The sequence below is a fragment of the Mytilus edulis genome, chromosome 6 (assembly GCF_963676685.1).
Source record: "Mytilus edulis chromosome 6, xbMytEdul2.2, whole genome shotgun sequence".
In the NCBI taxonomy this organism is placed as follows: domain Eukaryota; kingdom Metazoa; phylum Mollusca; class Bivalvia; order Mytilida; family Mytilidae; genus Mytilus; species Mytilus edulis.
The window spans coordinates 58604100-58676188 of NC_092349.1; the positions used below are offsets into that span (position 1 = coordinate 58604100).

Below are 72089 nucleotides of genomic sequence, written 5' to 3' on the forward strand. Positions count from 1 at the left end.
TAAATGCAGATTTTTTTATTGTTCTTATGTCAACCTATGAAAGTAGTGTTGAACAGTTTTGTACAGCTATATCGTTGTAAACTAAAAGTGTGTATCCCCTAATTACTATAAAAAAACAAATTGTACATAACTTTAATAACATGATTGAATATCTGTAACATACAAAGGTTCTAGCTCTGTCAGTCTCATTTGGCTCTCGAATGCAGAACGTTTGATCAGAGTGAAAGGATCGTACCTTTTATATTATCAGAGAGTTAAGCAGCTTTATCTGTAATTTATACTACAGCTTTTTAAACATAAGGGATACTTACTGCCGCCATTTGTCACGTCAATTGTGCAAAAGATGAAAACAATCAAACAACAACACTTCATCATAATTCTGAAATAAAAACTCGTCTATATCAATCCTATATTCCGAGTAATTTAGAGATAAACTCATTATCGCTACAGGATTGAAATTTTATATATGCGCCAGACGCGACTGAGTCTACACATGTGGAATCATTTTGAAAGAACCGTAAACCAGAAGTAAGCGCATTGAGTCTGTATGCATTAAGGTGGCTCGGGGGTACAAAAATTTCAGCAAAAAATTAAACCTTAAAGTTTATTTTTTCATTACAAATTTTATTTATTACACTATTAGTTATTACTTTATGATATGGTACAAAAATCAACCCAAACAATCGATTCGGTTTGGCCCCAGATGACTTTTAAAACGTTTATATCATTGAAAAAGCTCCAAATTATCTCCCTTTGGTGCAAAAATGCCATTTTTTGGCATTAAATTTGAAATATCTTTTTTAACTCATCGGTGACCTATATTTTTTATTATTGTTTTCAAATAAGCTGTACATAAACTAAATAATTGTAAAATTTAAGCGATTTCTGTACTTAGGTTATTTTTTTATTTCGATATTACCTCTATTTCTCCTATTAGTTCAACAGAAAAAAAGGACATTAACAAAAATGTATGCTTCTTTCTGAGGCAGATTGTGAGCGTAAATGAACGGTGACCCCATTTTTTTTATTTCATTTTTCTTTTAAGTATATGATAAAGTTCATTTATAAAAAAATATAGCGAAATCCTATATTAGAAAAAAAAAATTGATTTATACCCAGGAGCCCCCTTAAATGTTATATTTTGATCGCTAATTTCAAGTTCCAAAAACATGTAACAGTTTTTAAACCAAAGTCCCAACTGACCAATAAAAGGTTTGGAAGATGTATGAAAGTACTTTCAGGTTGTAAGCATTGAAGTGTTAATAGTTTTGCAAAACTTATCAAGACCACAGTAGTTCACTGTTCATGTGATAAAATCGGAAGTAGGTAATCGGACTATCAAAAAGAAAAAGGGTGTATAGCTTATTTAAGGGTGATAACTCCTTAAATCGGTGGTTCGTTTGTAAAAGTCAAGTTTCATCAATATATTTTAAGCATTAACCTGAAACAGATGGGACCTTTGTAACATAGAAGCTTAGAATATATATTTCTGAAATGGTTGAAACAAACGCACTGATAATTTTAAGAGTTATTTTCCTTAACTTATGTCTACCTTTATGGCTTTGATATCAAAATATCTTAATAACGAGCATTACTTTTCAACACTAGTACTGTAATTCACTTTTTATGTGTTAAAATCAGAAATGGGTAATCGGACTGTAAAAAAAATAATTGGAATTATTTGTGTGAGGGATTTGTATAATAGATTTTTTGGTTTTAAATTTTGTTTTTTGTGATTTTCTTTTTTGAATGTCATTGTTGTTTATAAGTATTACAGTCCTATTTATCAAAACCTTGTTTGAAATTAATCATTTTATATTCAGTCAAGTTTAAGGGTGAGAAAACATTAGAAAATTTACAAATTTGGTATGAATTATAATTAGATAAATCTTAATTACTTTTTTCTTATAAATCAAATGTAATATCAAGAAAAGTATGTGTTGTGCAATATCAACAAATAATATTTCAAATAAGTTGTTCTGTAACGGAAATAAAACAGAATCCGAAAAGAGCTTAATGGACTAACTCATTCAGAATAGATGTTTGTTACTAGGCTGTAAACGATAATGCCATATGTCGTAGTCTTATGTAGTTGATTTCAACTTTCAGTACACTTAAATATGACTTTTCATTGCCAGAAAAAATTATATGTTTAGTCTGTACGGTGTCTGTCTGTCATGTCAACCTCTTTTTAATTTTGAAATTACTGTTTGAGGGTTGTTCTACAATGCTTTCCGCCTATTAAGGTGGTACCAAACACTTTCACTAAAATTAATTTGGCTCGTTTAATTTTCATAAAACTTTGTCAAAATATTTACTTTGACCCTTAAACAAAAACATAAAAAAAAATTGAAAATTGTGAACCAACTGTTTTGTCAGAAAAGTTACACTAGTTATAAAGCAGTTTGACAAACATCAATTTTGATCATTGAGAAGCTTAATATTTCTTTTACAACACAACATTATTAAAACGTTTAGCTGACTTTACAGAGTTATCTCCCTGTAGTGTTAGGTACCACCTTAATAGGTTTTTTTTGTGTATCCTTGTATAAAAGTGACACCTAACATTATCTATGTGTGTGCCTAACTCAAGTCAATAACCTGTAATTAGTAACACATGTTGTTTGTCTGTTTTGATATTGACTGAATAAGCAAATATTGTTAAACGTTTTACTGTCTTCAACTGTTAATCAAATCTTTTTATTTCTTTATTGATATTGTATTTTAATCAGCAAATAATAAAATCAAAAAAATTCTGAAATCAGAGGAAAATCAATGGAAAGGCTCTAATCAAATGACAAATTCAAAAGCTCAAGCACATCAGACAACAGGAGAACAACTTTCATATTCGTGACTTAGAAGAGGCATTTTGTATTTAAGGAAATGATGGATTAAGCCTGGTTTTATAACTAGCTAAACCTTTCAATTGTATCACAGTCGCATCTTATCAAATCACTTTGACAACGATGTTCGAACAAAATAAACAGACACAACAGGCAAAAATGAAAATAGGATACAATAAAGGGCTGCGCTTTAGCGCATGATACGCCCGTTGCTCTTTAAACTAGTCTTTTATGCTTTAAATGAATTTATATGATCAACTAGAAATATATATACAAATCAAAAGGGATGTTACATTAATATATTCACCAAAGTTTCATAAAATCCCCCTTTTTTAAGTATAAAAATTCATTACTTAAGAAAACGTAAAATCTAAAATTTATAAAAATGGAAAGGGAGCTTATGTCAATAGATATAAACAATTTATCAAAGTTGCATAAAATTTTGTGAAAGTGTTAGTTATTGTCCCAAAATTGGAAAATCCCCCCTTTTTTAAGCATAAAATTCATAACACGGAAATGTAATATCTGAAATTTATAAAAATTGAAAGGGAGCTTACATCAATAGATATAAACAATTCACCAAAGTTTCATGGACATTGATGAAAGCCTTTTTGAGTTATTGTCCGAAGTGTTGAAAATCCCCCTTTTTTTACGAATAAAGCCCCATAAATCCAAAACTTAAAATCTGAAATTTATAAAAATTGAAAGGGAGCTTACATCGATAGATATAAACAATTCACCAAAGTTTCATGGACATTGGTGAAAGCCTTTTTGAGTTATTGTCCGAAGTGTTGAAAATCCCCCCTTTTTAATGAATAAAGCCCCACAAATCCCAAACTTAAAATCTGAAATTAAAAAAAAACGAAAGTGAGCTTACGTCAATAGATAAAAACAATTCACTTAAGTTTCATGGAAATTGGTGAAAGTGTTTTTGAGTTATTGTCCGAAGTGTGGACGACGGACGGACGGACGGACAGACGGACGGACAGACGGACAGACGGTATACCATAATACGTCCCGTCTAAAAGACGACGGGCGTATAAAAATAAACATTGTGTTATAATTATAATCACCACAAAACAAACAATTATGTAACAAAAAAAAACATTGTCAGGTTAAAACATAACATAGAAATGAAACGACTTAGCAACACTTGGTAAATTGTTAAAGGGTGTATAACGTATTTCAAAGAGATAACTCCCTAAATCGGTGGTACATTTGTAAAACTCAAGTTTCATCAATATATCTCAAGTATTTACTTGAAACAGATTGGATCTATGTTACCTTTAAGCTTAGAATATATTCATGAAAATGGTTGACACAAATGTAAAGATAACTGAGCTGTTTCCCTTAACTTATGTCTACTTCCTCGAGTAAAGTACACAATGAACTAATATTTTTGTCTTTAAATTAAATTTTACTTGCACACTGACGTTTTTTTGTGAGTGTCATTATCTCTCAGCAAACAAGATGGCGGCTGTAAAATTTACGAAGGGATGATTTTAACTTTACCATTTGAAACACTAAAGCTATAATCAAGCAAGATAAGCCAAAATTTATGATTGAATAATTTGTTGCAACCTTTTTAATTGTATTGAATAAATTTAAACAGCTAAAATATTGTTTTTACGAAAATAAATTAAGACTTACCAATATGTGTAATAGCAGAGCCTGAGATAGCAGGATGATTTTTGAAATATAGTGGCTACTTTTATACTGAGTTAAATAAAACTACAAAGTGAATGATCTGCATGGTGAATAATATCAATTAGTGACACATGTTGTTTGTCTGTCTTGATAATGACTGAATAAGCAAATATTGTTAAACGTGTTACTGTCTACAACTGTTTATAATCAAATCTTTTATTTCTTTATTGATATTGTATTTTAATCAGCAAATAATAAAATCAAAAAAATTCTGAAATCAGAGGAAAATCAATGGAAAGGCTCTAATCAAATGACAAATTCAAAAGCTCAAGCACATCAGACAACAGGAGAACAACTCTCATATTCGTGACTTAGAAGAGGCATTTTGTATTTAAGGAAATGATGGATTAAGCCTGGTTTTATAACTAGCTAAACCTTTCAATTGTATCACAGTCGCATCTTATCAAATCACTTTGACAACGATGTTCGAACAAAAAAAACAGACACAACAGGCAAAAATGAAAATAGGATACAATAAAGGGCTGCGCTTTAGCGCATGATACGCCCGTTGCTCTTTAAACTAGTCTTTTATGCTTTAAATGAATTTATATGATCAACTAGAAATATATATACAAATCAAAAGGGATGTTACATTAATATATTCACCAAAGTTTCATAAAATCCCCCTTTTTTAAGTATAAAAATTCATTACTTAAGAAAACGCAAAATCTAAAATTTATAAAAATGGAAAGGGAGCTTATGTCAATAGATATAAACAATTTATCAAAGTTGCATAAAATTTTGTGAAAGTGTTAGTTATTGTCCCAAAATTGGAAAATCCCCCCTTTTTTAAGCATAAAAATTCATAACACGGAAATGTAATATCTGAAATTTATAAAAATTGAAAGGGAGCTTACATCAATAGATATAAACAATTCACCAAAGTTTCATGGACATTGATGAAAGCCTTTTTGAGTTATTGTCCGAAGTGTTGAAAATCCCCCTTTTTTTACGAATAAAGCCCCATAAATCCAAAACTTAAAATCTGAAATTTATAAAAATTGAAAGGGAGCTTACATCGATAGATATAAACAATTCACCAAAGTTTCATGGACATTGGTGAAAGCCTTTTTGAGTTATTGTCCGAAGTGTTGAAAATCCCCCCTTTTTAATGAATAAAGCCCCACAAATCCCAAACTTAAAATCTGAAATTAAAAAAAAACGAAAGTGAGCTTACGTCAATAGATAAAAACAATTCACTTAAGTTTCATGGAAATTGGTGAAAGTGTTTTTGAGTTATTGTCCGAAGTGTGGACGACGGACGGACGGACGGACAGACGGACGGACAGACGGACAGACGGTATACCATAATACGTCCCGTCTAAAAGACGACGGGCGTATAAAAATAAACATTGTGTTATAATTATAATCACCACAAAACAAACAATTATGTAACAAAAAAAACATTGTCAGGTTAAAACATAACATAGAAATGAAACGGCTTAGCAACACTTGGTAAATTGTTAAAGGGTGTATAACGTATTTCAAAGAGATAACTCCCTAAATCGGTGGTACATTTGTAAAACTCAAGTTTCATCAATATATCTCAAGTATTTACTTGAAACAGATTGGATCTATGTTACCTTTAAGCTTAGAATATATTCATGAAAATGGTTGACACAAATGTAAAGATAACTGAGCTGTTTCCCTTAACTTATGTCTACTTCCTCGAGTAAAGTACACAATGAACTAATATTTTTGTCTTTAAATTAAATTTTACTTGCACACTGACGTTTTTTTGTGAGTGTCATTATCTCTCAGCAAACAAGATGGCGGCTGTAAAATTTACGAAGGGATGATTTTAACTTTACCATTTGAAACACTAAAGCTATAATCAAGCAAGATAAGCCAAAATTTATGATTGAATAATTTGTTGCAACCTTTTTAATTGTATTGAATAAATTTAAACAGCTAAAATATTGTTTTTACGAAAATAAATTAAGACTTACCAATATGTGTAATAGCAGAGCCTGAGATAGCAGGATGATTTTTGAAATATAGTGGCTACTTTTATACTGAGTTAAATAAAACTACAAAGTGAATGATCTGCATGGTGAATAATATCAATTAGTGACACATGTTGTTTGTCTGTCTTGATAATGACTGAATAAGCAAATATTGTTAAACGTGTTACTGTCTACAACTGTTTATAATCAAATCTTTTATTTCTTTATTGATATTGTATTTTAATCAGCAAATAATAAAATCAAAAAAATTCTGAAATCAGAGGAAAATCAATGGAAAGGCTCTAATCAAATGACAAATTCAAAAGCTCAAGCACATCAGACAACAGGAGAACAACTCTCATATTCGTGACTTAGAAGAGGCATTTTGTATTTAAGGAAATGATGGATTAAGCCTGGTTTTATAACTAGCTAAACCTTTCAATTGTATCACAGTCGCATCTTATCAAATCACTTTGACAACGATGTTCGAACAAAAAAAACAGACACAACAGGCAAAAATGAAAATAGGATACAATAAAGGGCTGCGCTTTAGCGCATGATACGCCCGTTGCTCTTTAAACTAGTCTTTTATGCTTTAAATGAATTTATATGATCAACTAGAAATATATATACAAATCAAAAGGGATGTTACATTAATATATTCACCAAAGTTTCATAAAATCCCCCTTTTTTAAGTATAAAAATTCATTACTTAAGAAAACGTAAAATCTAAAATTTATAAAAATGGAAAGGGAGCTTATGTCAATAGATATAAACAATTTATCAAAGTTGCATAAAATTTTGTGAAAGTGTTAGTTATTGTCCCAAAATTGGAAAATCCCCCCTTTTTTAAGCATAAAAATTCATAACACGGAAATGTAATATCTGAAATTTATAAAAATTGAAAGGGAGCTTACATCAATAGATATAAACAATTCACCAAAGTTTCATGGACATTGGTGAAAGCCTTTTTGAGTTATTGTCCGAAGTGTTGAAAATCCCCCTTTTTTTTTATGAATAAAGCCCCATAAATCCAAAACTTAAAATCTGAAATTTATAAAAATTGAAAGGGAGCTTACATCGATAGATATAAACAATTCACCAAAGTTTCATGGACATTGGTGAAAGCCTTTTTGAGTTATTGTCCGAAGTGTTGAAAATCCCCCCTTTTTTATGAATAAAGCCCCATAAATTCAAAACTTAAAATCTGAAATTAAAAAAAAAACGAAAGGGAGCTTACGTCAATAGATAAAAACAATTCACTTAAGTTTCATGGAAATTGGTGAAAGTGTTTTTGAGTTATTGTCCGAAGTGTGGACGACGGACGGACGGACGGACAGACGATTTCGACATTTAGAATCTGTCACTTATATAACGATATTGTCACCTTCAAAACGAACTGTCAACGACATAACAAACATGTCAAGTACATAACACAAATTTCCACTACATAAGAAATTAGGCCAATTGTTATGTAGTTGACGTGTTCACACTTTGGCCCAATTTTTATACCACTCATTTTACGTTTCAAACGAAACTTACGTACGTAAACGCAAGTGACTTAGGCTTACAATTATACGGACTTATAAGACATAAATTATTTTGTGGTTGTCTCCCTTCGCCGGTTTCAGCATGTCAAATTTCAGTCGGATAATATTCTTTTAATTCTAAATAACATTCATGTACGAAGCAAGGACCGTTCGATATTGGGGGGAGGGGATCGTGCTGTGAATTTAAAAAGAAAATATTTCTGCCCATTAGATAATTTTCAAAACAAAATTTCCGAATCAATATCTCTCCCCCTCCCCCGAAAAATTAAATGATCGATTAACAAAATCAAAAATGGCTGCAAAACATGTTGTTTGGAATATAGAAAAAATCACGCAGTCAAGCAATGACAAAATAGACTCAATCGAAATTTCTCCAAAAATGTTAGAAATAAAACAAATTTATCCATGTACCCCCTCCCCTAAAAATAAAAGGGTTGCTTCCTTATCAAAAACATGGACTGGCATTTAGCTGAACGAAAGTAAAATGTGTACAAAAGTAAGAATATAACACATTTACAGAAAAAAGGTTTACCACAAAGTTTTTTTGGTATTCTTTGTTTTTGAAAGTCAATATTTTCCATTCTTTTTTTATCCGTCTTCCGTTTTCTCGGGACTGAGGGAATTATCGACCTCACTATACAAAATTTATAGGTCTGCTTCGAAATGTGCAGAAAACTGTTCAACTATCTGACTATACCTCATAAGGTCAGATCAAGTAAGATAAACGATACTGCAGTTCCATCGGGAAATCGGAGGAGTAAATCGGTTTATATGTTACAGTTCATAAGTTGACAAAGTAACAGGCCGACAGGTTGACACTAGAAAGGTTGAGAGGTTGACTCTAAAAAGGTCCACAATGTTGACAAGTGTTAAGGTCGACAAGTTGACAGGTCGACAATGTTTAAAATTCGATAAATGCATAGGTCGACAGTTGACAAGTGTAAAGGTTAAAAGTCGTTTGAAGTTGAGTTATGTGTTTGACTTGCAAAGAGAATTAAGGGCTGGATTTATAAATGATCCTGATGAAGAACAAGATGTTCCTACGGTTGCAGAATAAAGTCGAGATTTGTTTAAATTTCGTTCTTAATAGATAAAACCTTTGTTGTCCATTTTTTCAAATTACAGTCCTTGTGGTTAATTAAGTAAGGACGGGTCCTTTTCATTTTTATACGTCCGTCAAAATTTTGACGGGACGTATTAAGGTATACAAATTTCCGGTGTCCGCCCGTCTGTCTGTCCGGCGTAAACATGTCGCACCGTAACTTGAGAACGACTTATCCAAATTTCATGAAACTTATAAAAAAGAAGATGTGGTATGATTGCCAATGAGACAACTATCCACAAAAGACCAAAATGACACAGACATTAACAACTATAGGTCGTCGTACGGCCTTCAACAATGAGCAAAGCCCATACCGCAAAGTCAGCTATAAAAGACCCCGATAAGACAATGTAAAACAATTCAAACGAGAAAACTAACGTCCTTATTTATGTAAAGAAATTAACGAAAAACAAATATGTAACACATAAACAAACGACAACCACTTAAATACAGGCTCTTGACTTGGGACAGGCACCTCCATAAATAATGTTAACATAGTTGTTTCTTATGATGGCCAAATGATCTGTATAGCTTTTGGTAAAAATAAGATTTAAACTTTTTGAGTTACGGCAATTTGTAACTAAAACAGGGGTGTGTTTTTTTCACATGTCGCACCGTATCTCAAAAACGATTCTTGAATATGGGTTAAAACTTTAAAGACTTCTTAGTTATATCAATTTCAATATCTGTATACTTTTTGGTGATGATTCAAAATTTCATTTTTGAGTTATTGAGTATTTTGTAAAAAAGGGGGAAGTTTTTTTTTACATGCATGTCGCGCCATATCTCAAGAACGATTTATGATTATTGCTTAAAACTTTACACACTTCTTTGTTAAATTAATCTAATTTAAATATCTGTATATAATAGATCTGTATACTTTTTGGTGATGATTCAAAATTTCATTTTTGAGTTATTGAGTATTTTGTAAAAAAGGGGGAGGGTTTTTTTTTACATGTTGTGCCGTTTCTCAAAAAACAATTTAGGATTATTGCTTAACACTTTACACACTTCTTTGTTATATAAATCTAAAGATCTGTATACTTTTTGGTGATGATTCAAAATTTATATTTTTGAGTTATTGCGTATTTTGTTAAACAGGGGAGATTTTTTTTACATGTCATGCCGTATCTCAAAAATAATTCATGATTTTTACTTAAAATTAACACTCTGTACGATTAATCTAAAGATCTGTATACTTTTTGGTTTTGATTCAAAATTTTATTTTAGTGATATTTAGTTTTTTGTTAAAAAAAAAAACCCAAAAAACAGGGTTTGGGGTTTCACATGTCCAGCCGTGTCTAAAAAAAACAATATATGGTTATTGCATAAAACTTTCTCAGAAACTATTTATGATTATTGCATAAAACTTCCACACAAGACGTCGGGCGTATCATGCGCTCATGGCGCATCTGTTTATTTTTTATACCAACTCGTGTAGGTGAGTGAGACTTAAACAGACTTAACTTATACACATAACAGCAAGGACTGTGATCTGAAAATTGAACTGTATAAACTGAAAAATCTAAACTTTTCAGATCGATTTTGTCGTTTCAGTCTGATTTTTAATAATTAGTGGCAAGTTTCACGTCGTCACTACGAAAACATTTATGAGCATCAGGTTTAATTTAGAATAAACAAGTTACAACTTAAACCTTTGTCTCATGATTATATGACTTGAAACACAATAATTGTTAGATACATCGAGAAAAATTTATACAGAACATTATGTATTACCTATAAAAAAAAAATATGACTCAGAAAAGAAGATAAACTTAAAACCTAAAACTGTCAAAGGTCAGGGTCATGGAATTCTGCGCATCAATTTCAGTTGAACAGAAGAAAGTCAAACATCGTATGTTATACTCATGCAGACCATCCAAGCTTACTATGTACAACAGATAAAAAGTTACAAATAATTTACTCATTGGTTGTACAAGCGGGGCGGGTCTGTGATTGGATATTTTTTTTCTTCGGAAAATTCGAAAGATTACGAGAAGATTACAGAAAAGGAGACAACAACTGTTTTTTTTTTCCTTTTTATTCTGGAACCCCTCTTTTTGAAATGTCTGGATCCGCCCCTTTTACTTATCTACCGCCATAGAACCACGATTTTGCTATATATCCAAGTTTCTTGTAGTCTGCATGATCATGAAGCAGATTTATGAAAAAGAAGATGTGGTATGATTCCAAATGAGACAACTCTCCACAAAAGACCCAAATGACACAGAAATTAACAACTATAGGTCACTGTACAGCCTTCAAAAATGAACAAAGCGCGTACCGCATAGTCAGCTATAAAAGGCCCCGAAAATGTAAAGCAATCCAAACGCGAAAACTTACGGTCTTATTCATATAATAGAAAATGAACGAAAACAAATATGAAACATATAAACAAACGACAACCACTGAATAACAGGCTCCTGGCTAAGAACAGGCACAGTACGCGTACATACGTACATAATGTGGCGGGGTTAAACAATTAAATTAATTTTTAGCGGGATTCCAACCCTCCCCTAACCTGGGACAGTGGTATAACAGTACAACATAAGAACGAACTATAAAAATCACTTGAAAAAATATAAACTCATCAGATGGACAAAAATACAAGTGGATGTGGCCGGGTAATTGTACATCCCAACAACAAAAAGACACTAGGAACAGATCCAAGAGTACTGACGGCTAGTTCAAGGCCACTAACAACTAATAAAATAATCATGCATATAAGACTAGTTTGATAGCTACTCGAATTAAAACAACAGAAATTTTAAACAAATCAAATATGCTGCTTTATGCAGCTTTGATTGTCACTCATGCATAACTTAGTTTCAATATTTTAAAAAGGCAATGAAACAGGAAAAAAATATTAAGATTATTATTTCCAAAAATCTTACTCGGCATGGTTCACCTGTCATGGTAATGTATCGGTTTGATTGACAGCTTAGCTTGTTCATCAGTGCCATGTGACAGTCAATTTCTAAAGTTTATGCGCTGATCGTGGTAAAAGGGTCCAACAATCTTAGAATAAAGCCATGCTTCGTTAACATAAATGTTAGAGATATTATAACCCATTCAGCGTAATTTGATACCGTACATTGTATTTGATAACTTACATGTCGGCTTGGATTTTTTTGTCGAAACGCCGAACTTTTCCCTTCAAGAGACATCCTTCTTTTTTCAGAGTAATTACCTGTCCCCAGCGATGCTTCGAGGGGGTAATAGTAACACAATGATACCTTCAATTCCTCTGTCTGTCCGTTCGTAACACTTCTGTTGGCACTCTTGAACCTACATTTGTGGATCCTTTAAGGAATTATAAACATGAAACATGGCAAATGTATAACACAGCGATATGTTGTTTTTTTGTTTTTTTTTCCATAATGAACTTTCCAAAGAAAATGAAATTGAGAATTGAAATGGAAAATGTGCCAAAGAGAAGACAACCCAACCATAGAGCAGACAACAGCCAAATGCCATCAATTGGTCTTCAATGCAGCGAGAAACTCCCCCAAACGGAGGCGTCCTTCAGCTGGCCAAGTTTTCAAACTACTTTTCTTGATAGGTTATGGCACACACGACACAGATCATTCATTGAAAAAAAGGAAAAGCTGGGTTATCAATAAGACAAAAGAAAAGTAAAGCCCTTACTCATTTTAAAGGCAATCAAATAAAATAACTCCCAAAACGATCTGATGATCAAATAATCCGGGTATTTTGATATGCCCAAATATTAGAAAAACATTACAGCCTTTATGTATATATATTCACCTAATTTACTGAACTTGTACAAGGTCCTTTATCTTTGATAAAATTTATCCTTTTTAGAATATATATGTTAAAAAAGCTCATTTTCCCGTATACTCTTTGAACGCCATGTTAACAATTTGGTTGACCACAGAAACTCGTTTAGCACGAAAACATGAAACATTTGTAACTGTATATATTGAGAACCGCAGTGTCACCCCCTTTCAATTTTCCCATAAGAAATGCATTAAAAATAATTATTCGACGTCCTTCAAATTCTCGCCCGCAAATTATCATTATTCCAGCCAGAAAATTTCAAAGTATATACCTGTGGCCCATGCGAACACAATTTGGCCTTTTTGTATAAGACAAGTGTATACTCCGAGTCTCGCTCGTGGAATACGCTATATCAAATAAATTTAAACTAAACGGACAAGTGTATACTCCGAGTCTCGCTCGTGGAATACGTTATATCAAATAAATTTGAACTAAACGGAGAAAGGGAGACAAACACAATTTTATAACGACCAAGTTAAGGTGTATTACGTAAGTCAAAATATACGATTTTTGTTTAATTCAGAAGTTGAATGGTCAACGGGAGATAACAATGAACATATTTTTGAAATGTTAAGGTTTGTTACGTTTAAGTACGTCAAAAACTTAAAATTCTCTACTAAGACATCACACAGAACATTGAGTATAATGATATAATTATATGAACGTGATGTTCCATTGTGATCTTGAATACTAACAGTCATTCAATCTATAGGAATTTCATATACTTTCCTTTTATGGAAGCGGGGCAACTATATGGAGGTATAAAGATCAATATCATTACATAGCGCAAGACAAGTACTACTGTTTCTAGAATAAAATTCATCGGGTATCAATTTTATGGTAAAATTTTAGAAAAGACAAGAGTTTTCAAAACGTAAAGTGAAGAACAATCGAGATCTATTTTAGAAAATAACCCTTTATTGTTTTACTATGGTACAAATGTAGCTTCAATGCTCCTTACATTCACATTTTTGAAACAAAATGTTGAATACTGGTAGTTCATTACCTTACCATTTTAGACCTTTTTGTTTGGACTGACCAAGGACGTATATTAGAAATCAGAAAGTAGAGATCTTATAGTACTCGCAGTTATTGAAACTAGTTCAAAGCCATTAAAAACGTAATAAAAAATATACATCTAAGATAACACACATCCAACATCCAATGGATTTAGTATAGAGACGTTATATAAAAAACATGATCTTGTGCAATATCCAAAACATTGGCATCGACATATCGTTGAACCGTGATTGTGCATTTGTTTGTAACAATGATAATTAGTACGGTTTCAATTTACTGGTAACAAAATCAGTATACCAACAAAAACATTATTCAAAGATTTGATTTCAGTGTTGAATCGGTAACCTATACGAATAATTTTATTTAAAGGATCGTATGTTTACGCGGATGGTATCTTAATTTCCGGGCTCGGTTTACAGAATCATTTTAAAATGTAAGATCTGCTATTGCGTTTTAAATATGTTTTATACAAGTACTTGCAGATCAAATACGATAATTACGGGGTTAAAAAATTCCATATTGGAAGAAAGCTACCGAAAATTTGTTGCCATTAGTTATGAAAATAAACTCATCATAGATACCAGGACTACATTTTGTATATACGCCAGACGCGCGTTTCGTCTACAAAAGACTCATCAGTGACGCTCGAATCCAAAAAAGTTAAAAAAAAAAAAAAAAAAAAAAAAAGCCAAATAAAGTACAAAGTTGAAGAGCATTGAGATCCAAAATTCCTAAAAGTGTTGCAAAATACAGCTAAGGTAATCTATGCCTGAGGTAGAAAAGCCTTATTATTTCAAAAAAGTTTTAAAATTTTGTAAACAGTTAATTTATAAATATAACAATATCAATGATAATTCATGTCAGCACAAAAAGTCACGAAACTGTTCAGAGTTTGTTTCCTTAGGTTTGTATCATTTTCGTCGTCCGATCTTTTTAATACACAGCAGAACCAAAGTTGTCCTATTTAAATGGGTTCATATGAACTCTTTAAGAAGACGTTTCCACGAAAACCTTTTTTAGAGAAACAAAAAGACAGTCCTGCACTAAATTCAGTACAATAAGTTCGCTTTATACACAACTAAAAGTTTTATGAAGAATGACAGTTTTTTTGGTTTATAGTTTTATTATCAAATAACTCATAATATGTATACTTCAAATGAAACCTTCATTGATAAAGCATGGATTTTAAACTGTTGATAGGCTACTTTTTTCTGCTTTTGCAGCGTTTCTGTTATAGTATCACTCTTTGTTAGGGCGAGGGTCTGCTCGATGTGGAAGAAGTTAAGACTACTGTTAAAAATATAAACTTTTCCATTGTCCTCAGTGGTCTGGAATAATATCAATCTTAATATAATTTGACCCAACGGTGATGTGACAATCAGTTATACTTTTCATTTATAAGTCAACTTCTCGTACTCTATGCATAACCAGTATTCAAACTATTTAGTGGGTTAATATACTCATCATAGATACCAGGACTAAAATTGTGTACGCCAGATGGGTGTTAAAAACATACAAAGACACAATAACATAACAATGTGAAGACTATTCGCAATTCCTAAAAGTACGTTGACCTATAATAGTTTGCTTTAACAAATTTTGACTTGGATGGAGAGTTGTCTCATTGCCACTCATACCATATCTTCTAATATCTACAGCCACGGTAATATAATATTTTCCTGGGGTAGAAAATGATAAGTATTTCGAAAAAAATCAGTTTTGTTGACAGTTGATTCATGTTATTACGGCCATATCAATGATACCTCATTGCTTAGGTAATATATTCCCACGCATAGGAAGCGAGGTGGTGAATCAAATATTTTTGTAATACAAATATCAAAGTTGTCTTATATCGGAGCCTTCCAGAGGCGGATTTAGGGGGAGGGGGCAGGGGGCCCGGGCCCCCCCCCTTTTGAGAAAAAAATTTGGTTGCTTATATAGGGAATCACTGAAGCGTGACGAGATCGGGCCCCCTCTTAGCGCAGCCAGTGGGCCCCCACTTATGAAAATTTCTGTATCCGCCACTGCCTTCTATAGCTTATTTCACGGCATTTTGACAAATAAATGCCAAAAACTACGTCATTTGGTCTGTGGTAGATATTTGTCTCATAGACAATAATACCTAATTTTATTTCGTTTTTATAGCTGGAAGAATTTTACAATCATGGCTGCTAAGAACAATACAACAATTTTATAAAGACAAGTGAGAAAAACTCGATACCAAAAAGAAAAAACCAATTACAATTTGTAATGTTATATAATATACTTAAATATTTGTTTTGAATAGAGATATATCGTATTACACACGTTCAGTGTTAGAATCTTTATATATACAACGCATTAGCAACATATATTACTTGTGTGTATGAAATCATATAAAAGGGAAAAAGAACAAACTTCTAGCATGATTGAAATATTGGTATTAATTTGATTGGATAATCCCAGTAGTGCATTACAGCTATGTAATATTTAAAAGTAATTGAACGTATCTTAGTCACATATGTATGGACAGGATCTTTTGTGCGTATATTGAATATCTTAAACATGGTAACTTTTTTCTTCAAAATTTGACTTTCATACCTAAAGGCGTCATGTTGAAGGCCGAACCCTTGACCTACAGTGGTTTACTTTTACAAATTCTTACTTGGATAGAGAGTTGTCTCATTGGCACTCATTCCACTTCTTCCTATATCTATCAAAGTTAAAAGAAATATCTTCTTTATTTTGAACAAACAGTACAGGTTAAGAATGCGTTATTCTTATACGGTGGACACCTCAGTGTCCCACAAACAGCTTTTACAGGAACAAATAACTTTCCATCTTCGTTGGCTTGTCCACCTTCTAAGGCGATAGGACTGTAATCAACGCAAACATATTCGGAAGCTGCAACAATTCCATGCCCGTCATCGCCTCCAGCAGCGAGTCTTCCATAATATTCTCGTTTCCATGTCCAAGGGCATTCCGATTTCCCTGGTATCATCATAATAGAGGATGCTTTGGTAGCTCTACATACAGCGCATGGGACATCCTTCTGAAACATGTTTTGACCGAAATAATTATCTTCGTACTCTGCGCCATACATAGTACTCATATGACCATATGGACTCATAGATACGTCTCCATTATAAAAGTCTGGGTCGTGTGGTAGGCATACGTAATTTACTGCTGCTCCGTCCTGGGCAAATGGACCTCCTCCAGCAAACCCTGAGAACATACGAGATATGTGAAACAGAATTTAAAGTCAGTTTATTTAGAAATAAACCTTAAAAAAAAAAAAACATGTGACATATGTGTGACAATATATATCTTCAGTTTAAAAAAAAAAAAATCTTGAAAACAACGATCTCTTTAATATTATTAATAAAAATACAACTAGTCGATTTCACCATTGAATTTTAATTTACACAACACTTTAATGATTAAAGTAAGATATAGTTTTGACGAAAAAGAACGTCGGCCTACATTTATAAATGATTTTTGTCCTCTTTTTTTTTCACCACCATTTTACAGCTTATAATACTGTTTTAATGATACGTAAGTAATAAAATATAAAAATGTTTTAACGTTAATTATGTCTGTCTGTTACCGGATCATAAAGATTTGATGTACCTTAGTTATACCTCCTTTATATCAAAACGTGTTTCCTTTACTGTGATACATTTCATGTTTGTTTGAAAGGGAACATAGTTAATCACCAAACCACACGAACTACTCTTATTCAAGGTCAGTTTATAATTTTTCGGGGCACTGACCTTCATAAACTAAATATTTCTCATTCTGAGTTAACGTAAATAAAAGTCTTTAGTTTATTCTTTAAAATTTAGTAGAGACACAATTAGTCTTAATACCTTCATATACTAAATCCGTGCCATTTCCTGTACAGTCCTTTCTCCCCCATCGTGTATAAATCGCACCAGCTGCTTCTGAAAATACAGATACAACAGATATCAACATTTTTCATTCAAAAACGAGTTTGACACAATTGATGACGGCTAGTGATACAAGTCAATGAAAGATAACTTATACATGATCACTATTAGTATCTTTCTACTTGTAAAATTGGCTTCTAAGTTAATGATAAAAAAAAAACAGACGGCCTATGTGGCATCAATTTCATGAAAAAGCACAACATACGTGTTATCGTTCTGTAAATATCCACATACCTTAATTATCAAGATTCTATTGGCTCTTTTGTACTCAAAATTATCAGTCAAAAAGTGTTCTACCGTGATAACCAGTCATTCAGCTTGCATTTGAAACCCAAATTATCAAATGCATACTGAATGGGTTTTTGTCATTGTTGGAGGTCGTACTGTTGCCTATAATTGCTTACAGCCACTTCATGTGCACTTTGGGAATAGTTGTATGTCTCATTGGCAATCATACTACTTATCCTTATTTGCATAATGTATAAATTTTGAAAGTTTTACTTATACGTCGGAACTATTGTGTTGTGAATGTGTACTTTCTGACCGGGGCAGTATTAGTGGTGATACCCCCTTTACCAATTGTTCTTTGTAATACTTAAATTGAATTCATACAAAAGTTGGTAAACCGTTTAATGTACAGAAGATTTAAATATAGGATTCCATTTATCACACACACAAACAAACAAACGAACAAAAAGTCTATCACCACTATACCTTTGGCAGATAATAAAGACAACAACGATTGAATCTGGTTATGCTGTCCTTGAACAGTCTGCTTCAGAGTGTCAACATCATTTGCCAGTTGTTGAATGTCAATGTCATCAACTAGGAGTCTTTTGCTCTTTGTATTTCCATAACAAGTCACAGTGACACAGGACAAAATTATACAAATGTAGACGATACTCTTACTTTGGAACATTTTAATCTTATCAATTATTATGAACAGACAAAGGTCAAATATTAGCGTGATAAGATTGTAAAACCGCACGATGTTATTACTGTTCTTACATCATGTGTTCTTAGCGGTAGCTCGAGACCAAAGACTGGAAACCGTAAAATATAAATATTCCCGTGCTGAAGAAACAAATAAAACCCCAAAATCAAGTATAAATAGAAAAAGATGTCGGGTATACGTCAATATGACGGAAAACCAACAAAACAAATTTATTCGACACAACTACACAGGTAAAATAGCTACGGATGTTTCACGGCCGTGGTAATAAACGTCCGTAAAACATCCGTAATACGGATGTATTACGGATGAAACGGTTACGTCCGTAAAACATCTGTAAAAATACATCCGTAAAACGTACGTGTAAAAACTGACGTAAAACGGATTGTCCGTTTCACGGACGTATCTTAAACATACGTATTACGGACGTTTCTACAACATCCGTATTACGGCTGTATCATATTCAAAGATGTAAAAGTACCATGCATGATATACGCACGACTGCTTATACATGTATAAAGTAAAATTCTTAACTTGCTTTCAACATTCTGCATGCCAGACATACATATGTATAGTGAATCTCTGCTTCAAGGCTATAACTTTAAATATTTGCATACTATGAGTACATACATGACATACATGTACTAATGTAATTTTTTATTTTTAAAATAATTAACTTTTGTTCAATATGAACATCCATTCGCAACTACTCTATATTTTAAGCCTAGATTTAGCGTACCGATTATCAATAAGCACTGTTAATGTCAGAATTTCTCTCCCATCAGCCCAAAGAGTCAATGAAAAATATGTAAAATGTAAAATAAAAAAAATCCCTACCTATCCTATTTTTTCAAAGATGTAATAGCTGAATAGCATGAACACAGATATTATTTTATTTGACCGAATTGAAAAAAAAAGAAATTGAAAAAAATCTTTCCATATTTTTTTCTAAAGGTTGTAATTACAATTAAGTTGAATTATAAATACAAAGAGTGCTTGGCAGTGGCAGATCCAGGGGGTCCGGGGGTTGGAACCCCCCCCCCCCCTTTTTTTTTGGCCGATCAATGCATTTGAATTGGGACATATAGTTGGAACCGCTCCCCCCCTCTTTTTGAAATGGCTGGATCCGCCCCTGCTTGGTGTCTTTCAAACAACCAACTAGTCATGCTAATGGTGGATGGTTAAATAATTGCCATGAATGCAGTAATAAAACAATATAAAACATCTAACATTTAACCTTTTTTGCAATGCTTGAGCAAAAATGACTGTAGTCTATGACTTATGACTATGTATATATTGTACAAGGCTGAATTAAAATTACCTCATACCAGGTTTCACCAATGGCAATAGACCTGACTGTTGTCTAATATATACTTGATTGTTGATCATTCTGATTATCTGTCCAAGTACAAAACTATGCTAACAAGAAATTGCACATGAGCATATAGAAAGTACCTGAAAAGTTTCAGATTGTTTAATGTCTGAACTGCTGAAGTAGTTTCTACTGTTCAATGAGGATCATAAGATGCAGGGGGAAGGAAAGTTTAACACTCTTATCGTGTTTTAATCACAACAACCAATGCAATAGTCACATGGTCACCGTGTTACCTTTCCTCGTCGTACTACAGTACATGATATATAAGCCATGGAGATGTTATATTAAAGCCCGAATGTATATGTTAAAGTAGTCTCAGAATCAATGTATGTAGAATAATGCCCAGGGCCGTAACTAGGGTTCTAATTCAGGGGAGGCAAGGGTTTGGGGGACGCCGATTTTTTTTCTCTCAGTAAAATAGCTAGAAATGACCCGTTTTCCTTCAATTTCCTTACTCTAAGAGACATCAGTATTGCTTGAATTTAGGCAAAAACAAGCTGAGATTGCTGTTCGGGATGAGCCAAGGCTCCATCTTGAAGGTTGTAATTTGGCCTATAATTATTAACATTAAATACATTGTGACCACGGATTTTTCAGTTTCTTTATATGGCTAAAAATTACCCGTTTTTCTTCGATTTCCTTACTTTAAGAAACATCAGTAAAATGGAAGCAATTTTTATGCAAACAATTATTACCTGTATAACTATTTCAAGATATTTTGTTTTAGAAATCAAACTGGTAAGTTAAAAAAACCATATAACGCAACTTAGATCATGGAACGCAAGATAAATTTTTTATCGAGGACCATGAATTTCAATATTGTTGAAAGCTCAACAGACATGTATATAACTAAAAACAGGGACTTTAAATACAGTCTAGTATATACTTAGTATAGAAATTCCATGCTACAACGAATGGGGGTGTTTAGCTACTAAGGCATGGACCATAATGTTCTCGTACGATCGGGAGAAGCGGTTAAAACAGCTGATTCAGCCGGTAACAATTCCCGATATCATAAAAGATTCACAATTTAAAGGGAACTCCCTCTGCTCAATTGAGCCCCTAAATAAATGTGAATAGTTAAGTTTTATTCAAAAATATGTGTTCTGAAACGGTTCACTTTCGAGTCAAAAATCCGGAAAATGACGCATATATCACGTATCATGATAACACTGTTAAAACTGTAAACTTGTGTTGTTTATAAAATAAATTCAAGTTCTTGGTGTACATATTGTCAATATTGCACTTTATTACTTAAAAAAAAAAATTTTAGTGTAGAAAATTCAGTGGAGGCAGTTGCCTCCCCTGCCTCATAGGTAGTTACGGCCCTGATGCCGGTAACATTAAAATGTTATCATACATTTATCCTCCTTTGGTGTGGAATAAGAGCAAATTACCTGCTTCTATTTTATTTGTGTTTCAAGCAAGCATTTATGAAATCAGTACTATGGGAAGAAAGGGGTACTATTTAAAGTATTTTTAGGCAAGACAGAAAATTACAGTACAGGGCCTTTTGCTGTAGGTCTATTGTTAACGATGAAATTGGAAAGAGGATACCAATTACGAGGGGGGGCAAGGGGTTTAACTGTTATGCTGTTATGGGACAATTTAATTCTTGGGCTTATTTGATATGCTTTATCTAAATATGTACTTTGATTTTTGATTATGGGCCCAGTTTTCAAGTTGGTCCAAATCAGGATTCCATATCAAGTATTGTGCAATAGCAAGAAATTTTCAATTGCACAGTATTGCACAATAGCAAGAAATATCTAATTGCACAATATTGTGCAATAGCAATTAATTTTCAATTGGAGTTATCTTTCTTTGTATAGAATAGAAGTTGATAATATATGTTGGAAATTTGCCAGACATGACTGTGATGTCATTTTCTATTTTTATTTGCCAATAACTTTATGTAAATAACTTCATTGGAAATTTGCCAATATAAAATGTTGCTGATGAAGCTTTTTTTCCTTATCTTATCTAAAATGTTTTTAGATAATGTATGTTGGACATTTGCCAGACATGACTATGATGTCATTTTCTATTTTTATTTGCCAATAACTTTATGTAAATAACTTCATTGGAAATTTGCCAATATAAAATGTTGCTGATGGAGTTTTTTTTATTGTTTTATACAATAAACAATGTATATTCACTTTTACTACCAACCAATCTTTACCATTCAGTGATAACAAGCACTTTATTTGACATTTAATATTTTATGATGTATTTAAAAGAGTAGTTATTGTTGCAAACTCCATTAGAAATTTGAATTGATATCAGTTTTGGAAAAAGGGAAACGGGGATGTGAAAAAAAAGGGGGGGGGGGGGGTTAAATTTTTCTCATTTCAGATTTCATAAATAAAAAGAAAATTTCTTCAAACATTTTTTTGAGAGGATTAATATTCAACAGCAAAGTGAATTGCTCAAAGGCAAAAAAAATATTTTAAGTTCATTAGACCACATTCATTCTGTGTCAGAAACCTATGCTGTATCAACTATTTAATTTTAGATTTAAAAAGTTTGATGAAGAAATCTTTAATTGATTTATAAAATCTTGACATTTGTTTTGTGTAAAAAAAAAACCATGTTATGTCAAAAATATGATCACAATCCAAATTCAGAGCTGTATCACGCTTGAATGTTTTGTCCATACTTGCCCCAACTGTTCAGGGTTCGACCTCTGCGGTCGTATAAAGCTGCGCCCTGCGGAGCACCTGGTTAGATAATAAAGGACATACAATGTAGATGTCCATATCGACAGGAAATTAAGATTCAATTTTTTTTCTAGGAGTTAAGCCCCTTTGAACTTATTTGCTTTAATGTACTACTTCAACAGTTTGTTATTGTAACTCCCCTGAATCCACACATCAGAATTTCATGAGACTTTGTAGATAATAAGGACATACTATGTAGATGTGCATATCGACAGGAAATTACAATTCATTTTTTTTTTCTAGGAGTTATGCCCCTTTGAACTTATTTGCTTTATTACTACTTCAACAGTTTGTCATTGCAACTCCTGAATCCACACAACAGAATTTCATGAAACTTTGTAGATAATAAGGACATACTATGTAGACAGGAAATTATGATTCAATTGAAGTTTATCAATTGCCAAGGTACATTGAAAGGTTGTTCTTTTATTAAAATTTGCACATATATAGGATTCTTTTATAAGCTTAAACTTGATCTTCTTTCTGTTGTTAGCTTACATTTTGTTTCAATTTACGTAAAAGTAAAAGTATATAGGAAAGGTATAAATTAGTGAGCATCTGTTCATACTACATGTAGTTTTTGTCTGGACTTCTTGATTAATTTATATATATATACAATTTTAGCTTGTTACCAAATGGAAGGAAAGGACATTATTGGCAAGGATTGATATTACTGGTGAACATGTATGTCATGTAGGTGTGAATGCCCTGCAAAACAAACCTGATATCAAAGTAAGTTCATCTGTAGAATTGCAGTTAATTTAAATAATTTTATGTTATCTACCTAAAACTGTTTCAAGTTTAATTGTACATGCACACTGTTGCTTATTTTTCTCACTTTCTGATTCAATGCATGCATTAAGCCTTACTCTGCTTGCCTCCTTCTGCTCCATACACACACACTTGAGATGTCAGAAATTCAGACTATCATAGCATTTACATTACAAACTTACCTAGTCAGACTGGCCTATATTATGTATTGATAAGTTAACGTTGTTATCTTTTAGAAAACATAAAATATTTGCCACTGGACATTCAAATAAGCAAAAAAAAACCGACCAGTTAATGATTTTGCATTAACAGAATGAATTTGCAAACATATAGCAATTAGCTTATGTAATTCATGGAAATTAGATTTATATTCTTTATGAATATTTTATTTCAGTTACCATCACAGTGAACATGGTGAAGAATAACCAATACCATGAATACAGGACATAGAAGACTACCTGACAACTTAGGAATTTTACAAAAAATAGAACGTTTAAATTTACAAAGAAGACATTTATTTACATTCATAGACTTGGAAAGTAAAGAAATTATAATGTGAATATAAATCCTTGGAAATAAAATTTTTAACTTTGAAGAAGATTGAAGATTATGTTTGTTCTAAGAAAGTTTGAAGAAAAAGGATACATTCAAAACTGTAAAAAGGAAACATTACAGTATTCTCAATTTATACTCTTGAGATCAATTACTCTTGATATATAATTAAAAGGACTTATAAAAGTAAGGACATTTGGTTGAATTGCCAATGAGAAAAATATCCACCAGAGTTCACATGATGTGATAGTGAGCTATTATAGGTCACCATATGTCCTCCAACAATGAAATAAAATGAACTATATAGTGTGTTGTGAAAGGGTTTCGACATGACAAATAGAGAAAACTAATAGCCTTATTTTATCAAGTTAATACATGAAAGCAAAATATGAACCAAAGACCACCACTGAAATACTTCTGATTATTGTTGATTTACTCTTGAAATATCATGTAAAATGTTTAAAAAGATATCATCAATATTCAACTTGTTAAACAACAAGTCACTGTATGACAGTGTGTTCTTTGACAAAATCCTTGTATGTGTATTGCATCAGAATATTTTTTTTAAGATAGAACACTAGGAGACTATATACATGATATAAGGAAATGCAAATAAAAAGTATCACCTTAAAAAAAAGTATAGCATTTTATCATTGACAGTTCCATCAAAAGTTTCAGCAATACATTGCAACTGTTACATAAAAATCAAACTATACTATATACTATAATAAGTGTGTTATATATACTACAATAAGTGTGTTATATACTATAATATATATATATTATAATGCATAATTATAATAGACGTTATTCGTCCGTGGTACAAAACATCCGTATTACGGACGTGGTACTAAACGTCCGTATTACGGACGTGGTACTTTTAAATATCCGTATTGATTACGGACGTTTTATGGACGTTTTACGGATGGGAAGCAACGGACGTTTTACGTCCGTGGTACTATTCGTCCGTAGACGTGCCGTATAATACGGACGTATTACGGATTTTTTACGGACGTTAAACGTCCGTAGCTATTTTACCTGTGTATATATAGCAGTTGTGAATAATTTAAACATAGAACATAAGCCATCATAAGGCTGCAATTTCCAATTGTCCAATAATAAATTTGAAAGACGAAGGACAACCACTGACGTCAAAAATGAAAATTAAACATTATAAAGTGTATGCGTTCGAAGAACTTTTTGGATCAACGTTCATCAAATCATTACGCTTTAAACCAAAGACATATAAGTACTAAAGCACGTCGAGGGACTTTTTTGTCCTAAAAGGACTTAAAATGATGCCAACTCCATATAAAGTTAACCTTGCCTGGCTGATTAAAAGCCGGTTTCTCTGGGCTTTTAGTAATAAATAACTAAAACTTCTGACTAGGGTTCTGTGACTTCTATTCATACTAACGAAGTTCTATAATGGATATGTAAATAAAGCCCTGCAAAATATAAATGTACTTATAAGTTACAGATAGATAAATCTGTTTACTAAGTAATAATAATTAAAACTAATGTTCGTAATTCATTATCATGCAAACTTATTTAGCTGCGTACATATGTATCTGATCCCAAAAATATATAATGTGGATACCATAGCAATTACTTGCCTCAATTACAGTTTAAGTTATTATAGTACATGTTCTCATATGCTGTCTCTTACCAAAGTCTAATGAACAATACTTGTGTTGATAATATAAACTACACAAAACGTAAGCTGCGTGCTTGTTAAGGGGGTAGACCTTGGTTCAGGGAGATAACTCTTTAAATCAGTTAAGCGTTTGTAAAAGTCAAGTTCATCAATGTTTTTTAAGCATTTACCTGAATCAGATTAAAAATAATCTATGTAACCTAGAAGCTTAGAATATGTTTTTGAAAATGGTTGACACAAACGTACTGATGATTTTAAGAGTTATTTCCCTTAACCTAGGCCTACCTCCTTAAATCAAGAAGCAACTAATCACAAAAAGTAACAATAAAAGCAAAGCAAATTTTAAAAACTAAAGCTAAGCGAAACAAGAATACAAATACACTTAGCTTACCTCACATATCGTGCAAGTGGCACATTTCCATATAAACCATTATATTACAAACACTACATCTTTGGTAACTAAGGTTTAAATATACCTGTAATAACGACAATACCTGAATTACAGGTTATTGACTTGAGTTAGGCACACACATAGGTAATGTGGAGGGTAAAATATGTTAGCGGGTATCCAACCCTCTCCCTAGTTATCAATTGTATGCAAATTTGGTTTATTCAATTAACAGTTCATCTCCTTGGATTTGAGTGACCTGGTTGTGTCCTTTTTAGAGGAAATTTGAGTCTGGATAATGTGTATTGCTTTTATGTTTTCGTGTTTTTTTTTGTTACATAATTGTTTGTTTTGTGGTGATTATAATTATAACACAATGTTTATTTTTATACGCCCGTCGTCTTTTAGACGGGACGTATTATACAAATATAGCCTTTGTATGAGGTCGATACAAGGATATATTGACCTGAAAGAAGCATATATACTGAGGACGAAGTCCGAGGTCGATATACTTCTTTGGGTCGATATATCCTGTATTGACCTCATACAAAGGCTATATTTGTTATATTATTAATTTCCGACCATGTTTGCATCAAAATCGTCATTTAGGTTTGTTGGAACTTTATAGATATTACAATGTCTCCTTGACAATAACAACATATTAGTTGTTATTTCATTTACTTTTTTTTTGACATCTTATGTATTTGAGAGATTTTTTTTTCGTCAAAAAATCGATCACAGATATCATTTGTTTCAAAACGTTAAACATTATTCTGAAATTCATTACATGACGTCACAAAGTATATCGGTATTTAGATATTCTAAAAATAACCGTGCAATATGCTTTTTGCCGGTCAATATGCTTTTTGCTATCCGCCGTTTTGAATTTCTCTCTACCTTCGAAAATATAGTTTAACATGTGACTCTCCCTAAACGAATCAAATTTGTTAAAATATACGAATTAATAATATATATTTCTATCATGGCAGATATAGAGACGATGGATTCATAATATATGATGGAACATCAGATGAAATTATAGATTTTTTTTCGTCTAGCAAATGATTATAACCCCTTATTAAAGTTCACCTATGAAATCAAAACCGCTAAAATGTCAATCTTGGATGTTGATGTAATTAAAGGTCAAAGATTTACAACATATGGCATTCTTGACCTCGAAATACATTTTAAAGAAACAAATTCTTATCTGTTTCTGCACAGAAATAGCTGTCACTCACAGCATGCATTCAGATGATTTATTAAAGGTGAAGCAATACGGCAAATTAGAAATACAAGTGACCATAACAAATTAATAAACAATCTAACTAATTTCAAAGTGAAATTCTTAGATAGGGGTTATGATAACATTGAAATAGATGATAGTATTACTGATGCTTTATCAATTGACCGTACTGATTTATTACAACAAAACAAATCTAAAGAGAAGCAAAGTATTCCGTTAGTTTTAATAACTAAATATAATCCATATATACGTAAAATAAAGAAACGTATACTAAAACACTGTCATTTATTACAGTTCGACGAAGATTGTGTACAAATATTCAATACAGCACCAATAGTTGCGTAAAGCAAACATAAAAGTGTTGGAGATATGCTTAGTAGATCAAAGTTAAAGACTGTAACATAAAATTGACAGTTGGACCCCTGATGCTGACAGATCTGTCATAATAACTAGATCTATTGAAGAAGAATTAAAATATGAATATATCAATATAAACATGAATAATTTTCATATTTGATTATATTCAAATAATGCATCTTAAAATGATTATCCCAAGCTTAACTGCCGAAACACGAAATTAGTAGTGTCGGGTCCTATCATGCAATATGGGATGCGTGGTTACATGGGTGTTTTATTATAACAAAATGTGTTATTTCATTTTGCATCTAAAATTATCTTTCCAGTTTCAATAAGACTGCATATTTTAGATTTTATTCAAATAAATTTCTATTATTTCATTAGACCATTTAAAATTGAATTAAATTAATAAAAATATTTTCTCAATTTCTATCTAAAATATTGACGGATTTTCATCACGACCCGTATATCATTACGTATATCATTATGAAGCACGTAATTCTTTCTATTACTGCTAGCCCTATATTCGTAGATGACAAACCTAAATGACTAAATGACAACCTCAAATGACTATAAGCGGTGCGTTTGAATTTAAAGATTTGGTATTAATGATGATACACATTTTCCTTCTGCTTAATTGTAGTCCATATCAAAGTTAAAAAAAATTTGCCTCTTCACGACAGAAAAACAAACTTATTGTCCATACAAGAAAAATCATCCTGGTCCGCGTGGACTAGATGCAAATGCAAAATGCAAAATATATTGACGATTATCGGCTTGTTGCATCTGTACTTGCAAGTTAAGTGTATACTGCTAATTTTGTAAAATCTCTATAAATAAGAAATGTTGGCTTTTCTCCGACTTTCAATATATTTGGTTCGATTCAACACACTCAAATTTGTATATTCAAACAGAAGTTAATTATATAATGATGAATAAGTTTGAATTAAATTAGCTGTTCTATAATTTTAGAGCAATGTTGACAATAAACACATAGCAATGAATAATGCTATGATTTGGTTAAGTTGTTTGTATTCGAAATACTAAGGATTTTTTTTTATCCCAAACATAAGTTACCTTAGCCGTATTTGGCACAACCTTTTTTTAATTTTGGGTCCTCCATGCTCTTCAACTTTGTACTTGTTTGCAATTGGCTTTCTAACTATTTTTATCTGAGCGTCACTGATGAGTCTTATGTAGACGAAACGCGCTTCTGGCGTTTCAATTTGTAAGCCTGGTACCTTTGATAACTAGTTTCCAGTACCATTCAGTGGATAATGTCGTGGCAAAATATTTCTTCCAGTGCAAACGCGTACAGAAGAACTATGATTTGTTACGTTCTCTACGTGGACGATATTGATACTCAAGACATAACTAGCTTCTACACTGTTATTTTGAAGAAGAAAAAACATTGCAATTTTTTCTCCAATATATAATTTTGAGGTTAGACGATAGCTCCATACTTAATATCAATGATTAGGATTTAACTCAAAAGAATAAAATGATATGGTATCACGATGTTTTTCTCATTTTCTTTGATAAGTTTAATTTGTATTTTAAAAAGAGGCGAAAGAAGATACTTTAGGAATATTTAAACTCATAAGTAGAAAACAAACTGACATTGCCATGGAAAAAAAACAACAACGACAAGACAAAACTGATAAAGTCCGTTAAAATTTTAATCTTCACCACACATTATTGGGAAGCTGACATTATCTCTTTTCTCGTAAAGCTTTGTTCTTAACCGACCACAATTCTCAATTTTGGATGTAAATTCAAGATATAAGGCAGACTTAAATGTATCTGTTGTAACCTTTATTTCTAGTTTGATGAGATAGATGCATTCAACATAGTCATCAACATTGAAATATATAGTGAAAGGAAATCATCTATATACATAAAATGATATAAACAAGTCTAAATTGAAAACAACGTTCAAACCTATGATTGCGTTTGATAAAAACAGCAATTTTTATACATGCGCATTTAACAAATTTCGTTGTAGATGGTTCTAAATACAGCACAAATCACATTTTCCAATAGACCAAAAGAGCGAAAAAATATATTTTAACAAAACACATTTGACTATTAAGTCGAACAACTGATGTTCTTAAACCCTGCTGACTGCCATTGACGATTGCCAAATAAATTGATCACAAGGTGTAACAAAATGGATCTCTATGAAATAGGATATGTATATAAAATTTCCTTTAAAAAAATAATATATATTAGACAGTAGAAATCTTTCTTTTGGTCAGACATTCTTTTTCCAAAGAATGATAACTTTAAATTATTACAATTTCATAACTCATGTTTATTACTTTTATTTACTATATTACACAAATAATAATGATTACAACATTTTCAAATATATACGTTATCGACAAAATCATTCCAATTTACGACATTGAAACTAATATTTGCCATATTTAACGCATAATAACAACTCAAAAACGTACTATTATGATGTTTAATGTATTATTAAAAATAACGCCGACATTTAATTCAGTTTCTATTTACAATTTCTTCATTCACATTTGCAAAATTTTAAATCAGTTTTACCCCTTTTCTGCTGATAATAACGATCATAAACTCGTGATAACTGATATAAAACATGTTGAATTAGGTCCATATTACGTTAACGACACTCAAGATCTTTGAAACGATTTCTTAATCATTGTTGCACATTGCATGGTTGAATGACGTACCGATTTTGTATTTATCATTTAAGACTTCAGAGCACATAATTCATACAATACACCAATTTTGTCTAAAGTGGTATAGATATGTTAGACACAAGGTGAACAATAGTTACTTCACTTTTGTCATCTGTTTGAGATCTAAGTGCATAAATTCCTTCTTCAATCGGCCAAATTCGACTCGTTATACTGACCGCAAGACATAAGAAAAAATATTACTATTTCTTCAATGTGGCGTTCACTTATTGTCAATTATGTCTCCCGTTTAAGATCAGATAGCACTAAGACACGAAGAGTGAAAAAGTCGAATTACTATCCCCAATAATCTGGAATGACCTATGATCTCCTATCATTGTCTGAACCCAATAGCTTACATTCATTTCGGCTTTCTACGGATCGAGAATGGTGTGGATAGGTCGGCCAAGCACCCAGAAAGTTAGATTACACCCGTGACTATATCATGACAGTTTCTGTTGTAACATTACAAAATTGTGACAATGTTCTATATTTTCTGAACAGTGGAAAGTGGAATGGACATGATCTGGAGAAATTCGGTTGTTTCCTGAACAGGCGGTTAGTCAAATAAGACAATCAATCATATGCCGTTCCACAATACTGACCAAGGTAATATTACTGAAATTCAAATTACGTCATATCGAGATATATCTACATACCATGCATTAAAGCAACACTCTATAGATATAGGAAGATGTGGTATGAGTGCCAATGAGACAACTCTCCATCCAAATAACAATTTATAAAAGTAAACCACTAGTTCATATATACGGATTTGAAACGATAGAACCATAAATAAAAGACTCAGATATACATAGTCTTCATGAATAACGTAGTCAATTCAAATTGTGGGAAACAGTGTCATGGCAGTGTTAATTAAATCAAACTATGTTATAATCAAGTGGTAGTGATATTGTCATATCACCAATGAAGACGTCATTGTGCGCCAAATTTCCTCTGTATTGAATTCTTTCATTCTGTCCTTGTTCACAAATTCTGTAATGACAAGAAAGTTATCAGCTTCACATAAAAAATGTGGTGTACAATGAATTTTGCCTGTTTTTCTTTATTCTTTTATTTAAGAACCCTATTATTTTACTCCTTTTTTTCATTTCTGACCTTTTTTTTTCTTTTCATTATTTTTGCTCATTTGTCTTGAAATGTTGTGTTTTGTATACTTTGTTTGTCGAGTTGTCGTTTCTCGTTATTGTCCCATGGCCTTGTCAGTGTCTGTGTCGTCGAATAGATATCGGACTTTTCTTTTTATTAAACCAATGTTCATTTGTAAATATAAAAACCAGTTTCACTGATATTTGTAAAAAATATATGACATAATACAAATAAACAATACCTGACGCCGGATGAAGTGCTGCTATGTTTAAATTCCTGTAATTGACATTCATCTACAATTGGTTTTACTTTATTTTTTCTAGAAAACAACCTCATAGCTGCCTTTCTAAACTTGCAACTCAGTAAGGCACACACTGTCGGATTAAGCAATGTGCTACTTTTTGCCAGCATAGTTGGTATTACAAGCGTCCATGGATGTAATCCATTTGAAAACATACTATAAATTGATACTATGGCATATGGGGTCCACGCTATCAGAAACACAGCTATCATTGCTAATGAGGTCTGCAAATACAACAGAGATTTGAATACTATTTGTTTGTTTAACATGTAAAAGTTAACATAGTTATAGTCAATCCGAATTATTTTGCAAAGAATTCCGCTGAAATCGATGCAGATTACGTCTTAAAATTGCAGTGATGTAAGATTTGTATTTTTGATTCACTTCGTGTTGAAGGCCTCACTGTGATTGTGAGATGTAGAACAGCAAAAAAAGAACTGTTCCTTCGATTATGGTTAGAAGTACTATGACATATATTCGTTTCGTGTACACAATCAGTTGTGTCAAATACATTTTTAAGAGCAAAAATATCGATTTCATCAGCAAATTAAAACATAACTAAATTTGTATTCTTTTCATACGGGATTAATAAATAATCATCCACATTCATTTTCTTCATATATAGAACTAGACTCCTCACTATCCTGCTGCCTGTTGATACTTTTTTTTTTTGGTATTGCATGAGTCATGTCTTCTTTGACTGTCCATGACGTTAAAATACTAAATCCTTGGGATGTGTTTTAGTTGATTTTAGTTTCTGAAGCATGATTTCTATTTATTAATTGTTTTTGGATATTAGCTAGTATCAGTAACTACCAGAACTCTCAAATCGTATTTTCTTGTTAATTTGAGATGTTGGTACAATTCTTAATGCTTTTTGTCATTTAATTATGGCTTATTTAAAATTACATTTCGTCTCTTTATTTGTAATTTAATTATATCACCTTGGTTAATTGATCTATTGAAAAACATATGAAAAAATATTCCGAAGTTGGCTTGTTTTCGAATTTGTTTCCAAGCATGAATTAAAAGACAACTTGATTAATCAATGTTCGAATCTCTTCTATCCAGTCAAAATATAAACAAAAGGATTGAAAAGAAACTTGAAAAAAACCTGACTTTGCTGGAAATCATTCAATTCGATTGAGGAAAAATTCGGCAATCCTCGGTAGAATCCGACGTTGAGACGAATGGAAAAATTGTACTTTCGAGGATATTTGATGTCGTGTATATGACAAAGTCTGCATACAAGCCAATAAAAAATTTGTACTTTGTTGAGTATTTATATTTGTAATTTACCTTTACCTACAAAATCCAAAAAACTTTATATAATAAGAATAATCATAAAGCAATAGAATGTTCAAATTTATTACATAAGGATAATCGCTGCTAAAAATAACCCAAAAAAACATGATTTCTAAATTACTGTTATAAATTGCGGGAAATGATTCTCTCATATTTTATATATATTTATCATTGGCATTCAAAATCTTGAAAAAAAAACAACACGGATTTTATAAGATGTTCACACTTTGAACTATATGTAATGAAATTATGAAATGAAAAGAAGGGGTAAGAGGGTAAAAATTTTAACAGCAATGAATGGATAAAACAAGAGTATTCCGAATATATGACAATAAATTAAATACAAGATTGGTGAACATATTTATAATAGTGTCATACTAACCATTGTCACTGCCAATGATGTTGACACTCTGTGATACCATCGGACTTTTTCGACTGATACTATTTGATCGTTTAAAGGTGTAGAAGCTACAGCTTTTAATTCTTGGATGATAAAATAGTAACAGTAGGTAAATATAAACAAATGAACACCATAACAGGTCAGTGTAATGATGCAGTTATATGTTATTACTGATGCTGAGTGTCCGGTCCAGTCGATACTGCATGAGGTTCCGAAGGCTTCCTGTTTGTATGAACTCCATCCAAACAGTGGTGCAGTGGTATGCAGCAAAGAATGAGACCATATTGCTACTAAAATCACATATTTAGACCTTGGTTTCATCAAATAATATTCTGGAAAAAAATTACCTAATCGTATACAGTTTACCGTTAATTTCTTGTAATTCTATTAGCACTTTTTAGTATCAGTATTTGATTGATCTATAGATTTTTATTATTTCTATCTGTTTATAACAATACATGAAACTCTTTGTTTGTGAGTTTAAAAGTATCACGCTGAAGAATTCTTAAAATGGTCTAGAGGTTGGAAAATAATATTTTATGATGTTGAAGGAAGTATTTAACGACCTTTAATGGCTACACAGTCCTTGCAGTGTCAGTTATTGAATGCCACATTTCTTATAGCCATGAAGTTTGTAAATGACAACAGTTAATGTCTGGTCAATTTTTATTGTATATATTTGAATAAAATTGTATGAGGAGTATAAACGTAGTTCAACACTGAGGTTTTGGGTACGAGCCCCGTACATATAACATTTTATAATAAGATTTGTTGTATAGTTAGCTACAACTGTCATTTGTATAAGAGTCATTTATAGTTTCGTTGTATTGACAAAACTTAGTAAGCAACCCAAACAGACACAAAGACTCTAATATAGATTAGACCGTTGGTTTTCCCGTTTGAATGGTTTTACACTAGTAATTTTTTGGGCCCTTTATAGCTTGCTGTTCGGTTTGAGACAAGGCTCCGTGTTGAAGACCGTTATTTGACCTATATAATGGTTTACTTATTTTTAATTGTTACATGGATGGAGAGTTGTGCCATTGGCATTTATACCACATCTTCCTATAATCATATTAAATATGTTAAAATCACAATAATCAAACTTACCGTACTGAGGTTTACATACAATGATGTATCGACACATAGAAATGGCAGCCAACGTATTCATATCATTTTGTGCTAATGTGAAACACCAAAATGCAGAAAATGTACACCATGCATCCGACCATATCCACCTTTAAGATATTTAAACAGCAAAGTAAACCCTAAATATATGGTATTTTCTTCTATAGTTCAAATATTGCAATCTGCCTTTTAAGTTCCGTCAAATATTTAGTGATATTTTTTTTTCGATGGCTTTTGTTCTGGTGTAAGTAAATGAATATTTAACATCCTGTTATATATAATTATTTCCTTAGTCCAATATTAATTTAAGTCAGTCTTTTATACATTGCATTTGTTGGTGTAAGTTTATTGCAGTTCTGAGAAAAAAGAATGTTACGCCTTATTTATTCAAATGTCAACCACTATGTATCACTTACAGACAACACATTCAGATTTCATTGAATGAAAACAATTTGATATTCATTTTTTTTCTATTATTATAAACCCAATTAAACAGTTTGTACTGGCAATTTGAATGCATTAATTTTATAAATCAGGTTAAAGCCGTATCCCCTCTCATATCCTAGTTTTCCAAAAGTATATCTAACAGAAATGATAATAAGGCAAACAAAAGATAAATCATACTTGGAAAACCCGTTGATTTTATCAATCGTTTTGCGTTTGAGACCAGAAATGCATTTAAATTTAACAAAGACGATGTCTTGAGTAGGTAAAAAGCATAACTTTAAAATATTACCTGTAATAGAATGTGGTAGAGGCCCACAGTGGGTAGGCAACCGCGGACAGTAATAGATCGGACACTGATATGTTCAGTAGCAGAATATTGTGTACAGCATGGTAGTTAGGATTCCCTTTCACCAATACAATGATTACAAAAATATTAAACAAAACAGATAGCGCTCCTACAAAATAGAACAATTGATAAATAGTGACATGCAAGAGTTTGTGTGGAATGTGGTTATTCAATTTGTCAGTTGAGGCAAAAATAAAAGTTTTACGTTTTTGGTTTTTGTTTTTTTTAATTTTATTTGGTATCTTGTTGACCAGGACAACACATTTTCTTTTATCGATAATTAATCGAAGAATGTGATATTGCATTGCTGGTTTCTGAGTGAAGGCCCTTGCTTTCAATAATACATACGAAAAGAACAAAATGTACCCCTCGTCTGACCGCATGATAAGTATGGCTGTCAGTTACAAGGTACATATACAATGTAACATTTAGTAGTAATTTTTAAAAATCGTAACATGTAGTTCTGTCGATTTATGTATACAAGTATACGTCAGGATTTGTAGATACTGTGGAGTAACAATCTATATATTTTATATTATAATTAGATTCTCAATTTCTGTTCACATTGCATGTACGATAAGTTAAAAGTAGTTAATGATATAATAAACACAAAAAAATGATTGAAGGTGAGTTTCTATTCATCCTTTTTCTGGATTTACCTTTATCAGGAACTTTCACGTTTGATTTGAGCGGCGTCGGATAGAAATCGACCTCATCCAAATAAATATAACATCTGTTTACTTATTTCGGCTGGAAAAATTTCTATGGGCAGCCTATAACTATTTCCAAAATGAAATGATAAAAGAACCTTACAAAACAGACCAATATTCATCTTTTATTTCGTATCTGAATATTCCAAAATCCATCGAACACTTATACATGTACATGTTTACGTGGACTTGCATAAGGTCGATTTCTATCCGTCTCAGCTCATTTGTTACTGTTCAGCGCAGTGCATTATCCTATGCGCCCTATATTCCCCCCTGTAACCATGTAGATTGAAATATCTCTGTTATTTAACAACATATATTGAAGCTGCATACAACCATTACTTACCTAAGACTACAAGATAAACACCAATGCACATATACTCGGCTTCTGTCAGTATGCCTTCGTTAGGTAGATACACAGCTGTTACATTCGACATCTATAACGGAAAATAAATTAATCTAATTTGAAAATATAGTACATAATAGGTCACAGATATGCTAGTTGTTATATAAAAGTTCGTTTCTATGAACTTTGTATTGTTGTTTCATTTTTTGTTGCACTTCTGTGTTCTGTTATTTCGTTGCTTTCCTTTTAAAGTTGATTTGTTTGCCACGGTTTAAGGTTGTAACCAGGATTCGCTTTCTCTCAATCGACTTATGACCTTTGAACAGCGGTATACTACTGATGCCTTAATATAACTTGAAATTGTTTAAAATGAAACGATATATCACATTTCATATCCGTATCTATTTCTGTAATTATAAAGACGGTTATAATATTGATTATTTCTATTGAAGTGATATTGTTTGGATTATCAAAAAAAAAAACGAAGTGATGAAAGTGCCGTAGAAAAGCTGTTACTTTCATATGACTCGGATTGTCAAAACAGAACAGTTCTGATAATGCCGTAAAAAAAGCTGTTAATCCTATATAGCTCGGATTGTCATAAAAAGATGATAGTGCTGTAGAAAATATGTAAATATGATATGGCTCGGTTTGTCATCAGCTGTAAATTTAAATATGGCTAAGATTGTCATAAAAAGTGAAGATCGTGCCGTAGGAAAGCTGTGAAACTTATATTGCTTTGGTTGGGATGAAAGAAATGAAGATCTCGTCGTATAAAAGCTGTTAATTTAATATAGCATGGATTGTAAAAAAAGAAGTAATGGTTGTGGCGTACAAAGGCTGTTAACCTAATTGGCTTGGTTTTTAATCAAAGAAATAAAGATCGTGTTGTAGAAAGGCTGTTAACCTAAATGACTTGGATTGTCATAAAAGAAGCAAAGATTGTGTTGTAGAAAGGTTGTTAACCTAAATGACTTAAATTGTCATAAAAGAAGCAAAGATTGTGTCGTAGAAAGGCTATTTACCTAATTGGCTTGGATTGTCATAAAAGAAGCAAAGATTGTGTCGTAGAAAGACTGTTAACCTAAATGACTTGGATTGTCATAAAAGAAGCAAAGATTGTGTCGTAGAAAGGCTGTTAACCTAAATGACTTGGATTGTCATAAAAGAAGCAAAGATCGTGTTGTAGAAAGGCTGTTAACCTAAATGACTTGGATTGTCATAAAAGAAGCAAAGATTGTATCGTAGAAAGGCTGTTAACCTAATTGGCTTGGATTGTCATAAAAGAAGCAAAGATTGTGTCGTAGAAAGGCTGTTAACCTAAATGACTTGGATTGTCATAAAAGAAGTAAAGATTGTGTCGTAGAAAGGCTGTTAACCTAATTGGCTTGGATTGTCATAAAAGAAGCAAAGATTGTGTCGTTGAAAGGCTGTTAACCTAAATGACTTGGATTGTCTTAAAAGAAGCAAAGATTGTGTCGTAGAAAGGCTGTTAACCTAAATGACTTGGATTGTCATAAAAGAAGCAAAGATTGTGTCGTAGAAAGGCTGTTAACCTAATTAGCTTGGATTGTCATAAAAGAAGCAAAGATTGTGTTGTAGAAAGGCTGTTAACCTAAATGACTTGGATTGTCATAAAAGAAGTAAAGATTGTGTCGTAGAAAGGCTGTTAACCTAATTAGCTTGGAATGTCAGAAAAGAAGCAAAGATTGTGTCGTAGAAAGGTTGTTAACCTAAATGGCTTGGAATGTCATAAAAGAAGCAAAGATTGTGTCGTAGAAAAGCTGTTAACCTAAATGACTTGGATTGTCATAAAAGAAGCAAAGATCGTGTTGTAGAAAGGCTGTTAACGTAAATGGCTTGGAATGTCATAAAAGAAGCAAAGATCGTGTTGTAGAAAAGCTGTTAACCAAAATGGCTTGGAATGTCATAAAAGAAGCAAAGATCGTGTTGTAGAAAGGCTGTTAACCTAAATGGCTTGGAATGTCATAATAGAAGCAAAGATCGTGTTGTAGAAAGGCTGTTAACCTAAATGGCTTGGAATGTCATAAAAGAAGCAAAGATCGTGTTGTAGAAAGGCTGTTAACCTAAATGGCTGGGAATGTCAGAAAGGAAGCAAAGATCGTGTTGTAGAAAGGCTGTTAACCTAAATGGCTTGGAATGTCATAAAAGAAGCAAAGATCATGTTGTAGAAAGGCTGTTAACCTAAATGGCTTGGAATGTCATAAAAGAAGCAAAGATCGTGTTGTAGAAAGGCTGTTAACCTAAATGGCTGGGAATGTCAGAAAGGAAGCAAAGATCGTGTTGTAGAAAGGCTGTTAACCTAAATGGCTTGGAATGTCATAAAAGAAGCAAAGATCATGTTGTAGAAAGGCTGTTAACCTAAATGGCTTGGAATGTCATAAAAGAAGCAAAGATCGTGTTGTAGAAAGGCTGTTAACCTAAATGGCTTGGAATGTCATAAAAGAAGCAAAGATCGTGTTGTAGAAAGGCTGTTAACCTAAATGGCTTGGAATGTCATAAAAGAAGCAAAGATCGTGTTGTAGAAAGGCTGTTAACCTAAATGGCTTGGAATGTCATAAAAGAAGCAAAGATCGTGTTGTAGAAAGGCTGTTAACCTAAATGGCTTGGAATGTCATAAAAGAAGCAAAGATCGTGTTGTAGAAAGGCTGTTAACCTAAATGACTTGGATTGTCATAAAAGAAGTAAAGATTGTGTCGTAGAAAGGCTGTTAACCTAATTGGCTTGGAATGTCAGAAAAGAAGCAAAGATTGTGTCGTAGAAAGGTTGTTAACCTAAATGGCTTGGAATGTCATAAAAGAAGCAAAGATCGTGTTGTAGAAAGGCTGTTAACCTAAATGGCTTGGAATGTCATAAAAGAAGCAAAGATAGTGTTGTAGAAAGGTTGTTAACCTAAATGGCTTGGAATGTCATAAAAGAAGCAAAGATCGTGTTGTAGAAAGGCTGTTAACCTAAATGGCTTGGAATGTCATAAAAGAAGCAAAGATCGTGTTGTAGAAAGGCTGTTAACCTAAATGGCTTGGAATGTCATAAAAGAAGCAAAGATCGTGTTGTAGAAAGGCTGTTAACCTAAATGGCTTGGAATGTCATAAAAGAAGCAAAGATCGTGTTGTAGAAAGGCTGTTAACCTAAATGGCTTGGAATGTCATAAAAGAAGCAAAGATCGTGTTGTAGAAAGGCTGTTAACCTAAATGGCTTGGAATGTCATAAAAGAAGCAAAGATCGTGTTGTAGAAAGGCTGTTAACCTAAATGGCTTGGAATGTCATAAAAGAAGCAAAGATCGTGTTGTAGAAAGGCTGTTAACCTAAATGGCTTGGAATGTCATAAAAGAAGCAAAGATCGTTTTGTAGAAAGGCTGTTAACCTAAATGGCTTGGAATGTCATAAAAAAGTGAAGAACATGCAGTTGAAAAGCTGTGAATTTAATGTGGCCTTGATTGTCATTAAAAAAAAATGAAGAAAAATTATGATTTGTTCTTTTTTTGTGATTAAAGTTGATACCGCAGGTGAACAAACTTACTCTTATGACTGTGCATTATAATTCAAGATAAACGTCCAACTTTTAATTAAGTCATCTAAGTAGTATTCATCTCTTATTATATCATACTTTATTTGTAATCGCCAGAATGACATGTCTACACAATGACATGATTGAGGTATTAGCGGTGTATTTAAAGAACACATAGCATCGTAGTACTCAAAAAGAAGGACGCATGGAATTTGACGTTTCAGAATCTAATGCATTCTGGGTAATATTTTCAATAGCGTACACTAAAACGTTGTGATTGGATTAAAACATGCTAAACAATGGAAATTGGGCCAATAACGTAACGTTATTTTCATTTTGCTGTACGAACAATGAAATTACCTAAAGTCCTTTAGTTTCTGAAATGGCGAATTGAATCATTTGGATTGAGTGAGTATTGGTTGCTTCATGTTCATTTGTTCATTGCCAACAACCATTTGGAACAAAAGATCTCACGGTCTTTGTTATTGTATCAAACATATAGTAGTGTATGCATAGAAAACTGTTTGTTAAGGAAAACTACAACACGAAGATAAAACATATATTCAGTATACTAGTGTTGCCTTTGTATATAACGGTTTTACAACTACCATCATATATACTCTAGTTCATTTATATTCTACGATAAGGGATATTAAAAATGTGAAGGTTTTAATAATATTGTCATTATTATAATCATCATTATTATTATAATCATTATTGTTATTACTACAGTTATAATTATTGTTATTATTTCAACTTTGAGGTTCTTGAAATTTGAACAATATATATGTCCTACGGAGAGAACAAAATATAATAAATGAATCGTTTCTTGGAGCTATATGTATAAAAAGAAAACCAGGTTAATTAATACACAATAAATATAATACAATTTGAAATAATTGACCACGAGACAACATTCAATCAGAGACAAAATTATACAATGTTAGCAAATTTAAGTTCATCCAAGTCTTTCCCATCTCTGAACGAAGCAAGAAGATATCAACCAGTCGAAGAAAAGTTGCGCTAGCAAATCATTGTTACACTTAATACAAACATCGGCAAAATGATGATGTTTTTTTAAAGATATTTTATATATTTTCACTTCACTGCTAACATTTATTCATTTCATTATCATAAATAGTTGTAAAAGAACACTGATAAAAAAACAGCCGTTACAAATTTAAACAAATGATTTTCGAACTTATCTACTTTGATACAAATATGGGTGTTATTCAGACGAGAACGTAACCTACGCCACCAATACAAAAAACAAATTTGATTTATAGTTTGAATTACAGTCAAATTTGGTACTTTAACTTCTATGAGAAACATCTGTAAACAAAAATGTATTGATCCCTGCATGCAGTTTTAAAAAATTTCTCTTTTTCACAACACTAACGTAAATATGACAAAATACCTATGCATCTATCTTTCTTCATCTATTCGTTTATAGGGTGTTTCAAAATATCATTATATACTGGAATACAAACTAATATTAATACCATTGGAAACTATTTACCCAAGTATTGTTATATGTAGGTGAACAAGTGTAGCAGGAAGTAGTAAAACGAGTGTTCAGGGCGACATGTTTTGCAATTTATCAGCGGTAAAGGCATCTGTAGTACATGGGTACTAAGAATTAGTTGTACAAAATCATCTACATTGGATTCGTGAAACGCACTTGAAATATTCAACCGTCAATTTATTTTCATGTAAAAATAAGCAGGTGTGGTATGAATTGCCAATGAGGCAACTATACAAACAAATCAAAAGAAGTGAAATAGTATATAAGCAATTATTCATCCTGTTTGAATGGATTTTTTTTATAAGAGTGTATTTGAAAATTTCTTGCTTTGATCTTAAATCCGTATGTCGATTTTAGTGTTCGCTTATAACTAAAACCATGGTTGGTTCCAGTTCCGTTTCCAAAAATTCATTTTCAATTCAAAATTTTTAAGTTGAAGCAATTAGCTCCTTATGTTCTTCTTTCAATTGGTTCACTGTATAAATCATGACTGTATCTAATTGATAAGATCAAACTCCAAGTTTTTTGTTGATCTCTTTGTCGTGTCATGCTTGAATCTGAACAACTAATATGATATTAATGGTTATCAATTTAATTATTATTATTATTATTATTATTATTATTATCATTATTATTATTAATAATACATGTAAATCAGGTTGATAAATACATTATAAATACAAGATGCAGTATGATTTTCAATAAGATTGATATCAATCAAACATTCGGAGCTATAGGTCACCCGTCAGTGAAGGAGTCAAGACAACTTAACAATTGCAAGAAAACATTACCATTTACTAGTATATTATATATGTGTTCTGTTCTGTGGACGTAAATGTGATTTTTAAGTATTTATCCAGCAATCTTGAATCAATTCTCTGTTAATATGGTGTTTATTCACTAAACTGAAATAGAAAAAGTAACACTACAGTGAATAAGAATGCAAAAATTAAAGAATAAACTTACCTTAAGATTATATCAATTATAAGGTGATGCCAACATCCGAGTATGTTAAATGCTTATAGTTAAATGATTGGGAAATAATTGATTTATTAATTCATAAGGTGTAAGTACGTCAAGAGCAACGCCTGACTTGTATCGTTTTTCAAATAGGCGTTATTCTTATTTATGACGAATTCTCAAAATACAGAATTATGTTACAATTTCTAATCAAGAATATGAAAGTCTAAAACGTCTAACTAAACTAACGATGGACATTTGTCATTCTTTTAAAAGTACGAAATAAAAAAAATGAAATAATAAATGTTCCCATCTGCGTCATTTTTGTTTTCAATTTATCTGTATGTAGAAGACAATTAAATTTGTCTCAATATTTGTTTTCAATTTTCAAATCGCAGACAATATTATTTATATGCTCCATTGTATGCATATTTTGTTTATTTTCATTTCTGTAAGACATCTACTTTGAAGAAGTTTGTTTTACATGTACACGTTTCTACGTACTCTGTGTGATATCAATTAAACGCGTTTTAAAGGTATTATAAAAGATAATTCTTTGAGAATTCCTCGTAATCGCATATTTTCATTTCAAAAATTTAATAATGCTCTAACGGGAGTAAAATTAAAAACTAGAATGTTAAATTTGGTAAAGTGTTGTACTTTTTTTTATATTTCAGTCATATATTGAAAAATGTAATGTGAAATAAAAATAAGAAGATGTAACATGATTGCTAATGAGTGACTCTCTTCAAACGTTCAAATAATACAGATACTAACAACTATAGGTCACCGCACGGCCTTCAACAAATAGAAAACCAGGACCACGAAGTCAGCTACAAAAGGCCCTGCAATGACAAATGTCAAACAATTCAAACAAGATATCTTTGTTCAATGTTGATATACAGCAACAAACGACAATTCTATCAAAGCATTTCAAGTTTCAACTTGTAAAACAAAAACAAATGCTATAACGTTGAGAAAATAAACTTTAAAGGAAATTAAAAAAAATTAAAACCTTGCATCAATGTCAAGAAATGAATTTTGATCTACAACAAGGACCATTCTATATTAATGCGATTTTTATAGATATAAAAGAAAGATTATTTCCTTATTTTTCAATCTTGCAATTGATATTGAAATTAGAATGTTTTACAATTCTGAATTATCATTTCGACAAGTAGAAAGAAGTGTGTTTGCGCTATTTATAAAGAGTAGAAACAAACAGTGTTCATTATTCACTCAACTTCAAAAACAGTGTTGTTTTTTTGTACCAGTAATGATTAGCTTATTGTATTTAGAAAGATGGAAATAAACATTATGCAAAATTGAACATTGAAAACAAATTAGGACTTTCAGTTCTGAATTTTCCTCGGAGTTTAGTAATTTTGTGATTTTCCTTTTTAGAAACATCTAATAAATTTTTACGGGTTTGTCCTTTCCCTGATTGTGACATTTGTAATTAGATTTACATGGCGGGGGATGCAAACACAGCATAAAATGCTCACCCGGTCGATGAACATAGTCTAGATCCTTAGAGACTATGCACATTTGTATGTGACCTTAAGCTTTTTTTTATGATTTTAGAAATTTGAACATGAATAAACTACTGTTGCCTTTACACGATATGACCTACGCCATGTACATACAAAAAGCATAATAACAAAAATACAGAACTCCGGGGGAAATTCAAAAAGGAAAGTCCTTTACCAAATGGCAAAACAAATAGCTCTAACACAACAAACGTATGAATAATAATTGTCATATTCCTGACTAGGTACAGGCAATTTCTAATGTAGAAAGTTGTGTGTTAAACCTAATTATATAGCTAGCTAACCGTCTAACTTGTAAAACAGTCGGATAAAATTTCAATTTATTAACAACAATGCGTGATTAAAAAAACAAACATAAAGGGTAACAATCGTTTAAATAGGGGTACAGCAGTCACCAGTGTGTGATAAGCTCAATCACTACAAAACAAACAAAAATGTCTACATAGAAAAACAAAAATCACATAGACGAAACAAACTAGCAAAACAGAAAAATAAGAAATCAAATAATTACCATAGCACAATAATACAGTGACGGGATGCATAAAAACCGAGCCTGTTCAAATGGGTATCACAAAAAATAGACTAAATATATTTGTATTTTTGGTACTATCTACTTATTTTTAATTGAAGTCTTAATCTGGTGATATATAATCTGAATTATGTTCTAGTGTATATTGATGAAAGAAAAATGCAAATTACAAAATTTATAAAATGTTTATTTTATCTGGAATTGGTTTAATACAGTGGATAGTTAGTGAACCAGAAGTATCAAAGACAAAAGGTCCTTTATTATGTACCGGTAATTATATATAAAAAAAATCACTACAATAATAGAAAAATAATAAATTTAAACGAACTATTTTCTCGCGTCGAATTAAGGCGAATCACACTTGATGTCACAGGCTGCATTACGTCGTTTGAAATTTTAGCGTAGTAAACATGGCGTTTGACATTGAAAATGAATTATTGCATGCGTTTTATTAATTCTGCTTTGGACTTTAACAATGTTGAATATAATGGTGGCATACAGATAAGTCAATTCAGCATTTTGAATGATACGTTATAAATCAGCAGATTTATCATTTAAGAAGTTCAACGACAAGTTATATATTTTACTACATAACATTTATCTTGTCAAACGCTCAGCTTTAATAATGAAAACGATCACATTGATTTCAAATCATTTTATGAAAGCCCTGTGAGCAGACATTTAAGGAAGCAACGTGTCTGTAGCAGTGGCGGATCCAGACATTTTCTTTAGTCATTAAGTGGGGGACCACTGACTGCCTTATAGGGGACCCGCTACAGTCATGCTTCAGTGATTCCCTATATAATCAACCAGATTGTTCACGAAAAAGGGAGGCCTCCTCTGCCCTCCCACTCCTAAGTCAGCCTCTGAGTAAGTTGACTGAAAATTACATGAACAAGCTCATATCTTGTCACCTTCTTAATTACATCATACATTTTAATAGATTAGATGTGACCCAACTTTGCCTTTGGTCTATTTCCTTTAGCTTAAATTTATTACTTATTTCAAAGAAAGTCATGTTAATTTATTTTTCACATCCCCTCATTATAGTTGTATATGATGTGGACATTTAATTTTGTTATAGCTTATCTCATGCCATAGCGGTACCTTTTTGGTCACTATTTATATGTTGCGTCTAAATATGAATTGTAACACTTTATAGTGACTGAACAGGTAAAAGAAACAAAAAAAGAAACTACTTGGAACAGCACCAGAAATGTAATAAAACCTCATACCAGAATAGCAATTACTTTGTGTTAGTTATAGGTACTGGTAAAAAGCAAGAAAAGCTATCAATAATAGTGTAGATTACGCATTTTTTTTTTTTTTTTTTATCGAGGATTTCATACATTTTCTGTTCAAATTTTCACAACAAAAAGGCTAAAAATAACTCTACTGAAACGTTCAAACAATGACAAGTGTTTCATTCACCAAAAAACTCGTACGTTTCAGCAAAAAAAATCACGCGCGATTTTGTGATTAAAGTGAAAGTAGATCATTACGCGGTGCACACGCACATCTCAATCGCGATCTCACCCAATACTTTTTATATCACGACCAGTCCACTGATACTGACAGAGAGTACACATCCAAGGGAAAATGCACAACTTACCGATAACGAGAAATTGAGGTTCCAACTACTTCGGGCAAAATTGACGTTAGATGAATTCTGCTTCCTTGTTTCGGTCCGTTTTGTGTACATATGTAGCTTTTGTCAGCAATGGTATAAGGTATTTCGACAATGCAACATAGAGAATTTCAAAAAAACTCACAAAATCAAGTCTTGATATCTCTAGAATCCTTAACCGCGTACAACAGAAGTATTCGAATTACGATAATTTAATACTTTCTACAATAGATTTTAAAAAAAAACTGAAGTGACAATTCCCTCATTTAAAGTTGACCTTAAATGAACTTAGATAGCATTTGATGTGCCTTCTTTTTCGTCGTAAAGTTTAATCTTTTTATTTCGGAGATTCACAGTTATCGTGGAAATATATGCTTTACGTTCCAAAGGGACATTTTCTCTTAAAGTAATAATCATGTACCATGAACTCATACAATATATTAAACCTGTTTTATTTTCCCTATTTTTTTCTTATTTAAGATTTTTTTGGAAAAGTCAACATGGTACCCTGTACCCCCAAAAATTCCCTGTTCCCTTGTTCATCATCAAAAACAATTTAGGTTTGAAAAAAAGAATTTTGTATATTTAAATATGTACGGGGGGATGAGTATTATAACATAAGTTATAAACCGAGTTTTTCCACTTTTAGACTGATTCCTTATTCACTTGACGCAACTACCGAAAGACAGAAAGACAAAAGAAATAATGATTCTAATAAAAACAGATAAATTTGAAATCCTGTGTATAGATCTCCCTTTTAGAGAAACCGTTTTTGTTAAATGTTTACAAATTATTATTACTTCTTTTATACTCAAATTTATATCTTCTTGTCTTTAACGTTTACAAGGATTTACATTTTTTTTTATCTTGTTTAAAATTCATATTTTCAAGTATAATATTTGATCAAAATCAAAAATTTCTATTATCGCTTGTTACTTTTATCATTTAGTTTTAAGGATATTTTGGTTTACCTGTAATATAAACAAGCTGCAAGATTATATAAATTTGTATACATCCATGCATAATAACGCCTGTGTGGGTGAAATTAATGTATATCCAGTCTCTAAATATGATAGTCTTTTCTCAAATTAAATTAACTGATTTCCCACATAGCTTGCTAACGAATTGGGCGAGACATATTTTGGTATTAAATTTCTGATTTTTATTTTTGACCTTAGTTTTGATCAGTCAGGGGCGTTACTTAAACAAGTATTCTTTTTAAGTTACTTATATAAGTATTTTTTTATTTTAAAATTACTTAATAGAGTTATTTTGAATTTCAATAGAAGCATGGACTAAATGTAGATTTCATAAATTTTAACATCATTTTATATCATAAAATAAAGAATTTATTAGATTTGAGAGGAGTATAGAGATAAAGGGTTACTTTGGAAATAATGACAAAAAAATTATTTGATTAAGTTATTTTTATTCTTATTTGAAAGATCTAGTAATCACACTTATTTAAGGAAAATCTGTAATTGTTTTGGGTTACAAATTATAAATAACTTCAACTCTTATCTAATTCACAAGTACAAATCTTTTTATATCAGTCTATTATCAAGATTTTGGATGAAAATGATATTTTAATAGTTCCAAGAGACCAATCTTTGACCCAGAAGCGTTGGTATGAAAGATTAGTGCGTCAGAAAGTTAATTAGTGTTTCAGAAGGATTATATTTTATATTTAATGGGGAAAATGACCAGATGACTGTGAAAATTTGGTAAAGCTAGTTAAATATGCATTATTGGACACCTATAAAAATAATATTCAGAAAAGTTACTTATATAAGTTATACTTGAAATAGCCTCGTTTTCAACATTACTTGATTAGGTAATTTTAATTGTTACTTGTTTAAGTAATGCCCCTGACTGTTGATTATGTAACGATGAAGGCAACCGTGGTATACCTCTGTTCAAAGTCATAATTAGATTAAGCTAAATTAATTTGCGTAAAAAAAAAGTCGAAGGAAGCACATCACTTCACAGAGCAAAACAATGGAACAATAGTAACACTGAAGTAAAACACAAGCAAAGGCCAACATTCATAGACACGGACTGTAGATAACAACTGCCGTAAACCTGCATTGGTACAAGACATTATAAGAAACATGGGTAAGTTGAACCTATGTTATGCTTAGCCAAACCTCTCGACTATGTAACACTCTTTTTATGATAACTCAATTGCGTTTGAAATTGGAAATAAAGACATACATTCAAGGATACAGAAATCATTAAAGAAAAAAAATAACTGATTATTACATGTATTATGAGCTTTATATCCGCTTTCAAATATTTCATCCATATCAAAGACGTGAAAAATAAATTAAAAACATAGACAAACACATTTCAAAGAACAAATCTAGAATTGAAAACTTGTTATATCAGATACTAGTATATGATGAACACCGTATAGTTTAACATTAGCGATACCCTGTGTACATTCTTGTCATTTTAGCACTACACATGTGTAGACTGCTTTATTGATGGTAAAGTCTAGTTATCGGAAATTTATCAAACGTACAATTGTTCCGTCAAAAAGTCTTGTAAAGTCGTGTAATGACAAATCACAAAGGTCGCCACACATCTCTTTGATCCTCTTTATGTATCCAGACATTCACGCACAAACCTCATCTCTGTGAAGCTTAATATTTGGAACAGCTTCTTCTCTCTTTTTTTTTTATTCAAATTTCTTTTATTCTTCTCATCTTATCTCTTTTCTAATTGGTCAATATACTTTCTGCTTATTTCCTTTTTTCTTTTTCCATAAATAGTATTTTGTAATCATTTCGACTAAAGATATAATATATTTTATATCTTTTTATATTTTATAATGTTCCTTACGTCGTAACTACAATCCCCTTCCCTTTCATGAATGTGACCTACCGGATTTGTTATCTCATAAGCAATACGATGGGTGCCACATGTGGAGCAGGATCTGCTTACCCTTCCGGAGCACCTGAGATCACCCCTAGTTTTTGGTGGGGTTCGTGTTGTTTATTCTTGAGTTTTCTATGTTGTGTCGTGTGTGCTGTTGTTTGTTTGTCCTTTTCATTTTTAGCCATGGCGTTGTCAGTTTGTTTTAGATTTATGGTTTTGACTGTCCCTTTGGTTTCGTTCGTCCCTCTTTTATCAATATGTCCAAATATATGATTCTCTAAATCGCGTAAACGTCATATTATTAAATACAAGAGAAGGTGCTATAAGTATAGAACATTTGAAATGAACAATAGACATGAACAATGACAAAATTATTTAGATAAACCAAGAAATTTATGTTTACATAGTTTGTATAAAAAAATAAAGCAAATATGTATTTATGTATGATTTCAAATGATTATGCATATTTAGATAAAATCCGTGATCCGTTGTCCTCAAATATATTTCTTTCCATGTATTATGTTTGATAAAACGTTTGGGATTAATTCCGAAAAATTCAACGGCTTTAAATTATAAGTTGTGTTATTTCTTTCATAGTGATATATGCTATAAGGTTTATGTTTCATGCACAGTTGTATGAAGTGCAAGTCTGTTTATTTTAAATTCAAAAGTTTCTTAAAAAAAGAATAAATTCTCATTGAAACCCTATGTTGTTAATTTGCTCTTGCTTCCGTGTGCTTAATGACTTAATTTTAAGCATACGCTGTTTACACGTATTTTTGTCTAATTACATTGGTTATATGTAAACACTAAAGTTTCTTTAAGTATTTGTTTAAAAATCATAATGTCTTTACTCGGAGCCCTAGAGCTGTAACCTATACTTTTATGTTAGCGGTGGACAAAACCCCGTTTTTCATTATTGTCATTTTTACAATAAAATATATGTAGATTGCTTTATATCAGGTAAAGTCTAGTTATTGAAATTATGTGGGGTCCTTAGGTACTGAATGATGCACGAAAATTATCACTCCATGATGCAGTAAAAAAATATTGCAATCACTTAATATTTAAAAGACCCTTATCTATTAAAAATTGACAATCAACATAAAAGATTATTGTCGTAAAGTCACCTCACGTCTACTGGTCCTCCAAAACGTTTTACATCGTGTAAAGAATATTCACAAAGGTCGCCACACTTTTCATTTTGATGTATCCTGTCTGTCTAGCATAAGCCTCAAAATTGGAATATTTTCTTCTCTCTGTTCAATTCAAATTCCCTGTATTCCCCTCGACTTATCTCGTTTCAAATTGTTCAATTTTCTTTCCGCTGACTTCCTTTTACTTTTTCTATTAATAGTATTTTGTTATCATTTACGAGTAAAGAATTAATAAATTTCACCAGTACGTCTATGTATATTATTCTCTTAATTGCGTTATGAATGCGAGAGAAGGTGCTCTGTTTAGAACTCTTTTGTAATGTAAAATAGACATAAACAATGACAAAATAATTTAGATATACCAAGACATTTATGTTGACATATATATATCATCCAGTTTGTATCACCAATGAGAAAAAAAGTAGCAGCCTAATGATGCATATTTCATTCCATAGATTTAAGAGCTGGATTTTAGTAGCAAAGTTCTGATGTAGATTCGTAAAAAAAACCCACCGAAAACGAAAATATAGCCATCCTTAACCGTTTACAGAAGCACACATTAAAGATTCGACAACCAAGCTAATATGTGTATAATATGTATGATTTTATATGATATTACATATTTAGATAACAAAATAAATTAGAGAGTAAATGTAAAACAGTAATTATCAGTTATTTGAAATTGAGCTCTTTTGTCGCTCTTAATTAGTTGTCCTCGAATATATTTCGTTTCATGTATAATATTTGTTAAATCATATTGCATTATTTAAGAAAATCCAATGGCTTTAAAATTATAAGTTGCGTTATCTCTTTCATAATGAAATATGGTATACTATTTATATTATGCAGGTGGTAATGTTGAACTATTTCGTGCAAAGTTGTATGAAAAACCAATATGTCTATTTCAAATTCCGACTTTTCTTTGCCAAAGAAAGAAATCCTATGTTAATAAAACGGTCATGTCCTGTGCCGCCAGCAAGCATGTTAAACCCTGCCACAAAACATGTGTTAGTGTTTTCCCAAGACAGGAGCTTGTTATTCAGGGCTTGTTGTTTATTTGTTTGTGATATGTGTTTATTTTGTATTGTCTTGTCCATTAAGCAGGCCATTAGTTTTCTGGTTTTTATATTTTTTACATTTATTTTGTTATTTTGGGTTTTTTGGTAGCTTAATATGCGGTATGGGTATTACTAGCATACAGACCCTATGTACCATCACATGTTGTTTACATATCTGAGTTGATACGTTATGCTCGTGCATGTTCACACTATTCGGACTTCATTTACAGAACTGTGCTCCTTGTGCAGACACTGAATCAACAAAGTTATGAGGAGGAAAAATTAAAAATGACACTCCGTAAATTTTATTACCACCATCACGAATTGGTTGGCCCATACGATGTGACTGTGTCTAATCTAACTAAGGACATGTTTTCCACGTCTAAGATTGTGGTTAACCATTCACGTCGTCTGGTCGTTAAAGTAACTTACGTGTATAAGAAGTGTCTCGGTATTTGTTTATCCAGCGTTTTTGTGTTTATTTAAAAAGTTTTATTTATAATTCTGATCGGATGTTGTTTTTTGTCTTATTGTTTGTAGTTGTTATACATTTTTACTGTCTATTCGTATGTAAAAGTAAAGATGAGTAATCATTGATTTTAGTTTAAAGCATCTATGAGCATAGAATTTATTTGTTTTGCACAGTTTGATTAAGAAGAAAGGCCGACATGGTTAGTTGCACAATTACTATCACAATTATATATCAATATTCTTGTAATTGTTAGCAAATACATAAAAAAAAAACAGAAACAGAAACCTAATCTTGAATTATATACAATTTTAATAAATTTACCAGCGATGCACCTGAGATCACCCTCATATCTTGATAAGGTTTGTGTTGCTTAGTCTTTAGTTTTCTATGTTGTGGCTTGTGTTCTTTTGTTTGTCTGTTTGTCTTTTTTTTATAGTCATGGCGTTGTCAGATTGTTTTCGATTTGTGAGTTTTAATGTCCCTCTGGTATCTTTTGCCGCCCCACTTTAATAGGAATGAAATGTAGACCAGGATAGGATAATGGAAAATCATTGAAAGTTTAAAAGTGTATCCAGGTTTCGGTTGTAAACGTGTATAAAAGATTCTAAGTAATTGGAGTCGTATGTGTTTATTATATAAAGTAGACAACACAAGATGAGGAATGTGGGGAGCATAGTAATATATTTAATTCCTTCATTTTCTTAATGTGTCTGTACTTATTCAGGAGCAAGTGATTACAGGTTTGTTGCTGTAAAGCATACTTCTTCCACGTTGATTGTTTCGTACATAATTCAGTTGGTCATTTTTTTCTTATGAATTGTTTTACTTTTCACATTTTACACATTGTATAGCTTCCTTTGTAAGTTTGAGTTAGTCCGTAAATGTAGGCATACTGTAATCCATAGTAATTAACTTCTTGGTCACTTGATCTCTGGTAAAGAGTTGTCAATGTGGCAGTTATACAACATTTTCTTTTAAGAAAGATAAATAGTGCAACTGACTGTTTCGTATCTCAACCCCAATGTTTGACACTTGTATGTATATCTGTACCTGTAAATTGATTGTACAGTGACCTATAGTTTCTAATTTCTACGTCATTTGATCTCTAATTGAGATGCTCATTGACAATTATATCATATTTTCTTAATCTTAGATCACTTCTATGTTTACCAGATAACCATTTGGTAGGGACAATTAATAAAAGAATAGAAATGTTTTATTATTAGATTAAAGATTCATTTGAAGAATAATATTAGAAACATAAAAACAAGCTTATAATTTTCAACTTTCAACATGATAAAAATATTTTAATTGTTTTTCATTTGGATTGAAATATAAAACTCATCACGGATACCAGGACTAAATTTTGTATATACGCCAGACGCGCGTTTCGTCTACAAAAGACTCACCAATGACGCTCGAATCCAAAAAAGTTAAAAAGGCCAAATAAAGTATGAAGTTGAGGAGCATTGAGGAATATCTAAAAGAACTAGGATGATGAAAATAAGAATGTATAGCATCACGGTTGTAGCAGAGAGGTATAATGCCTTATACGTAACTACAAAAGGAGATGCAGTATCTTTATCAAAAAGACATCTATTCACTAGAATGCAATGAAGGGTGAAAACAAACAGAATAACCATACATTGTCTCGAAACATGATTGTTGTTTGTAAAAGGCTTAGGAACAGAATTTCTATCAAATTTATATTCGGAGACAATGTCTGGTTAATCTTTGTATACTGCAACTTCTGTAACTGTTCAAATGAGAAATATAAAGGTAAAAAAACATCAATTTTGAATTTTGAGAATACGTAGTAAAATTTCCGAGAATCTGTGTTTTATTGACGTTATAAATAACACGCTATACGGGAACGCATTGTCAACGTCATAAACAAGGCGATTTACGGTCAGTGACTGTATATCATACACCAATATACGGTTAATGTAATTTGACTGTGTATTTTAGAACTGCTGCAGGAAACAATCAAGCACAGCTTACTTTAAAAACTTCAACAATGAGAAGACCCATACCGTGTCGTCTTCTATAAAAAGCCCATACATGAAAAATGTTAAACAGTTGAAACGAAAAACTATCGGCATAGTTTATATAAGATTTATAATATCGAGTATAACTTTGGAGAGTAGTATAAAGTAGAAACTCGATAAAGAAATAATGTAGATTAATATTCTTCAATAAATAATCATTTAAGAATTAAAGATATTGTGCATCATGTCTTCGTCTGATAACGTGTTAAAACCATTGAAAAAATGTAGACTTATATGATCATCATATAAAGTCGATGAGAGTAGGGCAACTACTAACATGTTTAACCCTGCCATATTCTGAATGCGCTTATTCCAAGTGAGCAGCGTGTGATTAGTTGTTGTAGTTTCCTGTTGTATATCATATTTGTTTTTCGTTGTTTGCTTTGTAAGAAAATTAAATATTGATATCTACTTTTTAAATTAAAATGGAATTCATCAATGCCACTGTTTAACCTTTGTGTTTATATCAGTACCTGTTAATTGGTCGTACAGTGATCTATAATTGCCAACTTCCCCGTCACTTGATCTTTGATTTAGATGCTCATTGACAATTATATCACATTTTATTATTCTCATATCATTTTTTTACCAGATGACCTTTGATGGGGTCAATAAATAATACGAAAAAATGTTTTATAATTAGATTAAAGGTTCATTTGCAAATAATTTTAAAATCAATAAAAATATTTTGCATTTTCAACTTTCAAAATCATTAAAATAAGTAAATCATTTTTTTTTTGGGGGGGGGGGGGTATTTGAAGGGAAGGGACTACGGGGTGGAAAATGGGAATTTATAGCAACTCGGTTGTATCAAAGAGGTCAAAAGCTTCATATGCATAAAAATTAGGAGATTTGGTAAAATTACCAAAAAAAGACAACTATCCACCAGGAGTCATTTAAAGTGAGTGTAAGCAAATATAGATCACTGTAAAGACTTCAACAATTAGAAAACCCTATATCGTACAGTCGGTTATAAATGGCCCTCACACGAAAATAAGGAAAACTATCGGCTTAATTTATAAGAATGCTAGTTTTATTACTATCAAGTATATCATTTGGACGAAGTATAGAATGAATATGCGGTAGGGAAACAATGTCGATCAATATTTGTCAATATCTTATCATCAAAAGTTTTAATATGGTGTGTATCCAGTCTTTGCTTAATAATGTGATAAAAAAACTAAACACCTCAAGTTTTGCAAGCTCGTTATATCTAGTGGACAAACCATGAGGAGAGTTTGGCGCCTACTAAAATATATAGACCCGCAACATTCTAAAGGTACCTGTCCTAAGTCAGGAACCTATGATCGGTGGTTGTTGTATGTTGTTGTATATCAAATTTCTTTTGTTGATTGTGTTTTACATAAATCAGACGGTTAGTTTTCTCGTTTGTATTGTCAAGCATTTTTCATTTCGGACATTTTATAGCTTGCTATGCAGTTTGAGTTTGTCCCCAGTTGTTAGTTACTTAAAGTTCATTAGGTCTCTGGTAAAAAGTTGTCTATTTGGCAATCATACAGCATTCTTTTTATATAATACTCTGTTAAGGTGGTACCTAAAACTACAGGGAGATAACTCTGTAAAGTCAGCTTAACGTTTAAATTACGTTGTGTTGTAAAGGGAACATAAAATTTCTCTTTGATCAAAATTGGTATTTGTCAAACTGCTATATAACCAGTGTAATTTTTCTGATAAAATGGTTGGTTCAAAATTTTTGATATTTTGATATTTTTGTTAAATGGTCAAAGTAAATACTTTGTCAAAATTTTATAAAAATTAAACAAGCCAAATTAATTTTAGTGAAAGTGTTAGGTACCACCTTAAGGTAGCACTACAGTCAGAATTTTCTGACTCCAATCAACAGTCTTTAAAGATTAATATCTCCAAAACTACTCAATGGATTTTTAAAATCTTTAACTCATTTTAAAGCTGAAATATAACTCTTTCTTTATTTATATATATGTTAATTTTTGGTTTGATTAATCTCAAAATATGGCTCATTAAATGCCAAAAAAGTGGTCTTCCAACTTGGATGAAAATGGCACATTCATGTCAAATGGTAGTTAAAATTTGTTTTCATCCCTGTAATCAACTATATACAATCTCCAAAACCGTGGCTCAGATTTTTGAAATATGTCTACAGTAAGAAGATATATTGATTTAACTGCTGGGTGCCAAACCTCATTTCACCTTTCATCTTTGGAGACCTATAAATTCATTTAGAAATAAATTATCCAAAAACTGGGACATGGTATTGTAGAAAATACACCCTTTAATCATATATATCAAAGTCAAGCCAAAGGGGGTACCCATAAAGTTTCTATTTTCATTTTTTCCTTACAATTCTCACGAAAAATTGTTCTGAGAAATGACCTAAAAACTTAATTTCCCCCTTAGAACCCCTATAAAGCCAATATAAATACAAATGTTCCACTGGGAACACCCCAGGAGTGTTCTGATACCATTACTATATCAATAGAACCACACACTTTGTGTCTTTGATGCTCTAATGCTGTAAATTTTGCATTATATGTGAACTGTCCAACACTAACTTGGCATTTGGCGGGAGTTTGACGTCACAGATATGACCAACATCTGTGATGAAGTAATTAAATATAGACAAAGCTCCGCCTCTTTTCCAGACAGTCTAAGATAAGAGAATAACATGATTGACCAGCTGCATTTAATCAATGTTTAACATCATTATTCTCTCTATATATAAAGAATAATTTTCATTTGAATTTTAAAAAAGAAATAAACTATGTCTGAAATTAGCTAGAACATTAAAAGTGTGCATCAAAAAACATGTTCATAAAAAGATCAAGACCACCATTTAATTTAATGGGACTGAAAAATTACACATAAACTGAAAATTAGTTATAATTCATAAAACTGTATTTAGATGAAGAAGACCAAAGAGAAGAAATTTATACAGGCAGTCAGAGGCGTTCAAAAATACTTCCCCACTCTTTTCCATAGTACTTTTTTTCTTTTTTGGTAGATTTTTCCTTTTAGTTTTTTTTTCTTTTTCTTTGTTCACTTCCATGTTATATAAATAATTTGTGTTGCAAAACAATGAGATAAGACTACAATATTTATCTTGTGGTCAGGGATTAACAGCTGGACACTTCTAACAACAGATGATTGACATATAAGCCCTCCCAAATGCCTATATATTTAGATTAATTACCATGTGCTTTTATTTACATAAACTCATTATCAATTTACTCCCTGTTGTGATATGATAATAACTTTGGGATTTTTACAAACTGTGCAGAATAATACTCATTTCAAAATTATGTGATAAAAAAAATATGATCAAAAAATCATTGTTAGACTGTAGTGCTACCTTAAGAAAGATAAATTGTGATACTTGCTAAGTTAATTAATAGTTAAGTTCAATGTTAGTGTTTAACACCTGCGTTTATATATGTACTTGTAAATTGATCGTGCAGTGACTTTTAGTTTCTATAACGTCAACGTCACTTGCTTGATCTTTTATTGAGATGCTCATCTGCAAAAACATATACATTTCTTATATGTTAGCGGCAATTAGTGAAATTAGGCATTAAGCTTAAATTCTAGGCAATAAGCTAACGCCTAGGCAGTAAGTCTATTGCCTAAATGATGTTAAGCATTAGTCTTAAATCCTGAAAAAAGTGTGCAGGCATTAAGCTTAATGCCAGAAATATAAAAGCGAGTAAATAAAAGACATTTATTCATATAAATAAAAATATATTTGTTTCAGTATAACATAATGAGAACTAGGGCCTGTTTATCGAAACTGTTCTAAGATCGGTCCTTTAAGATATTCTTAGGACAGAAATAATGATAAGGTTAGGTCCAACTTACGAAATGTCTCAGCATGCACATCGAAGCTATCTAAGGATTATCTTAGCTAGGATGTCCTAACAGCTGTTCTTAGTATTGGCGTAAAAGAAAATAGCAAATTAAAAAAAATGAAATAGTGTCTCAAATGTAATTAACAACTTTAATTTAAAAACCGATTAATTATAAGAAAATAGTTATTAGTTTTAAATTAAAGGTAATAAATAATTTTGATATTTTAATTGTAGTGCTACATTTAAACTCTTTGAAACAAAACATAAGTAAAAAAAATATAACTACGTTTTATATTAGAATTGACAAAATAACTGTAAAGGGGTAACATCATTATATGTTTTGAGGGAGCTGAAATATATTAATTGTCACGGATTTTATAGTTTAAATTTTAAAAGCATATCTCGTGCTTCTTATATAAATACTGAGTACTTTAACTATTCTATTTTATTACTGCAAATAACATACGTTTGCAAATGACCAAGAGAAAAAAAATCAAATTTTATCAATGCAAAACTACAGGGTCAAGTTTCATCCTAAATATAAAAAAGAAGATGTGGTTTAATTGCCAATGAGACAACTATCCACAAGAGACCGAAAATAAACTCACTAATACAAAATAACGCATCAAATAAATATGCAAATTATTCTATAGAATCTCCCCTTTTTTAATTGGATACAATCATTTTTTTTTTAAATCTTTTTAATATTTTTAAAAACCACAAAAACATGAAAAAAGTATGAGTTAATTCTGTTTTAATTTATAACTGCTAAAATTACTAAATAAGCTTACTAAATATGAAGATATGTCAAATGAAACATGTATAATTATACATGTTATATTAGAAATATAATTAAGAAACGACTTTATATCAAGAATAAATCACCAAATAGCTAAGGCATTTATTCCAGATTTTACTTATTGCCTAAAATTATATTCGGCAATAGGATGAATAATCATCATCAGATTTCAGGAAATAAGCTTAATGCCTGAAAATTTCAGGCAATAACTTAATGCCTAGGCGTTAGCTTATTGCTTAGGATTTAAACTTAATGCCTAATTTTACTTATTACCGTTAACATATATATATATATTCCATATTAATATGTTATATTAAGCTTTGTTTCACTGTTGATCTTTTAGTAAGAACAATGATTAATCGGAAATTAATGCCTTTTTGTCAGATTAATGTCACACATAGAAAAAATCTTATATATATATATAAACTATCAACATCATAAAATTGGACTGAAAGGACTAGAGTGATAAAAATAAGAATTTTTAGCAACACGTTTATATCATAAAGGTAGAAAGTTTTCTCTAATTCTATGGAAATATATACCTTTCCGAACCAATTGTATAAAAAAAATTAATCAACTTGTGGTAGCCGGTGATCTCAGAAGATGATTGGCTGAGTCAAAGGTTCACAACCTTTCTCAGCTCCCTGAATTGATCAAAATGTTCTAACAGGTGTTAATGAAATTGACAACTTCGTGGAAAGCGGAAGGCACTCGAAGGGGGATTTTGGTTTAGAAAAGAAGAAAATTTATCTTTTAATCATTAGAGAAACAGATTATTACATAGTAACGCGTGGATTATCGGATTTATCCAATCTCGATAGTAAAATTATTGATTTTAAAGTCCTCGCCGAGGCTCGGACTTTAAAATTGATAATTTAACTACCTCGATAGGATAAATTCGATAATCCACTTGTATTAATGTAATAATCTTTATGTATACGTATACGAATAAAAATAAGGAGATGCGGTTAAATAGACAAAGATACAACTATCCACTAGATTTTTGAGGCAGTAAATATAATCGATTAAAGCCTTCTACAATGATAAAACCCAAATCATGAAGTCGGCTCCGATATAAAAAGATAGAACAATTCAAACGAGAAGTAAATTGGCCTTATGTATAAAATTTAAATTTACGAAGAAAAAACAAATATAACAAACGTAAACCAACGACAGCTAACTACAGTCAATTAACTTGCAACAGGGACATAAATATTGTAGCGGAGTTAGACATGTTTGTGACCACTCAATCTTCCCCTAATATACAAGTGGTGAAAAAGAAAAAAATAGACACAAAACACCGATATAAGTGATAGCTTTGAGAACAACAAAATAACAGATGGTCAAAAGCAGTATAGTACAAAAAGAAACAATTTACCTTTTGCAATCACGTTGATAATTGAAAAAAGTCCTTCCGAATAAATGTAGTAACCTTTGGAAATATAGTTCATCAGCATTTCTAAATAAGTTTATTTCATTTAAGTCATACAAAGCAGTATTGAATGCGCCATGCAAGAAGGCAATAAACTATCATATGACCTTTGGTAGTTTTTATTATTGATATCAAATTTTTAGAACCTGTAACATTATTAACAATATTTTCAACCATAAGATATGATTATAAAATAATATCAATATTTATAATCACATCTTAAGATTGAAAATATTGTTAATAAAGTTACAGAAACAAACAATTCCAAATAGAACATGAAGGTAAATTCACAGAAGGGAAGTTTTTCCATATAAATCTGACAATAGTGAACGTTATAATTAAACGGAACGATTAAAGAAAACTGTCACAATACTGATTTTATGATGGTAAACCTGGTTTTATAGGTAACTAAACTTGATACTTGTATGACCGTTTTTTCTAGTTCTGTTGACAAATTAGATTAGAAACCCAAACAGACAACTGGCTTAAAAGTACAAACTAACATAAAGATAAAAATATATCAGAAAACGTCCATTCGATGTAGGTCTAAAAAAAACACCAGGAACATTATTAGTATTTAATATCTTATCCTAATGTTGTGCGTGTAAACTGCAGATCTATCAAAGTTCCTGTTTATTTTTATCCACAACTTGTTGAGATGATTGATTCGACTTAGCTTGGGATATTGCATAGACATATATCTATTTTGACCATTGCAAATTGTCCTGCGAATAGTAATACACAACTCCGCTTACTCAAAGAGAAATTATTGATTATATTTGTCTGATATTGCAATAGTTTTGTTTTTTTGGTAGTTTGCTAAAACTGTGTTTTGGCAAGATACTATCTGTTATGTTGGAAATGACAGCATGTAGATGGATGGTTTATGTTATAAAAGGAATCAGATGTTGATGAACTGCTATCTTATAACATTTTCGGTTTAAATGCTTTTCAATATTGTTTTTAATTGGCTTATAACTGTTTTGATGCATGCGCCAGTGATGAGTTTAACACACACAAAACACGCTTCTGGCGTTTCAGATTATAAGCCTGGTATCTTTCGCGAATGTTTATATAATAAACGAAGGACACATAACTTTTCTTGTTTAATAGAAATACATTGTCTTTACATGATGATTATACTCGTTTAAATGGTTTTATACTAGTAATTTTTGGGACCCTTATAGCTTGCTGTTAGGTGTGAGCCTAGGCTCCGTGTTGAATACCGTACATTGACTGATAATGGTTTATTTTTATAAATTGTGACTTGGATGGAGAGTTGTCTCATTTGCACTCATACCACATCTTCCCACATCTATATTGGTGAAATTGCTTGCACTGAATTACCATATTAATATTTCTTAACTGAATCATGCCTTTTAGACTGCATTTCTTTACTAGCTATCCTATTATTTTTTTTATTTACCTTTTCATGTTTTAATTTCATATGATTTTTAGTAATATATGCATTGATACCTATCCTTCGTTCTACATTGATACAAGCATGACAAGATCACTTTATTAGCAGCAAAATCATTATATAATATCTAAAAAATTAAAATCCCTGACAAATGGGGAAAAGTTGTTTCTGTTGCAGATGCACATCTTTCAATCGTATAGGCTTGAGCTCTACAACTATAATGTCTTAATCAGAAGTTTTATCAGCTCTAACTATAGCAGTATGTACAGTGTACCTCTAATAAATCATACTAAATTATTATCAACTGGCAATGTTATTGTCATATCACCAATGAAGACATCATTTTGTGCCATATTTCCTCGATATTGAATTGTTTCATCGTGTCCACGAATTCTGTAATGATATGAAGATATGTTGATATGTTGATATAGATTATAAACGGTCGTCATTATTTTAAGCTGATGCTTTCTTCTTACTGTAAAATGATGTTCAAATGTACAACATAAATATTTTATAAAATACTACAACATTCAAAATTCACATTCTTCTTTGTATTGATCTGATGAGTTAAGCTCATTTCAATTATTTTCGATATTTTAATCTTATGTGTGTCACGGGTAAGGGGGAAGGAAGGGACAACAACTTTTAATGGACTGTTAGTACCACTTGGTCATCGAGGCCCCATTAATACTTTTATAGTAGATGGTGATAGTACAACACCAGAAGAAGGGTGATAAAAATCCTGAACGGAATTAAAAGTAAAAAATAATGAGAGGTCCGTGTATTTGTCTTTGAGATAGACTCAATTGAATTTGCAGGAAATGATTCTCTCTAAACTTATAACACTTATAAAATGTGAGAAAAAAAATTGGGGTTAGCGGGAAATGCTTTTATTTGCACTTCCTTGATCAAACTAGAGGATTAAAAAGATAGAAACGAGTAGCGAACATTTTAAATTTCCTTGTGACAGGTTAGTTTAAACTTATTAATTTATAGTGGATTTTGGGACCGGTTAAACTTATTTTTCATTTTTGTATTATGAAGTGCGAATAGGTCAACTACGTCTAACATTTTATTTATCTTGACCAATGGATTTAAAGAGAGTATTATTTACATAAAGTAACGAATATAGAAACAATTATTATCAGGAATACAATAATAGTTAATTAATCATAGATGTTATGTCTATAAGGATAACAAAAAAGCATTTCGGCTTAATTTATTTTTCTTTGTTTCTCTTTAGATATTAAAATGCTTTGTCTTGACCTTTGAAACGAAATATCATTTGAAATCGAGTTATTCATGGTATTGAAAAGAACAAAAATGTGTTATTTGAAGTTCAAAATTTACTGTGAATGAATATTTCCGATCCCATCCTTGCAAATACATATATCTAGTAAACTTCTAAAATAACGAAGTCAAATTTGCTAACCGACATAACGTAAAACGACGAATCAATCGAAGACCTTGTCTTTTTATTTCACTAATATAGGACAATGGTGTTGATTGAAAATTACACCATTCCAGGCCATTTTGATTTCCACATAATTGATATTACCAATAATTAACAAGTTCCGTGTCGAATCCGACACCGATACCATTAGTATATATCACATGAAGTTTCCGGTATGTATGTATGTAATTTATCTCCCTTTTTTAATAGAAGCAACATCATAGCTTATGGTGTAAAGGATGAAATTTAACACACGGTATCGGTAAGGATTAAATGCGAGCAATTACCTTCCAAGTTTCCAAACCTGGCTGTGACTGGTCTTACTACAAGAAAGGTATCCTTCCCCCAAATGAATGCAATAAAACATTTAACTGATTTACTCATCCTCAAAATAAATATATATATATAAAAGCAATTATATACAAAATAAGGAATAATGTCAAACCGGAAACCGCATAAAGGGGTTTAGCTAGCTCTTAAGTCAGGTTTTATCCACATTTTCTACATAAAATTACAGACTTTCCGTTTTTGATTTCGTATGAGTCTGGTATACACTGGCAATGGCAAGACTTCCGGTTGTTGTAGTAAACAGGGACGGTTTCAAGCCGAATGATTTTTAAAGAAGAAAAAACTGTGCATCATAAGCACAATGACTTAATCAGATGATAATACGAAATCTAAAAATCCTGGATAAAAATAAGATGTAGGTTCTTCAATTCAGTTACAGACCTATGGTTGTCATTGGTGTGGTCGAGTATATATCTTAAAATCATAGAATACCTTAAGCACGACGATGTGGTGCTGTTTCTTATTTCCGGAACTGCAAACACAGCAACAGTTGGATGTATTCTTTTATTTTTACAAAACATCCTCCTTGCTGCTTTCCTGAATTTGCTACTCATTAAGGCACATACTGTCGGATTAAGCAATGTACAACTTTTTGCAAGCAGCGTTGGTAACAGAAGCATCCATGTAGACAAACTATCAGACCATATGCTATAAATTGATACAACGGTATATGGCGTCCATGCTATCAGAAACACGCCTACCATTGATAACGAAGTCTGCAAAAGTAAAAAGATCAAGATTTTTTTTTTCATGTAAGATGAAATGAAAATAATTGAAGTTTTAACACATTTTTTTTTATAGAACACATAGATGGGTTTAAGGAAAAGACAAAAACACATACACTACAAACATTCAAAGTCATTAGATGTCAAATTCATGATCGCCGATACAACTTAAATTCTCATACATGTTATTTGATACTAAATGTATATTCAAGTTGCAAAAGGTTCTAAGGGAAACAAATGAAACTGTGTTAACTCGTTATAGAGTATCAGCATTTTGTGCTTATTGCAAACTAGACGCCATCTAATTTACAATTCAGATGACCTACGAAGATTGCCGATGGTCTTCCAAACTGATATAAACATAGATAATTACATACTGACAAAATTTTGATAAGTTAAGGTCCTTTTGATTTCATGTTCTAGATTTAGAATGTGTAAATAATTGTTTTATCTGAGTATGAATGAACTATGGGACAAATAAATCAACAAAATTGATTCTCCGTGTGGCTCCCTCGTTTTACTCACAAGTACATGCATAACCCATGGTCAAATTAATAGTTGCATAAATAAAAATTCAACTGATTGTGAGTTAATTTTTTGCAATGCAATGATACAGTTTCAATAATTTAAAGGCTTTCATTTTTTTTGTGGTTTGTTTTGTATTTGCGACTTTTTGTATTTCTTTTGTTCTTATAACGTGACTCTGTACTTTAAAAGATCCCGTCAATATGATAGTGTTCTATCATATGTCATTATGATATATTTCTATTATGAACTGCAATATACGTTGAACCACAAACGTCAAAATCATTCAATCGTGTAGTGGAATTAACTATTTTTGGATTCTGATAAATTCTATATATAACTTTTGGACTAGTTTAAATCTCGGTCTATTTCTTAAATTTAAACTAGTCATACTTTTGATTTTTTAACTCTGTATGCTAACATTCTCATGAAAATTTTAAAATTGTTTGTACGCACATTGAACGACAAATTTATGTGACGTATAAAATTTTCTGACGTCAGACACTCAAATCAATAAATGTGTTCGTAGATAGTAGATGTTTTTGTGTTCTGTTAAATTGTTCCTTTTAAAATTGTTAAACGATGATGACTGATGTACCCATATTTTGACTATTTTATTTATTGTGTCTGTTTATTTAACGCATCAATGTAAAAATATCGGAAATTGATGAGACTGTCATTAAAGTGAGAGGGTAAGCGCTATAGAACCAGGTTTAATCCACCATTTTCTACATTTGAAAATGCCTGTACCAAGTCAGGAATATGACAGTTCTTGTCCATTCGTTTTTGATGCGTTTTGTTATTTGATTTTGCCATGTGATTATGGACTTTTCCAATTGATCTTCCTCAAGTTCAGTATTTTTGTGATTTTACTTTTTAGACAAAGTGAGAGCGAAATATAATTACTATATGCCTCATTGATAAAAAAAAATCAAAAAGAAGAAAAAACAGATTTTTCGGTATAAACGTTACTTTTGCATCACAAAAAAAACCCAATCTATCATCAAGAAAATTCTGATAGAACAATTAATAAACTCATATCGACTAAAAGATTAAGGAGCTGCATAACACAACACCTACAAATAAATCATATGATAGAATGTAATTTTGGATTGCATAAAATTCGAAACAAACAGCTTGAGAACCGATTTTACACTATGGGTTTTCTCATTGTCTAAGTCCTATAATTGTCCCCTACCTTTAAAATGACTTTGGTTAATGCGTGGTTCATTCAATTCATGCCACAATTCATTAAAGACTTCATTTGAACTTGACATAAATGTTATTTTTCGAAGTTCGTCATTTATAGTTTGTGTTTAGTCTTCGAACGCTATATGTTCATTATATTTTATTACATACATAGTTTTGTAGTTTGTTTCTGTTGTATTTTTCATTTTAAGTTCACTCATTCGGAATATATTGTGCTGTGGGATTTGACTTAATCTTGGTCTCCTTTAATTAAAATGATAAATTAAAAACATTGACTGAAAAGCTATTGGTCCGAGACCACACTTATTTCGTAGTGCATTTCTTTTAGACAATAAATGCAAATAAAAAAAATCCCACCTACGCTTTCTCAATAATTTGTTTTGACAGTGTGTTGTACTACATTTGAGACAAATTATATGAAAATTAGAAAACTTCATCGGCTCTAACTCAAAATATGATAATTTTTAACCTTTTTCAACTAGACCAAATCACTACTTTACTTTTAAATTCTTGACCCAAATATTTTGACAGTGTCATTTCTTCCCTTGACTTACTATTTGAGATATAAAACATAGAGTAAAATATTTGAAAGGGGTATAAAAAAAATTGGCAAGTAACACACTGTCCACACTAGGGAATACATTCGTAAATCAAGAGACGACATTGTGGTCTCGGAACTATTAGTCTATACATGTACATAATTACATAATAAGCATTCTCCTGATTTGGTTTTATAATATGAAATTAAGTGTGTACGCCGTAAATCTCATGTATGTATGTCACATCTGTTTTGGTACCATTACATTTTCCCAATTTTATTTACTTTATTGCTGTGTTTTCGAATTCCTTGCTGAATTTCTATATGGTAACGATGTTGAACTTACCACTGTCACTGCCCTTGATGTTGACACTCTGTGATACCACCTTAATCTTTCTACTGGAATTATATGTTCTGATATAGGCGGAGAAGGTAAAGTTGTTAATTCCCGAATTATATATATATAGCAGTAGCAAAATATGACTAAATGTACACAGTAGCAGGTCAGTGTAACAACAATGTTATATGATATAACTGAAGCGGATTTTCCGGTCCAGTCGATACTACATGAGGTGCCGAAGATTTCTTGTTTGTATGAACTCCATCCAAAGAATGGTGGAACAGTGTTCATTACAGAATGAGACCACACCACTACTATAATCCAATATTTGAAATTAGGTTTTTTCAAATAATATTCTGAAAAAAAACCCAGAAAATTAATGAATAAAATTTATTTCTGCATTGTAAGTTGTAATCTTAACCTTTATTGCAAATCTTTCCATTTCCAAATCAGGAAATTTTTTATATAAACTTTATCAATATTTTATTTTTTGGTTAACGAGCTTTATTCAGTTACTCTCAGTTATATCAGTTTATGTTTATAGTTGATCCGTGCACAGTTTCTGGTGTTCTGTGTTGTTTTTTGTACACTGTTGTTTGTTTTTTGTTCTTTATCGTTTTTGCCATGGCGTTGTCAGTTTATGTTTGATGTATGAGTTTGAATGTCCTTATGGTATCTTTCGCTTCTCTTTTACGCTCCTTCGAAAATTGTGTACTTTGTAACGAATCTGAATACAGTGATCTCACTTACCGTATTGAGGTTTGCATACAATGATGTACCGACATATCGCAATGGCTGCCAATGTATTCATATCATTTTGTGCTAGTGTGAAACACCAAAAAGCAGAAAATGCACACACAGCATCTGGCCATATCCATCTATAACATAACGTTAAGGGGTGTTAAACCGTACATGTACTAGTATATGGTTTCTCTTAAATGAATATTTGGTGTATATCATAATGTTTTTAAAATATTTAGCCAGTCTTGACTGTTGGTTCGGTCATAGTATTTTTGAAGATATGTATGTAAAAAGAATTGTTTAAATTTAATGAAGGTATCTATTTGATTATGAATCGAAAACAATTCAAACGGAAATGTGGATTTTGTTTTGTCAATAAGTGCATGACAACGACACCAAAACGAAAATTAAAGGACATCTAAAATTTATCAAATAGAATTTAACAATAGAATAGTGTAGTTATTTGCAACAGTAGTTTGTCGATGTTCATATATCTTAAAATTGCTTCAGAAGGAATTTAAGGCACTCCAAAAGGTGACCGGGTGCGTCAACTGTCCTGGTTGTTTGATGTTTGGACGTACAAGTACCCGGTCACGTCCACTCTGTATTTTTGTTCTATGTTTTTCTATGTGTATCCATCTGATGCGTTGAGCCTTTTTCAACTGACGTTTATAGTTATTTCTTATGTTGTACTGTTACACCACTGTCACAGGTTAGGGGGACGGGATTCCGCTAACATGTTTAACCCCACCACATTCTGAATGTATTTGCCTGTCCCAAGTCAGGAGCCTGTTATTCAGTGGTTGTCGTTTGCTGATATGTTACACAATAGTTTTTCGTTCAATCGTTTTACATTAATTAGGTCGTTAGTTTTCTCGTTGAATTGTTTTAATTTGTGATTTCGGGACAGTTGTCAGAGCTCTGGTCCCAAAAATCAAAATCAAAATAAGCAAAGTTGACTATTTACTAAATGCAGATATATAACTAAATTATCAAGATTTCTTGTAAAATCCTGCATCAGTTGTTCATCAAACGCATATATCTGCTATATTAGCTTCACTATATGTACTAGAATGACACAGGTTGAATATTTTAGAATTGTATTTACGTCAACCAGTCAAGCATTGTTATGATTTTTTAAATTCAAAAGAGTTAATTTAAGAAGCACACTAACAAAATACTCGTGCTTGTTACAGTTCTTTGACTGTAAAAGGCTTGTTGCATTTGTTACCAAATTACTTTACCGGGTTTGTAATGACATGAGCAACACGATCGGTGCACATTTGGATCAGCCTAGATCACCACAAGTTTTTGGTGGTGTTTGTTTTGCTTAGTCTTTAGTGTTCTATGTTGTGTACTATTATTTATCTGTTTTCTTTCTTTTTTTGTCAGTTTTTTTCCTCTTTTACAAGAAACGCGTTAGATATTTTACACAATACTATAAACAGATAACAATATCATGAAAACATATTACCTGTAATAGAAGTTCGTAGAAGCCCACAATGGATAGGCTACAGACGACAGTAATAAATCCGACACTGATATATTAAGTAGTAAAATGTTGTGCACGGCATGGTATTTAGGATTCCCTTTCATCAATACAATGATTACAAAAATGTTGAACATAATTGATAATGATCCTGTAAAATAGAAATATTGATAATTAATGCAGAAAGGTGAAATATTTTGAAACTAAGTTCAAAGGTAGACTTTCAGTACGGTAGTGAATTTATTTAAACTTTAAACTTAGAAAAAAATGTTATTTCCGGTCTTAGAAAAAATGGACAAAAAATACATAGTAAGAAATCTTGTTGACAAAATGTCGTATATTGAATCAAAATTAAAAATTGGACGAAGAATAGTGTAGCATTAAGAATTATTTTAAAGAATACTGATTTTAAAAATGTATTTAATCATACTTTATGAAAATAAAGCTTTGCAACTGGCTCAAACTAATAGAATAATTTAAACAAGAAAACTTAAAGTTATATAAGTAACTTCTAAAACCAAACTACCCATGTTATAAAAGGTTTATCTTCAAAATAATTTTGTCAAATGATTCATTGATAGGATAAGATAGGACATGTAAAAAGGAAACAAATATATGTACTTGTCTTGCCTTTTCATGTGTTACAATAGACACATTGCCGTAAGGTTAAGATATGCTATAAGTTCATGAACTTGTGACCATTAAATCATTAAAAATATAAATTAACATGTGGCGATTTTTTATTAATTTGTTAATGCGTTATTTTAAGATCAGATATAATTTTCCATTCTGATCCTTTATAATTCTTTATCACCAGTTATTACTCATCAACGGATTTTGTCAGTTGTTACATGATGGATGCAACCAGTTGAACTGGCTATGTTTACCCTTACGAAGCACCAGAAATTCTTGTCACGAGTTTTTGGTTGGTTTTGTGCTCTTGAATCTAGAAATTATATCTAGGGTATCCGATTATGGGTTCTTATAGCAAATTAACCGGAATATTTAATGATGAAAAATCTGACATATTAAAAACAATGTTAAAATATTCAGGCGTTTATTGAATCTTTATTTGCCTGTATTGACGCATGTATACCATCTGCGTTATTTCGCAGACAGTTTAACTGTCAAAAGCCAAAAAAGTGTTTAAAGAATATATTAAAGTAAAGTGTTAACACGCACATAATGAGTGTTGAACATAAATAATAATTAAGTTCATGCAATTTTCAGAGCAGATTTGAACAAATGTCAAATCAATATACTTTGCACCTTTTACAAACACACAATCACAAAACTGCATTGGGAACAATTGTTTATTTAAATCAATTTGAATTAAAAAGAATGTTTCTTTATTCAAATATAAGGACTCAGTAAACCTCCTGCTTTGTATTTCTTTTTCAAGAATTCCATATATTACTTACCTAATACTACTAGATACGCACCAACCAAGATATATTCTGCGTCTGAAAGTCTGTCATCAAAAGTTAAATTAGCGACTGTCATATTCGACATCTATAAGAAAGACAAATTAAACGATATTAGTTGTATAAGCACATGCAGAATATTTAAAATTGTTTAACAATAAACGGTTTTTTTCCGATAGCTCTGATCTGTTCGATTGTCTATAAACAATAATACTTACTTATCACTTTTTTCAAATTTCAAATTATACGTCATTGATTGATTTTACAGTGATAATCGTGCGCAACAATAGCAGTTAATTTTAATCTATCACATTTACAGACGTCAAACTGACAAATATCTGTAATATATTAAACAGAGTCAGTTAATATTATTGAATGAACTCTCTGACTTGCTTATTAAAACCATTTTGAGGTAAAACAGTTCATCGATAATTACAATTTGTGTATGAATTAAAATTCATTAGAGGTAGGTTAACGTTCGTCGGTAAAACAGTTTTTACATAGATATTTACAATTCGTGTGATGAATCGAATAGATTGAAGAAAAGTTAAACAAAACAGCAGATGATGCTTACCGTGTCGACGCCCTATGTCTAGCTCCTTTAATTTAGATTGTTCCACGCCCTCAATTTTTCTTAGTACCTTGAAATGTCTTGTAAATCGATTGATGAGATTTGAGCATCAGAAAACTTTTTTCGACTCGACGTAAAAACAAGAGACTTGACAGTTTCCTGTCATTAAAAGTTATCATTAGTTCTTCTCTTGCTTTTAGTATTGATTCTAATATTGTGAAAACCTTCCTATTAGAACAATTGTACTATCATTCAAAGGATAAATAAATCTTCTCACTTTTAATTAAGTCTATTCAGTAGATACTACTATATCATACTTTATTCTTTAACATGAAAGATATTATTCATTATATTGGTAACATATAAGATGATTTTCATAAGTGCGTCTAATGTACTTATTGCATTACACAAATCACATGATCAAACCGGGGCAGGAATGAACAGGGGCGAAATCACATGATCAAACCGGGGCAGGAATGAACAGGGGCGGATTAATTTGTTGCGTAAGTGTATGCATTTTCTGACAACGTTGCGTGTAGCTCATGACTAGATTAATTTCGGAACAGTCATACATTTTCAGCAAAACTTGATTTTTAACGAGGGAATGGTGACTACGTAAATATGAATCTTTTCCTACATTATACATAATAACTCAACCGAGACATAATCTTAACCGTAAAAAGAAAATTGAATGTTTCATTTTGTCAACTTTTCTCAGTATTAAACGGAAATATTCAAAATCAAAACGTACGTATTAGTGAATTAAGCATGGTTCACAATGTTATGACTTCATATGAGAAAACATGCTGATTTCTACACAGAATTTTTTTGGGGATAAATTGGCTATTGTCAATAACATATATCTTCAATATATGAACTGCAATTGTTTGCACATGTACTAAGTTAATAATCTGATGGTCTGTAGTTTTCGTCTGTTTATGTCTTTCATAAGTGTTTCTCGTTTCTCGTTCTATATAGATTAGACCGTTGGTTTTCCCGTTTGAGTGGTTTCAAACTAGTAATTTCGAAATGCTATTATTTTTCTCATCAAAACAGATTTAGTGTAACTTTATATATATATATATATATATATATATATATAAAAAAATAGCATAATTTAAAGTTAGTTTGTAATTCGCTACTTTTCAGGTTACTAAGCTAAAATATGATCGGTTTAT

General features: G+C 31.4%; 4 protein-coding genes across 4 annotated transcripts in view; all 4 read right to left on the reverse strand.

Annotated features, from left to right (window-relative positions):
• LOC139527969 (uncharacterized) overlaps positions 1–4630 on the reverse strand; it is a 20882-nt gene extending 16252 nt beyond the window's left edge. Inside the window, exons 1-2 of the mRNA XM_071323712.1 lie at positions 4494–4630; positions 312–379 (exon numbers count right to left, since the gene is read on the reverse strand). Coding sequence (XP_071179813.1) covers positions 312–375 — 64 coding nt within the window. The 5' untranslated portion in view covers positions 376–379; positions 4494–4630. The remainder of the gene's footprint in view (positions 1–311; positions 380–4493) is intronic.
• A 12040-nt stretch (positions 4631–16670) lies between these two features.
• Positions 16671–18834, reverse strand: LOC139527970 (short-chain collagen C4-like). The gene is made up of 3 exons (XM_071323713.1): positions 18613–18834; positions 17818–17892; positions 16671–17173 (listed from the first exon to the last, which is right to left on the reverse strand). The coding sequence occupies exons 1-3, from the start codon at positions 18815–18817 to the stop codon at positions 16689–16691; spliced, it is 765 nt and encodes a 254-aa protein (XP_071179814.1). The 5' UTR covers positions 18818–18834; the 3' UTR covers positions 16671–16688.
• A 12674-nt stretch (positions 18835–31508) lies between these two features.
• LOC139526515 (rhodopsin, G0-coupled-like) lies at positions 31509–36811 on the reverse strand. Its single transcript, XM_071321669.1, has 7 exons — positions 36721–36811; positions 35608–35773; positions 34854–34981; positions 33726–34075; positions 33338–33343; positions 31979–32262; positions 31509–31623 (listed from the first exon to the last, which is right to left on the reverse strand). The coding sequence occupies exons 1-7, from the start codon at positions 36809–36811 to the stop codon at positions 31509–31511; spliced, it is 1140 nt and encodes a 379-aa protein (XP_071177770.1).
• Positions 36812–61662: 24851 nt separating this feature from the next.
• LOC139526156 (visual pigment-like receptor peropsin) lies at positions 61663–70461 on the reverse strand. Its single transcript, XM_071321289.1, has 6 exons — positions 70338–70461; positions 68902–69067; positions 67437–67564; positions 66693–67042; positions 63782–64065; positions 61663–61941 (listed from the first exon to the last, which is right to left on the reverse strand). Exons 1-6 carry the CDS (start codon positions 70426–70428, stop codon positions 61833–61835), a joined length of 1128 nt encoding a protein of 375 aa, XP_071177390.1. The 5' UTR covers positions 70429–70461; the 3' UTR covers positions 61663–61832.
• Between the last annotated feature and the right edge of the window lie 1628 nt (positions 70462–72089).

What these genes read in the sequence shown, in the direction of transcription:
- LOC139527970 (XM_071323713.1), bottom strand. Translation starts at nt 18,817, where the DNA reads ATGTTCCAAAGTAAGAGTATCGTCTACATTTGTATAATTTTGTCCTGT. An exon ending in GTCTTTATTATCTGCCAAAG is followed by an intron (nt 17,893 to 18,612) that starts GTATAGTGGTGA and finishes CTGTATTTTCAG; the next exon opens with AAGCAGCTGGTGCGATTTAT. An exon ending in CACGGATTTAGTATATGAAG is followed by an intron (nt 17,174 to 17,817) that starts GTATTAAGACTA and finishes GTATGTTCTCAG; the next exon opens with GGTTTGCTGGAGGAGGTCCA.
- LOC139526515 (XM_071321669.1), bottom strand. Translation starts at nt 36,811, where the DNA reads ATGTCGAATGTAACAGCTGTGTATCTACCTAACGAAGGCATACTGACA. An exon ending in TGTATGTAAACCTCAGTACG is followed by an intron (nt 34,076 to 34,853) that starts GTAAGTTTGATT and finishes ATTTTTTTCCAG; the next exon opens with AATATTATTTGATGAAACCA. An exon ending in AGCACTTCATCCGGCGTCAG is followed by an intron (nt 31,624 to 31,978) that starts GTATTGTTTATT and finishes TTGTCATTACAG; the next exon opens with AATTTGTGAACAAGGACAGA.
- LOC139526156 (XM_071321289.1), bottom strand. Translation starts at nt 70,428, where the DNA reads ATGTCGAATATGACAGTCGCTAATTTAACTTTTGATGACAGACTTTCA. An exon ending in TCTACGAACTTCTATTACAG is followed by an intron (nt 67,565 to 68,901) that starts GTAATATGTTTT and finishes GTTATGTTATAG; the next exon opens with ATGGATATGGCCAGATGCTG. An exon ending in CATCAAGGGCAGTGACAGTG is followed by an intron (nt 64,066 to 66,692) that starts GTAAGTTCAACA and finishes TTACTTTTGCAG; the next exon opens with ACTTCGTTATCAATGGTAGG.